The sequence below is a fragment of the Salmo trutta genome, chromosome 12, assembly GCF_901001165.1.
Source record: "Salmo trutta chromosome 12, fSalTru1.1, whole genome shotgun sequence".
NCBI lineage: Eukaryota > Metazoa > Chordata > Actinopteri > Salmoniformes > Salmonidae > Salmo > Salmo trutta.
Genome location: NC_042968.1, coordinates 72049356 through 72121444, shown reverse-complemented (window position 1 = coordinate 72121444; position 72089 = coordinate 72049356). Strand labels below are relative to the sequence as shown.

The 72089-nt window shown below is 43.3% G+C and overlaps 1 protein-coding gene across 2 annotated transcripts; it reads left to right on the top strand.

Annotated features, from left to right (window-relative positions):
• The first annotated feature begins 12835 nt into the window (after nt 1-12835).
• Nucleotides 12836-71478, top strand: LOC115204095 (G-protein-signaling modulator 1). 2 transcript variants are annotated; one of them, XM_029769404.1, is made up of 14 exons: nt 12836-13039; nt 27533-27754; nt 28490-28625; nt 28848-28990; nt 36191-36314; nt 38234-38349; nt 38686-38841; nt 39154-39262; nt 40883-40997; nt 53410-53480; nt 53601-53765; nt 69593-69755; nt 69976-70181; nt 70435-71478. In XM_029769404.1, the coding sequence occupies exons 1-14, from the start codon at nt 12981-12983 to the stop codon at nt 70621-70623; spliced, it is 1974 nt and encodes a 657-aa protein (XP_029625264.1). In that variant the 5' UTR covers nt 12836-12980; the 3' UTR covers nt 70624-71478. The 2 variants fall into 2 exon arrangements, with proteins under 2 accessions (XP_029625264.1, XP_029625265.1); XM_029769405.1 differs by lacking the exon at nt 12836-13039 and adding an exon at nt 13063-13500.
• Nucleotides 71479-72089: the final 611 nt, after the last annotated feature.

Here is a 72089-nt window from a genome sequence, read left to right as displayed (position 1 = left end):
TTATTAAATATTAAAGCATTAGACCTCTCACTAAAGGAATCAGTCATACAACAGTTATACTTAAATCTGAACTGGTTCTCTAGCAAATAGGTAAGAATGTCTCACCCCATGTTCAAGAATGGCCTTTTTCCCTTTATTCAGATTACAACTGCTGACTTTCGGTTATTTGAAAACAAAATCATCTCCAAAATATCGTTATTTTTTAAACAAGCCATAGAAAGTAGGTTGCAATTTTAGTTTAATCCACCAGAAAAGACAGTACAAATAATGCAACAAATATTGTGGTTAAACTCAAATATACAAATCTGAAAAATTGTTTAAAAAAGGTATAATCTTTGTAAATGACATCATAAATAGGACTGGTGGAGTTATGTCAGACATGCAGCTAAAACAAATATATGGAAATGTCTGCACTACCCAAAATTACAACTAATTGCAGCATTAGCAAAAAAATGGAAGAGCCAAGTGGAAGGCTTTGAAATACATCCACAGGTACACCTACAATTGACTCACATGATGTTAATTAGTCTATCAAAAGCTTCTAAAGCCGTGACATCATTTTCTGGAAATTTCCAAGCTGTTTAAAGGCACAGTCAACTTAGTGCATGTAAACTTCTGACCCACTGGAATCGTGATACAGTGAATTATAAGTGAAATAATCTGTCTGTAAACAATTGCTGGAAAAATTACTTGTGTCATGCACAAAGTAGATGTCCTAACTGACTTGCCAAGAAATTTTTTGGAGGAGGTTGAAAAAATGAGTGTTAATGACTCCAACTTAAGTGTATGTATACTTCCGACTTCAACTGCAACTGCCTGTAGCTAAGGACCTGATGCAAGGATATGCAAATTATTGATACCATTTGAAAGGGAACACTTTGAAGTTTGTGGAAATGTGAAATTAATGTAGGAGAATATAACACATTAGATCTGGTAAAAGATAATACAAACAAAATACATGCGTTTTCCATTTTTTGTTACATCTTTGAAATGCAAGAGAAATGTCATATTTTCTGATACGAGTCTAGCTGTAATTTAGATTTTGGCCACCAGATGGCATCAGTGTGTGTGCAAAGTTTCAGACTGATCCAGGAAAGAGTTACATTACTGCACAATATTTTGTATAAAGTCTGCCTGGAGTTTGTCCAGATGTGCTGAATTGGTCAATTGATGCTAAGATGCTAAGATGGCGCATAAGAGGATGGCTGACGTTTTACATGCTCATAACCAATTGTGCTATTTTGTTTGTTTTATTGCATTGTTTGTAACTTTTTTTACAATTATTTTGTACATAATGTTGCTGCTACTGTCTCTTATGTCCGAAAAATAACTTCTGGACATCAGAACAGAGATTACTCACCAAGAACTGGAAGAAGCTTTTTCCTTTAACGAGTCCGACGAGAAGGATATACTGCTCTCCCGGGAACAGGCCCAAATCCCAGTCATTTGCGTGAAGTAAAGACGGAGGAAAAGAGGATGCAGATTGGGCTGCCCTCTGAGAATCCATAGGCGAGCGAGTAAACTCCCACGTCCATCCATTCTACTTGCTAACATGCAATCATTGGAAAATAAAATGAATGACCTACGATTACAATTATCCTACCAACGGGACATATATTACAGTTCTTGGTTTCACCGAATCGTGGCTGAACGACGACACGGGTAATATAGAGCTGGAGGGATTTTCCATGCACCGGCAGAACAGAGAAGCTACATCTGGTAAGACGAGGGGTGGGGTGTGTGTCTTTTTGTCAATAACAGCTGGTACACAATGTCTAATATTAAAGAAGTCTCGAGGTATTGCTCGCCTGAGGTAGAGTACCTTATGATAAGCTGTAGACCACACTGTCTACCAAGAGAGTTCTCTTCTATATTATTTGTAGCCATATATTTACCACCACAGACCGATGCTGGCACTAAGACCACACTCAACAAACTCTATAAGGCCATAAGCAAACAAGAAAATGCTCACCCAGAAGCGGTGCCCTTAGTGGCCTGGGACTTTCATCTAGGCAAACTTAAATCAGTTTCACCAAATTTTTACCAGCATGTCACGTGCAAACAGAGGGAAAAAAATCTAGAACACCTTTACTCCACACACAGAGATGCATACAATGCTCTCCCCTGCCCTCCATTTGGCAAATCTGACCATAATTCTATCCTCCTTATTCCTGCTTACAAGCAAAAACGAAAGCAGGAAGTACCAGTGACTCGCTCAATATCGAAGTGGTCAGAGAGTTTCACGTTCCTTGGTGTCCACCAACGAACTATCATGGTCCAAACAGACCAAGACAGTCGTGAAGAGGGCATTACAACCACCTTTCTCCCTCGGGAGACTGAAAAATGTTGGCATGGGTTCCCAGATCCTCAAAATGTTCTACAGCAGCACCATCGAGAGCATCCTGACTGGTTGTATCACCGCCTGGTATGGTAACTGATTGGCATATGACCGCGAGGCGCTACAGAGGGTAGTGCATACGGCCCAGTACATCACTGGGGCCAAGCTTCCTGCAATCCAGGACCTATATAATTGGTGGTGTCAGAGGAAAGACCATAACATTGTCGGAGTTTCCAGTCACCCAAGTCATAGACAGTTTTCTCTGCTACCTCACAGCAAGCGGTACCGGAGCGCCAAGTCTAGGACCAAAAGGCTCCTTAACAGCTTCCACCCCCAAGCCATAGGATTGCTGAACAATTAATCAAATGGCTACTGGAATATTACATTGACACCCCCCCCATTTGTTTTGTACACTGCTGCTATTCACTGTTTATTGTCTATGCATAGTCACTTTACCCTTACAAATTGCCTCAACTAACCTGTACCCCCGCACTCTGACTCTGTACCGGTACCCCCTGTATATAGCCTCGTTATTGTTATGTTATTGTGTTACTATTTACTATTTTTTTATTTTTTACTTTAGTTTATTTGGTAAATATTTTCTTAACTCTTCTTGAACTGCACTGTTGGTTAAGGGCTTGTAAGTAAGCATTTCATGGAAAGGTCAACAGTTGTTGTATTCAGCGCATGTGACAATAAAAGTTTGATTTGGTACATTTTCAAGTACATAACTATAGAGAACATACAAAAACACTATGGTAATAAAACATTTAAGTTTACACACTCCCAGGATTGTCATACATGATAGATGATACACTAACTTTCTCATGTCTAGAGGCGGAGTGGGTGTGGAGCCAGAGACAGCAGTGGGTTCAACCTGTAGACCCCAGTTCCTACATTTGAACATAAAAATAGATTTTATCAAACAAAACTATACTACATTTTATTTCTGGGACCTTCAGGATGACAAATCAGAGCAAGATTACTGAATGTAAGTACACTATTTACCTTCAGAGGTGAATGTATCAAACCATGGTCTTTTTTTACTGTAATAGCTGCTGTTCATTGGACACTGCAGTTAGATTAACAGTAATTGAAGCTTTCTGCCCATATAAGACATGTCTCTGTCCCTGAAAGTGTCTCTGAAAGTTAGCTGCTGTATACAATGTCATTCGAGTCACATTAGCGCATGTTAGCAACAACCATCCCGGTTTAGGGACACTGACACCGTAGAGGTTAGAGAAAATTGTGATAAACAAAAATATATGCCCGTTTCATTTAAGGACCAAAAACTTGACATCTGTGCTATATAGATTACAAAATATTTGGGAAGAGATTTTCGATGTACCGATTCCATGGCACATGGTTTATAATTTGATAATTTGAGATGCAACGCCGGATTTCAAACTCAATTTAAATGATTATACAAAAATTTTGCAACCAATAGAATGTTAAATATATGGGGGATACAACCTTCCCAGTTCTGCAGATTTTGCTGCGAAGAGGCAGAGTCATTAGATCATTTATTTTGGTACTGTCCATATGTAGCTCGTTTTTGGTCACAGGTCCAGGTGAAGAATTGCAACATTTACCTGCAGCTAACACTGCAGATAAGAATACTGGGTTATTTTAAAAGTCATAATCAATCAATCAATAATATAATAATACTTTTAGCAAAAATGTTTATCTTTAATTTACAATCTGTAGAAACTATGAGAATAGAAAGGTTCAGAACGTTTGTGAAGCATCACAGCACAGTTGAAAAATATATGGCAAATAGAAATCCAATATGGATGGTGTTAAGAGATAGATGGGAGGGGTTTAATGGAGCTGAAGGGTGGGACTAATAACAACAAGATAACAAATGTAAAATATCCTGTGTCTGTAAAATGTATGTAGGTTCAGAACTTTTCTGAAATAGCACAGTTAAAAATAAATGGCAAATAGAAATCAAACTGGATGGACATCAGAAATAAAGGGGAGATGTGGAGGTTAGAAGAAGGCCAGGAAATAAAACAAACAAAATATATAACTATTGTAAAATAGATTGTGTCCGTAAAATGTATATAGTATGTATGAGCTGGAAGTAGAAGCCAAAGTGTTGTTGTTTATTAGTTTGCTCCAATTAGGGGAGGGGGGGTAGCGTTTGCGGGAAATAAGAAAGAAAAATATCTTTTAAAAAGATATGTAAACTCAGTAAAATAATAAACATCCTCTCAGTGTCAACTGCGTTTATTTTTAGCAAACTTAACATGTGTACACATTTGTATGAATATAACAAGATTCTACAACTGAGACATAAACTGAACAAGTTCCACTGACATGTGACTAACAGAAATTGAATAATGTGTCCTTGAACAAAGGGGGGTGGGGGGGAGGGTCAAAATCAAAAGTAACAGTCAGTATCTGGTGTGGCCACCAGCTGCATTAAGTACTGCAGTGCATCTCCTCCTCATGGACTGCACCAGATTTGCCTGTTCTTGCTGTGAGATGTTACTCCACTCTTCCACCAAGGCACCTGCAAGTTCCCGGACATTTCTGGGGGGAATGGCCCTAGCCCTCACCCTCCGATCCAACAGATCCCTGACGTGCTCAATGCGATTGAGATCCGGGCTCTTCGCTGGCCATGGCAGAACACGGACATTCCTGTCTTGCAGGAAATCATGCACAGAACGAGCAGTATGGCTGGTGGCACTGTCATGCTGGAGGGTCATGTCAGGAAGAGCCTGCAGGAAGGGTACCACATGAGGGAGGAGGATGTCTTCCCTGTAACGCAAAGCATTGAGATTGACTGCAATGACAACAAGCTCAGTCCGATGATGCTGTGACACACCGCCCCAGACCATGATGGACCCTCCATCTCCAAATCGATTCCGCTTCAAAGTACAGGCCTCGGTGTAACGCTCATTCCTTCGACGACAAATGCGAATCCGACCATCACCCCTGGTGAGACAAAACCGCGACTCGTCAGTGAAGAGCACTTTTTGCCAGTCTTTTCTGGCCCAGCAACGGTGGGTTTGTGCCCAAAGGCGACGTTGTTGCCGGTGATGTCTGGTGAGGACCTGCCTTACAACAGGCCTACAAGCCCTCAGTCCAGCCTCTCTCAGCCTATTGCGGACAGTCTGAGCACTGATGGAGGGATTGATTGTGCGTTCCTGGTGTAACTCGGGCAGTTGTTGTTGCCATCCTGTACCTGTCCCGCACGTGTGATGTTCGGATGTACCAATCCTGTGCAGGTGTTGTTACACGTGGTCTGCCACTGCGAGGATGATCAGATGTCTGTTCTGTCTCCCTGTAGTGCTGTCATAGGCGTCTCACAGTACAGACATTGCAATTTATTGCCCTGGTCACATCTGCAGTCTTCATCAAATCAAATTTATTTATATAGCCCTTCGTATATCAGCTGAAATCTCAAAGTGCTGTACAGAAACCCAGCCTAAAACCCCAAACAGCAAGCAATGCATGTGATAAGGCAATTTCACGCAAATGAGCAGGCACCCTGGGCATCTTTCAGGGAGTCAGTAGAAAGGCCTCTTTAGTGTCCTAAGTTTTCATAACTGTGACCTTAATTGCCTACCGTCTGTAAGCTGTTAGTGACTTAACGACCGTTCCACAGATGCATGTTCATAAATTATTTATGGTTCATTGAACAAGCATGGGAAACAGTGTTTAAACCCTTTACAATGAAGATCTGTGAAGTTATTTGGATTTTTACGAATTATCTTTGAAAGATAGGGTCCTGAAAAAGAGACGTTTCTTTTTTTGCTGAGTTTCTACATATATATACTGCTCAAAAAAAATAAAGGGAACACTTAAACAACACAATGTAACTCCAAGTCAATCACACTTCTGTGAAATCAAACTGTCCACTTAGGAAGCAACACTGATTGACAATACATTTCACATGCTGTTGTGCAAATGGAATAGACAACAGGTGGAAATTATAGGCAATTAGCAAGACACCCCCAATAAAGGAGTGGTTCTGCAGGTGGGGACCACAGACCACTTCTCAGTTCCTATGCTTCCCGGCTGATGTTTTGGTCACTTTTGAATGCTGGCGGTGCTTTCACTCTAGTGGTAGCATGAGACGGAGTCTACAACCCACACAAATGGCTCAGGTAGTGCAGCTCATCCAGGATGGCACATCAATGCGAGCTGTGGCAAGAAGGTTTGCTGTGTCTGTCAGCGTAGTGTCCAGAGCATGGAGGCGCTACCAGGAGACAGGCCAGTACATCAGGAGACGTGGAGGAGGCCGTAGGAGGGCAACAACCCAGCAGCAGGACCGCTACCTCTGCCTTTGTGCAAGGAAGAGCAGGAGGAGGACTGCCAGAGCCCTGCAAAATGACCTCCAGCAGGCCACAAATGTGCATGTGTCTGCTCAAACGGTCAGAAACAGACTCCATGAGGGTTGTATGAGGGCCCGACGTCCACAGGTGGGGGTTGTGCTTACAGCCCAACACCGTGCAGGACATTTGGCATTTGCCAGAGAACACCAAGATTGGCAAATTCGCCACTGGCGCCCTGTGCTCTTCACAGATGAAAGCAGGTTCACACTGAGCACGTGACAGACGTGACAGAGTCTGGAGACGCCGTGGAGAACGTTCTGCTGCCTGCAACATCCTCCAGCATGACCGGTTTGGCGGTGGGTCAGTCATGGTGTGGGGTGGCATTTCTTTGGGGGGCTGCACAGCCCTCCATGTGCTCGCCAGAGGTAGCCTGACTGCCATTAGGTACCGAGATGAGATCCTCAGACCCCTTGTGAGACCATATGCTGGTGCGGTTGGCCCTGAGTTCCTCCTAATGCAAGACAATGCTAGACCTCATGTGGCTGGAGTGTGTCAGCAGTTCCTGCAAGAGGAAGGCATTGATGCTATGGACTGGCCCGCCTGTTCCCCAGACCTGAATCCAATTGAGCACATCTGGGACATCATGTCTCGCTCCATCCACCAACGCCACGTTGCACCACAGACTGTCCAGGAGTTGGCGGATGCTTTAGTCCAGGTCTGGGAGGAGATCCCTCAGGAGACCATCCGTCACCTCATCAGGAGCATGCCCAGCCGTTGTAAGGAGGTCATACAGGCACGTGGAGGCCACACACACTACTGAGCCTCATTTTGACTTGTTTTAAGGACATTACATCAAAGTTGGATCAGCCTGTAGTGTGGTTTTCCACTTTAATTTTGAGTGTGACTCCAAATCCAGACCTCCATGGGTTGATAAATTGGATTTCCGTTGATTATTTTTGTGTGATTTTGTTGTCAGCACATTCAACTATGTGAAGAAAAAAGTATTTAATAAGATTATTTCATTCATTCAGATCTAGGATGTCTTATTTTAGTTTTCCCTTTATTTTTTTGAGCAGTGTATATATATATATATATATATATATATATATATATATATATATATATGTACAGTTGAATTTGGAAGTGTACATACACTTAGGTTGGAGTCATTAAAACTAGTTTTTCAACCACTCCACAAATTTCTTGTTAACAAACGATAGTTTTGGCAAGTCGGTTAGGGCATCTACTTTGTGCATGACACAAGTAATTTTTCCAACGATTGTTTACAGACAGATTATTTCACTTATAATTCACTGTATCACAATTCCAGTGGGTCAGAAGTTAACATACACTAAGTAGACTGTGCCTTTAAACAGCTTGGAAATTTCCAGAAAATGATGTCATGGCTTTAGAAGCTTCTGATAGGCTAATTGACCTCATTTCAGTCAATTGGAGGTGTACCTGTGGATGTATTTCAAGACCTACCTTCAAACTCAGTGCCTCTTTGCTAGACATCATGGGAAAATCAAAAGAAATCAGCCAAGACCTCAGTAAAAAATTGTAAACCTCCACAAGTCTGGTTCATCCTTGGGAGCAATTTCCAAACGCCTGAAGGTACCACGTTCATCTGTACAAACAATAGTACGCAAGTATAAACACCATGGGGCCACGCAGTCATCATACTGCTCAGGAAGGAGACGCGTTCTGTCTCCTAGAGATGAACGTACTTTGGTGCGAAAAGTGCAAATCAATCCCAGAACAACAGCAAAGGACCTTGTGAAGATGCTGGAGGAAACAGGTACAAAAGTATTTATATTCACAGTAAAACGAGTCCTTTATAGTCTTAACCTGAAAGGCCGCTCAGCAAGGGAAAAGCCACTGCTCTAAAACCGCCATAAAAAAGCCAGACTACGGTTTGCAACTGCACATGGGGACAAAGATCGTACTTTTTGGAGAAAGGCTCTCTGGTCTGATGAAACAAAAATAGAACTGTTTGTCCATAATGACCATCGTTATGTTTGGAGGAAAAAGGGGGAGGCTTGCAAGCCAAAGAACACTATCCCAACCGTGAAGCATGGGTTGGCAGCATCATGTTGTGGGGGTGCTTTGCTGCAGGAGAGACTGGTGCACTTCACAAAATAGATGGCATCATGAGGACGGAAAATGAGGTGGATATATTGAAGCAACATCTCAAGACATCAGTCAGGAAGTTAAAGCTTGGTAGCAAATGGGTCTTCCAAATGGACAATGACCCCAAGCATACTTCCAAAGTTGTGGCAAAATGGCTTAAGGACAACAAAGTCAAGGTATTGGAGTGGCCATCACAAAGCCCTGACCTCAACCCTATAGAAAATGTGTGGGCAGAGCTGAAAAAGCGTGTGCAAGCAAGGAGGCCTACAAACCTGACTCAGTTACACCAGCTCTGTCAGGGGGATTGGGCCAAAATTCACCCAACTTATTGTGGGAAGGTTGTGGAAGGCTACCGAAAATATATGACACAAGTTAAACAATTTAAAGGCAATGCTACCAAATACTAATTGAGTGTATGTAAACTTCTGACCCACTGGGAATGTGATGAAAGAAATAAAAGCTGAAATAAATCATTCTCTCTACTATTATTCTGACATTTCACATTCTTAAAATAATGTGGTGATCCTGTTTGACCTAAAACAGGGAATTTTTACTTGGATTAAATGACAGAATTGTGAAATACTGAGTTGAAATGTATTTGGCTAAGGTGTATGTAAACTTTCGACTTCAACTGTGTATATATATTTACCCCAAAAATATATGTCAGATTGGAAATGATGCAGACATTTACATTGATGAAAGCTACAATCTATTTGCAAAATTAAAGCTGATCTACCCCAACATTAAAAAAAAGAAAATAGAAATAAACACTCGACCCCTCTGAAATAAAAAACTTTAGACCAATATACCTTCTTTCTTTTATTTTGAAAATACTTGTGTGCTGTCTCTGACCAACTCCCTTGGTATCTCTCTCAGAACGATCTTGACCCTAACCAGTCAGGTTTCAAGATGGGTCACTCAACTGAGTCTGGTCGTCTCTGTTTCATGGAGGCTATCCACACTGCCAAAGCTGACTCTCTCTCCCCTGTTATCATCCTCCTAGATCTATCCACTGACTTCAACGCCGTGAACCATCAGAACCTCCTCTCCACCCAACCAAGCCTGGGTGTCTCAGGCTCCGCACACTCTTATAATGCATCTTACCTGGCAGGCTGCTCCTACCAGGTGACGTGGAGAGGATCTGTGTCTGTACCACATACTCTCACTACTGGTGTCCCCCAGGGCTTTGTTCTTGGTCCTCTCCTCTTCTCTCTATACACCCGGTCACTCGGCTCTGTCATATCCTCACATGTTCTCTCCTATAATTACTATGTGGATAACACTTAACTACTTTTCTCCTCCCCCCTTCTGACACTCAGGTGGCAACACGCATCTCTGCATGCCTGGAAGATAGCTTAGCTTGGATGTCAGTCCACCACCTTAAGCTCAACCTTGACAAGACGTAGCTGCTCTTCCTCCCGGTGATGGCCAGCTCGTTCCAAGACCTCTCGATCACGGTTGACAACACTACGGCGTCCCCCTCCCAGAGTGCAAAGAACCTTGGCTTGACCCTGGACAACACCCTGTTGTTCTCTGCAAACCTCAAAGCAGCAACTTGCTCCTCAGTCAAATATATTTATAAAGCTCTTTTTACACCAGCAGATGTCACAAAGTGCTTATACAGAAAACCTGCCTCAGCCCCCAAAGAGCAAGCAATGCAAATATAGAAGCACAATGGCTAGGGAAAACTCCCAAGAAAGGCAGGAACCTAGGAAGAAACCTAGAGAGGAACCAGGCTCTGAGGTTTGGCCAGTCCTTTTCTACCAGTGCCGGGTGGAGATTATAAGAGTACTTGGCCATTAAGGCCAGATCTTTCTTGATGTTCAAACGTTCATAGATGACCAGTGTCAAATAACAATCACAGTGGTTGTAGAGGGTGCAACAGGTCAGCACCTCAGGAGGAAATGTCAGTTGGCTTTTCATAGCCACGAATTCAGCAGGTGTGGTAGAGAAGGAGAGAGAGAGAGGGAGGGAGAGGGAGAGAGAGGGTTGATAACAGCATGTAGCACGCCCAGTGAACAGGTCAGTTACGTAGCCGCATCAGAACAGTTGAAACTGGAGCAGCAGCACAACAAGGTAGCACGTCTGGTGAACAAATCAGGGTTCCATCACCACAGGCAAAACAGCAGAAACTGGATCAGCAGCACGACCAGGTGGACTGGGGACGGGGACAGCCAGGTAGTTCTGAGGCATGGTCCTAGGGCTCAGGTCCTGCATGAGCAGAGAAAGAGAGATGGGATAATTAGAGGGAGCATACTTAAGTTCACACAGGACACTAGATAAGACAGGAGAAATACACCAGATAGGACAGACTGACCCTAGCCCCCTGGCACATAGAGTATTGCAGCATAGACTGAGACGGGGGTCGGGGGCACTGTGGCCCCGTCCGATGATACCCCTAGACAGGACCAAACAGGCAGGATATAATCCCACCCACTTTTCCAAAGCACAACCCCCACACCACTAGAGAAATACCAACAGACCACCAACTTACTACCCTGAGACAAGGCTGAGTATAGCCCACAAAGATCTCCCTCACTGCACGAGCCCGAGGGGGCGCAAAACCGGACAGGAAGATCATGTCAGTGACTCAACCCACTCAAGTCGAGTATTGTGAAAAAAGCCTGGTACGATGTGACACACGCCTCTTAGGGATGTCATGGGAGAGCACTAGTAAGCCAGTGACTCAGCCCCCGTAATAGGGCCAGCAGCAGAGAATCTCAGGGGAGAGAGGGCAGCTAGCCATGCAGAGACAGCAATGGTGGTTCTTCACTCCAGTGCCTTGCCGTTCACCTTCACACCCCTAGGCCAGACTACACTCAATCATAGGATCTACCGAGGCTGCATCTCTCACATGGATCGGCAGACCATTCCATAAAACTTGAGCAGAAAGCCCTGCCTCCAGCTGTTTGCTAAGAAATTCTAGGGACAATAAGGAGGCCTGCGTCTTGTGACTGCAGTGTAGCGTGCGTGTAGTTATGTACGGCAGGACCAAATCAGAGAGATAGGTAGGAGCAAGTCCATGTAATGCTTTGTAGGTTAGCAATAAAACCTTGGAATCAGCCTTAGCCTTGTCAGCAAGCCAGTGTAGAGAGGCTAGCACTGGAGTAGTATGATCAAATATTTTAGCTCTAGTCAAGATTCTGGCAGCCGTATTTAGCACTAACTGAAGTTTATTTGGTGCTTTATCCAGGTAGCCGGAGAGTAGAGCATTGCAGTAGTCTAATCTAGAAGTGACAAAAGCATGGATTAGCTTTTCTGCATCTTTTCTGCATCTCTTTTTCAATTTTTGCTACCATAATGCGGCAGGTAGCCTAGTGGTTAGAGCATTGGGCCAGTAACCGCAAAGTTGCGTAGATTGAATCCCTGAGCTGACAAGGTAAAAATCTGGCAGTTAACCCACTGTTCCCGGGTAGGCCGTCATTGTAAATAAGAATTTGTTCTTAACTCACTTGCCTAGTTAAATGAAAAATACAAATAAATGCATACATACTTGTCACTACCCTGCCATAAACACCGACTGACAACTCAGTAAGCAGTGATTACTTGAGCGTAACTTGTCTATTGACATGTTTCTCAAGAAATAATGACAGTTAAAAGGAAAATAACCTGAATTTATTTTATATGATGTGGGGAAACGATTAAATTTAATATGTGAAAAGATGGTGAGAAAAGGAAGCTGGAAAAGCATAGATGCAAGCCAAATTGGGGAAGGGACTGTGTGGGAAAAACCCAGGTAGAGCGATGTGCTTTGAAAAGAAACCAGAAAAACGCTATCGCTCAGCATACAGTAAGACAGAGAAAGAGAACAAAGAGAAGAGTGAGAGAAAAAAGCCTCTGTGTGTGTGTGCGTGCATGCATTCATGTGAGTGTGTGTGCCCATAAGTGTGTATGTGTGTGACCTATGTATCAGAGAGACATTGGGATTTCCCCTTTTGCAGTCAGCAGCCCTGCTTGTTCCCTCCCTCCCTCATACTCAAACCAAACATGCATCACACTTTGTTCTGTGATGTCAGCAACAGGGGAGGGGCATGCCTTATATGGATTTATTTGCACAATACCTCACTTCCTCAGCAGCTGCCATTGCTGTGCTGAGAGAGAGGGAAGGAGAGAGAGAGAGAGAGAGGTAGAGAGAGCTGCTGGGAAGGACGCAGTTGCAGCGCTGGGAAGTCTTGAGCAGCTGGAGGAAATATTTGTGAAGGGTTAGCTACTGGAGGAGGCTGCTCATGGCTCAGTCTGCTAACACTGTTGACCAGGATCTGGCCAGCAAGAGGCTGCACTCGAGGTAGGACCCGACCCAGGGGGGAAGGGAGAGGGTTAGTGTGGTGTGGATTCCTGGACGGTCAGCACAGCCTGTTCTTAGTGGGGGGAGGAGAGAGGAAAGACCGGGAAAGAGGAGTGACTGGGCTGAGAGACACAAGGGCTACCGGCTCTCTGCCTGGCTGCCTAAGGAGGCGTTAGACAGGGGGAGCTAACCTAGACACAACTCCCTGTGAGTAGGCTACAACTCTAGCCAAAGCTTCAGTCCCAAGCCTCATTCCTGGCCTCAGTCCTGGATATCTTAGCCTCTCCTTTCCCAGACTAACATTGCTGCTGCTGTGGGCTCTAAGTGAATGCGCAGACTGCAAGGAGCCACATAGGACCAGGACAAGAGTGGAGCTGGCTGGCTGAGATTGGGCTCACACACACATACACGCACACACGGTCAACAGAGCACACAGCTGCTCAGTAAAGTCTGTATTTGTGGTAGGTGGATTTGTATATGTAACAGTATGGCTGTCTAGGGAGGCATTCATTTTCCTTTGTCTTTGCATGCATTTCGAGACAGCTAAGCCTTTCTCTGTTCCTTCCCTGTGCTCTCTACTGCTGACTGTACTATAGCAATTGTTTCCACACAGCTTTGAGGGTAAACATTATGTGCAGTTGAATTATAGACAGCACTGAGAGTATGACATTAGAAAGAATGATGTGTAGGTTTTATTGTAGACTTGAATGTCCTGAGTTAATAATGGTTACACAAAGTGTGTGGAGCTCAAAATCCCCTCTAGCAGTAACACCATGTTGGGTTGATTAGCTTAAAAAAAATGACACTGAGGAAAAATCTGGATATACAGTATAAAGGATGTCACTGTGGGCCGTGTCAAATCAAAGTTTATTTGTCACGTGCCCCGAATACAACCCGTGTAGACCTTATAGTGAAATGGTTACTTACAAGCCTTTAACCAACAATGCAGTTTTAAGAAAAAAAATAAACTGCTGCTCTTTAATTATTTGTTTTATTTTAATTTAACCTTTATTTAACCAGGTAGGCCAGTTGAGAACAAGTTCTCATTTACAACTGCGACCTGGCCAAGATAAAGCAAAGCAGTGCGACAAAAAAACAACAGTTACACATAAACAAACGTAACACAAAAGAAAATAAAAATTGAAAAATCTATGTACACTGTGTGCAAATGTAGAAGAGTAGGGAGGTAGGCAATAAATAGGCCATAGAGGTGAAAATAATTACAATTCAGCATTAGTACTGGAGTGATAGATGTGCAGATGATGATGTGCAAGTAGAGATACTGGAGTGCAAAAAAGCAAGAGGGTAAGTAATAATATGGGGATAAGGTAGTTGGGTGTGCTATTTACAGATGGGCTATGTACAGGTATAGTGATGGGTAAGCTGCTCTGACAGCTGATGCTTAAAGTTAGAGAGGGAGATATGACTCCAGCTTCAGAGATTTTTGCAATTCATTCCAGTCATTGGCAGCAGAGAACTGGAAGGAAAGGCGGACAAAGGAAGTGTTGGCTTTGGGGATGACCAGTGCAATATACTTGCTGGAGCACGTGCTACGGGTGGGTGTTGCTATGGTGACCAGTGACCTGAGATAAGGCAGAGCTTTACCTAGCAAAGACTTATAGATAACCTGGAGCCAGTGGGTTTGGCGACGGATATGTAGTGAGGGCCAGCCAACGAGAGCATACAGGTCCCAGTGGTAGGTAGTATATGGGGCTTTGGTGATAAAACGGATGGCACTGTGATAGACTACATACAGTTTGCTGAGTAGAGTGTTGGAGGCTATTTTGTAAATGACATCGCCGAAGTCGAGGATCAGTAGGATAGTCAGTTTTACGAGGTTATGTTTGGCGGCATGAGTGAAGGATGCTTTGTTGCGAAATAGGAAGCTGATTCTAGATTTAATTTTGGATTGGAGAGGAAAGAAGGAGAGTTTACAGTCTAACCAGACACCCTAGTTATTTGTAGTTGTCCACATATTCTAGGTCAGAACTGTCCCGGTGATGTCCCGGTGATGTACTGGGCCATACACACTACCCTCTAGTGCCTTGCGGTGGGAGGCCAAGCAGTTGCCATACCAGGCAGTGATGCAATGCATCAGGATGCTCTCGATGGTGCAGCTGTAAAACCTTTTGAGGATCTGAGGACCCATGCCAAATATTTTCAGTCTCCTGAGGGGGAATAGGTTTTGTCGTGCCCTCTTCACGACTGTCTTGGTGTGCTTGGACCATGTTAGTTTGTTGGTGATGTGGACGACAAGGAACTTGAAGCTCTCAACCTACTCCATTACAGCCCCGTCGATGAGAATGAGGGCGTCCTCGGTCCTCCTTTTCCTGTAGTCCACAATCATCTCCTTTGTCTTGATCACATTTAGGGAGAGGTTGTCTTTGCACCACACGGTCAGGTCTCTGACCTCCTCCCTATAGGCTGTCTCATCGTTGTCGGTGATCAGGCCTACCACTGTTGTGTCATCAGCAAACTTAATGAAGGTGTTGGAGTTATGCCTGGCCGTGCAGTCAATTTTTGCTTGTAAGCAGGAATCAGGAGCATAGAGTTATGGTCAGATTTGCCAAATGGAGGGAGAACTTTGTACGCGTCTCTGTGTGTGGAGTTGAAGTGGTCAATTTTTTTTCTCTCTGGTTGCACATTTAGCTGATAGAAATTAGGTAAAACCGAATTAAGTTTCCCTGTATTAAAGTCCCCGGCCACTAGGCGTGCCACCTCTGGATGAGCATTTTCCTGTTTGCTTATGGCGGTATACAGCTCATTGAATGTGGTTTTAGTGCCAGCCCCCGTCTGTGGTGGTATGTAGACAGCTACGAAAAATACAGATGAACTCTCTATGTAGATAGTGTGGTCTACAGCTTATCATTAGATACTCTACCGATCAAAACCCTGACACTTCCTTAGATATCGTGCACCAGCTATTGCTTACAAATATGCATAGGCCCCCGCCCCGTGTCTTACCAAAGGCTGCTGTCCTGTCGATAGAGTGTATAACCCGTCAGATGTATCTTCTTAATGTTATTGTTCAGCCACGACTCGGTGAAACATAAGATATTACAGTTTTTAATGTCCCATTGGTAGGATATACAGTTGAAGTCAGAAGTTTACATACACTTAGGCTGTAGTCATTAAAACTTGTTTTTCAACCACTCCACAAATGTCTATTTAACAAACTATAGTTTGGCATCTACTTTGTGCATGACACAAGTAATTTTTCCAACAATTGTTTACAGACAGATTATTTCACTTATAATTCACTGTATCACAATTCCAGTGGGTCAGAAGTTTAAATACACTAAGTTGACTGTGGTTTTAAACAGCTTGGAAAATTCCAGAAAATGATGTCATGGCTTTAGAAGCTTCTGATAGGCTAATTGACATCATTTGAGTCAATTAGAGGTGTACCTGTGGATGTATTTCAAGGCCTACCTTCAAACTCAGTGCCTCTTTGCTTGACATCATGGGAAAATCAAAAGATATCAGCCAAGACCTCAGGAAAAAAAAAATTGTAGACCTCCACAGTCTACAATAGTACGCAAGTATAAACACCATGGGACCACGCAGCCCTCATACCGCTCAGGAAGGAGACGTGTTCTGTCTCCTAGAGATGAATGTACTTTGGTGCGAAAAGTGCAAATCAATCCCAGAACAACAGCAAAGGACCTTGTGAAGATGCTGGAGGAAACAGGTACAAAAGTATCTATATACACAGTAAAACGAGTCCTATATCGACATAACCCGAAAGGCCGCTCAGCAAGGAAGAAGCCACTGCTCCAAAACCGCCATAAAAAAGCCAGACTACGGTTTGCAACTGCACATGGTTACAAAGATCGTACTTTTTGGAGAAATGTCCTCTGGTCTGATGAAACAAAAATAGAACTGTTTGGCCGTAATGACTATTGTTATGTTTGGAGGAACCGTGAAACACAGGGGTGGTAGCATCATGTTGTGGGGGTGCTTTGCTGCAGGAGGGACTGGTGCACTTCACAAAATATATGGCATCATGAGGAAGGAAAATTATCCAGAGCGACTTACAGTAGTGAATGCATACATTTCATTTCATACACTTTTTTTGTTTTTTTTTGTACTGGCCCCCCTTGGGAATCAAACCCACAACCCTGGCGTTGGACACACCATGCTCTACCAACTGAGCCACAGGGAAGACAACTTTCATGCACAGTAATATCTGTTGACACCATGTAATAATATGTAGCGAGAGAAAGAGTGAGAAGGAGAAAACAGGGATCAGCCAAAACTGAGACTTAATGAGGAGAAAAAAACATTGAAGAGTTTCACTTTGGTCACCCTGACAACCAGCCTTGCCTCTGTAATTATGGGTGGATTAATACTCGGAGCACAGAGCTCCTGAGCCAAGCAAGAATCCAGTAAAGAGAACAGTACATTATCATAACACCCAGAATCATCTTAAAACCCATACATGCTTATAATGTAAGGTATATTTCAGTGCATTTCTCTTGTTTCTTTACCACCTTTGTTTCTATTTGTCTTGTCTGTCGTTCTGTCTATGTTGCTCTCCCCCTCTCTCTCTCTCTCTGTTGGAAGGTCAATGTTAGTCACACCTTTTTTTGTTAGGATTTGGCATGGCTTTCTCTCTCTCACTAGTTCAACTCAACTGTCACCAATGACTCTCTTGCCTCCTTTCCAGGGGAAAGGCCATGTAAAAATAACTCTGATTACGCAAACAAAACAAAGACTTATTAAATTTTTATTGGCACTATAATGCTCGACTACTGCTGGGGTGTGGAGATGGAGCACATAGATGAAGCGTCTACCTGTTTAATTGGAAACGGTGTATACTTTTTAATATATATGTGGACACCCCTTCAAATGAGTGAATTTGGCTATTTCAGCCACACCTGTTGCTGACAGGTGTATACAATTGAGAACACAGCCATGCAACCTCCATAGACAAACATTGGCAGTAGAATGACCTTACTGAAGAGCCCAGTGACTTTCAACGTGGCATCGTCATAGGATGCCACCTTTCCAACAAGTCAGTGTGTCAACTTTCTGCCCTGCTAGAGCTGCCATGGTCAAATCAAATTTATTTATATAGCCCTTCTTACATCAGCTGATATCTCAAAGTGCTGTACAGAAACCTAGCCTAAAACCCCAAACAGCAACAATGCAGGTGTAGAAGCACGGTGGCTAGGAAAAACTCCCTAGAAAGGCCAAAACCTAGGAAGAAATCTAGAGAGGAACCAGGCTATGAGGGAGGGCCAGTCCTCTTCTGGCTGTGCCGGGTGGAGATTATAACAGAACATGGCCAAGATGTTCAAATGTTCATAAATGACCAGCATGGTCAAATAATAATAATCACAGTAGTTGTCTCAAGAGTAAATGTCAGTTGGCTTTTCATAGCCGATCATTGAGAGTATCTCTACCGCTCCTGCGGTCTCTAGAGTTGAAAACAGCAGGTCTGGGACAGGTAGCACGTCCGGTGAACAGGTCAGGGTTCCATAGCCGCAGGCAGAACAGTTGAAACTGGAGCAGCAGCATAGCCAGGTGGACTGGGGACTCCCAATCACAGCCAGTTGTGATACAGCCTGGAATCGAACCAGGCTCTCTAGTGACGCCTCTAGGACTGAGATGCAGTGCCTTAGACTGCTGCTCCACTCAGGAGCACTGTGGAAAGCCTTCCCAGAAGAGTGGAGGCTGTTATAGCAGCAAAGGGGGGACCAACTCCATATTAATGACCATGATTTTGGAATGAGATGTTCGACGAGCAGTTATCCACATACTTTTGGTCATAACTTGTGTTCAGGGAAGGACAAGCATACTGTAGATAGGACTTGTAAAATTCACAGCAAACATCTGGGAACTTTATGCACGGCAAGAGACATCCAAGTAACCATATTGTTTCTGGGAAAGAGGAGATCATTTGACCTCTGAATTTATAAATGTATTTTTAAAACTCTCGTTTTAATATAGGGAAAGTATTCCTTTTTAAAATGTCTTTCGAAAGGAACATTGAACATCTAATAGTCAAATAATAGTGTGAAAGCAGGTGAGCTGGTTCTACTCTTGTTGGCCATTTTCTGGTGTTTTGTGGTGGGAAACTGAGCGGGTCGAGCATAACATGTCAACCCTGTTACCCATTGATAGACAGGCTAGAAACGTTTTAACAATTGCATTTTTTTTGTGAAGCTTACATTCAATTGCCCCTTCCTGTTGTACACAAGAAGCTTCCATTCCCCCTGTCACAAGTGGATTCATGGCTGATTCAATATGAAATCGTCAAACCTGTTACGGTCAACCCTGTTACGGTCAACCCTGTTACGGTCAACCCTGTTACTTTATTTGGTAATTAATAGGCCCTTTTTTTAAATTCAATTTTACCTCTTGAGATGAACTTGTTTTTTTATAAAGTTGAATTTGTGCTCTTTATGACAATGTAAAACTTTTGTAAAATCGACTTATCAAAAGGCACCGAATTGATGGAACAACCCTACTGCTTTGTGGCTCAGAGGCATGATGGTGTTTTATGACACATGCTGTGTGATTATTGTTTGTCTGGAAGGTTTCTAAATTCAGTGGTTTAACCTAACATCTCTCTGTGTGTGTGTGTGTGTTGTAATTTCCTTACCCTCAACTATAATATAAAGTAATTCATGAAGACAGCCAATGTAAAAAAAATGTAATGACAAGAAACATGCTAAAATAACAAATTCCCTCCCTTTCCAGACTAAACCATAATTCCACTACCCATTTTAGCACACCGAATCACAATATCTGCAATAAGACCACATGACAGATTTTTCTACTGGGATATTATGGCGACTCAGTATTGACTTAGTGTTACTATGCAGAGACAAACCGTCACTGAGGGAAAATATTATTCTTCTTTTTAAAATACTATCTTTGGCCCTGAGTAACCATGGCTCCCCTTTTGATCCCACCAGAAACTAAATGTCCTTCTCTCTGGTGTACGTCTGGCATTTCTTTGGACCTCACTCCTGGAGAGGACTTTATACTATTGGACTGTTTCAGAGTTCATCTTTGGAGGTTTATCCTGGCTCAGATTGGGTCTGTGTTCAGTAACCAAACAGTGTGGAACGTTGCAGATAGAAATACTATGAATAGAGCTGATGTGATTCCTTGTTCTAACAGAGAGGCGTGTTTATTCTACATAACATACTGTATCTCTGTCTGAACATAACAAAATGTTGCATCCTGCTGAATGCACCCTTGGCTGCTTCAGTAACCTTACAGTGCAAATGACAATTCGGATATCAAATGCCTGGGTAAATATTAAACTAAACCTTGCCTGTGTTAAGTTATAATCTTTTTGTTAGCTCCCTCGGAACCCTCATAGTCCTAACTCATTTTATGATCTGTTCTTCTCTGGAAAACATAATTCACGTTTTTCCCCCTGTGCTGAATAAATGTTCAGGCCACACAGCAAAGCGCAAAGACCAATATACAGTAACTACTGATATATGTGTTATGGGAATTAAGTTATCAATGTTCTTAAACCGAACTTCAATGAAACTACTCAGTCTGCCCCCCCCAGAGTGTGTAAGATTCTGGTTGAATGAAGCAGATGGAGAACCAGCCCACAAGGGTCAAAACCTTTATTTATGAGAGCTCTGAAATTCATACAATGCACACAGCCTTTTATATTACCACACACACACCCACACACACACAAATGAACTTACATCAGTAGAGAACTCCACTCAGCTTTAGGCGGCTGGATTTTTCCACAGTACCCAGACCACCTGTCTCCTTATCTTTTGCCAGTCCAGCCGTTTTCGGGCAGTTGTTCCCCTCCCTAGGGAGGCCCTGTTCCTGTTCCTCTCACAAGGTCGTCTTATCAACTATGCCCTGTTCATTTTGAAATAGTAACAGTGTCTTACTCACACACAGTATTGGAATATAGTTTTCAACCCATTATTATAGCCTTATAATTTTGAATACATTTCAACAGGTTATATGGTTTCTGAGTGAAATCATTTAGTCAAACCTTTAATCATATATTTTCCATTGCAATATGGTTTAATGAGTGTCCTCCTAGGTTTGTTTATAACGTCATTTGGCCTGAATGGTGACTGTCTGACTGATCTACAAATAATAATAAGTAGATCTTTAGGATGCAAGGTGATTTGTAGATCAGTCAGTCTTCAGTCACTACCTGGTAAGTCTAGGTCTTCCCTGTGGCTCAGTTGGTAGAGCATGGTGTTTGCAACGCCAGGGTTGTGGGTTCGATTCCCACGGGGGGCCACTACAATTTTTTTTTTTTTTAATAATGCATGAAATGAAATGTATGCATTCACTACTGTAAGTCACTCTGGATAAGAGCGTCTGCTAAATGACTAAAATGTAAATGTACTTCCTGGTTGGCCTACTTGGTCGTAAGTCTCCAGGCTGTGTTTTCAGGGCTCTGACCTGTCTCTGACCATACGGTCAGACAGTGGCACAATCGTCTCAGCACTCTCAGATAATTCCCTTCTCTCTTTAATCCCACTGGACTCCAATGCTAATGTGGCATCATTTGAGATTAGGCTAACTACAAGCATGAAAGGCTGTGGTAATGCAGTGTAGGTTGCAGTTTACGATTTTAAAGAACGCAAACAAGACAAAACCAAACTCTTGCCTTTTCACTGGCTACATTTTTAAACCGTGTTCCAGTAAGGTGGCGGTTAAGGGATGTTCAGAATTCTACCATTTTACTAACCAAGACAAAATAAGAAACTTAGGGCTACAACAGTAGCTAGCCTACGAAAAAGCTGAAGGATTAAAAACATTGAGAGGAACCTGAGGGGTGTACTACGAATCTAGCTAGATGTACTCTGGCTTTTCTGAAGTTACCTATCTATAGCTTCACATTCAGCTCAGGCTTTATCCATATTACGAAGGTGGATATTGCTCATCCGCCTGTCGCTAACTCTAGCAGGCTTGTAACTGCGTGTGCATGTTAAACATGGCTAGTTGAACGCCAAACTCTTGAACCATCAATCTACGGGCGAGTCAGTGCCACATTGTTATTTTAACTGAAATCAACATGAAAGAAAAGTTATTTTGCAAATTCAGGAAGCTATGGTGTGAAATAGTCTATTAGAAGTGCCGTCTCTTTTCTTTTATTAACTTATGTATCGTTAAAGCCGTCTTTGGTGTGCATATAAATGCAGGAGCAACTTTTTCCCCCATTCCTATAGAGGAAATACTTGTATAAAGTCAGACAAAAGTTTTACTGTGCGTGAAGTTCTGTCATTACTAAATATGTACTGTGATAGGTATTTTAATGTTACTATTTTTTTTACACAAAAAACATTTGAATTAAATATTTAAAGCTGCATTATGTAACTTTTTGGGGTACCCTACCAAATTCACATAGGAAATGTTAGTTATAGATCTCATTCTCATTGAAAGCAAGTCTAAGAAGCGGTATGCTCCCCAGTCTTAAGTTTTGTTTCAGCTTCAAACAGCCGAAAATACAATATTTTGGGTTATTGAAAAGATACTGTATAAATTCCCAGCAGTTTAGATGGTACAATGATTCTCTATACTAAACATTGCTTGTTTTGTCACAAACTGAAAATAGGCAAAACGTTTGAATTTTAGCAACCATGAAAGGGGCGAGCGATTTCTGCATATTGCACCTTTTAATCCGTTGTCTTCCTCAAATGAAGGGGATGATGATGCAATATTTGCGATAGGGAGGGAATCTTATTTCATTGGTCATCAACTTGCGGCTCAGACACTTCATTCTGGCTAAGTGGAGTTAGCCTGCCCTGAAGGAGGTTTGTTCTGAAAGATTCATTGCCATAGAAATGTACCTGGCTAAAAGCTAACTACTATTGTGTCACTGGTTATCCTGAGTTGAACTCAGTTGACCAAAGTTAGCTTGCTAACTCCTTAAACCAGATTCGTAGTACACCACTCATCCTCCTATGGCTGGCTAGGCATAGCCATCAAGGTCAAACAATTGTCAGGTCAGTTTTAAGTGCACAGTGTTTCCCTCTCCCTCTCATCTTGACCACCAGCCATGAGAGCCCAAAGATCAAAGACAAGGCTCTGGGGTGTGGACATGGAGCTAATAGAGAGACACTGGCCTGGTAGAAATCATAACCTAGCCTACCCAGAAGCCAGTGCTGTGATCAGACTCTCAGGTCACTGCCCCTTTGTGGTCACAAGACAGCAGGAGTGCTCAACCCCAAAGGCCCAGCTGTCTGTGATGATTTGGTAATTCATTGATTTCCATCATTTGTTGGCGTAGGGCCTGAGACTATGTGGACCCCTATGTCACAGTATACCAGAGGTTTTAAACCCGTTTCGACGTTTTCACTTATGTTTCTTCTTCTAAAAGGAACAGAAGGATATATGAGGGTTGAATGTAGATTTCTCTCTAATCCTCCTCTTCAGACTATAGAGGCTAAAGGATCCATCTAAGCTAAAACTTCTTAGCCCTCTTATCTTACCCAATTCTAACCCAGTAACCCTGGGAGACCAACAGCCATTGTGTCCTGTTTTCCTTTCGAAGCCTGTACTTCTCTCTCTGTTTCTCTTTGCCAATCAAATGAGAACTGATAATATAACTCAGGCTCTTTACTCATCAAAAGCACCCTAATGCAAGAAATAGAGCTGCCAAAAATATAATGTCAAATATTCCAGATTTAATGGGATCAAAACCAATTGTGTACTGACTGCAATTTGTTTCGGATTTGTAAACCTGTGTTTATCTTTAGTAAAGATATCAAGGTTATGGGTGTGTGTTGGGGGAATGCAATCAAACTTTCTTCAAATATATTCTTCCCCATGTCACCTCCCTGCTTTTCACCTTCCACCTCTGGGGCTGGTCAGTGCCAGACCATGTGCTGTGGGCCTGTTAGAATATCTGTCAGGGTCAGCAGATAGCTGGATTAGACCAGACTGCTTGGATTGCTGTGTCTCCTCCACAGAGGAGCTGCAGGTCATTGGATTAAGGTTCGGATTAGATTCACTCACTCACTCACTCGGGAATTGGTTCTGCTGAGACGCTGGTGTCACACTGTCGTCACACACTGTCACCCAGGATCCTCGCTCCAAGACACTTCCTCTTCTCTCAGTGTGGCTCAGCAGAAATAGATTACAGCACTCAGTCACTCAGTGCTGGTTGAGAGATGGACCATAAAATACTACCTAGGCAGGACAACACTATACAGTCATTTACTGACTCACCTATTAACCTGCCTCTTACAGTGCTTCTGTAAGATTTGTGGAATTTTACTTTTGTGGATTTCCATAGACATCTGTGGTGTTGAAAGGAGTAACTTTGTGCTTTGTTAGGAGTTTGTGGCTTCCAATTTGAAGGTATTTTTGGGATCCTTGTCATTGTTCAGATCGCTTCAGAGGTTCATCATTAGTTATTGGGCAGCATTTGAGGACACCTGAGGAACAGATGTTATCCTTGGATTTAAAGCGTGCATGGTATCTCCAATGGGTTTCTGTCCAAGTGGTCTGGCTGCACTGTTGCTGACATTGGCGTATTCGACTACTGGAATAATCAATTGAATCTGACGTGGCTGTTGGACATCTGCTTGCATATTGACTTATCGGGAGCACAGAAAGCCATCTCAAACCTGGTTTTGTGTGTGTGTCCTGGTTGGAGCAGAGTATTGCTATGTTTTTCTCCTGGATTCTCTAGCAGCTCTAGGGTAGAACATTAGCATATGTGACATTTTGCATTCATGTTCACCTCCACCCTAAAGTTTCACCTCACGACACATATCCCTGAGGCTAAGGAGTGCCTTTCAGTGCCTTAAGTTGACCTGGTACCCCATGTCGTCTGACTCTTGCCATCTCACCGGGGCCCAGAGAGCTGTGTGCAGGCTGGTCCACCGGGGCCCCAGACCGCGGGCCCTGCTGAGGCCCATAAGGCTGGAGCTGGGGGTGTATGTGGAGAAGACCCGCACTAAACAGAAACACAGGTATTGGTGTCCTGCCGACAGCAGGCTCAGACGTAGCACTTTATTTCACTGTACTATTATGCTAATTCCTCAAGATATAGCATAGATGCTGACTGCTACTGTATAGGTTGGCTACTTATTTCAAGTAATTCCATTTCCAACCTATTTGGGACAAATCAGTGTCAGGTGGTGCATAAGTCATACATCTTACAGAACTTAATTAACAAGTTGTTTATGCCAATGAATCCCTTGGAAATTGATGCAAAGGAGTAATGTTTTGGTAATAATACCACGTTATTTGTAATTAAATAGCAGCAAAGTGGTGTACTGTCAAATAAATAGCTACTAATCATATTTACATCTAGATTAAACTGTGGGGCTAATATACACTCAACTCTACAGTGAGCTGGCTGAAGAACCAGTGTCATGTCTTTTGCGTTTTTAACGATAACATAACAGAATCCACATTGGCTGGTATTTTAATTTCAGTTGCTTTCATCGTACTGTAGCAATGATTTTCAGATGACTGTGGGGGAAGGTCTTGGAATGGACTCAGGAATGAGGCTTGCTGAGCGATTATGCCAGATTTCTGTGGAATGGACTTCAGACCACGGGTGCTAAAAGAATGAAATAGAACTCGTTTTCCTTGAAAACAAATGTCTGTCACTGCAATGTATAATCATATTAGGCTTTAGGCATTGTTGAAAAGGTAGTGGAAGTACGATATATTTAACTTTACAAATATTTTGGACAGTTTTGTATGGCAAAAACTGTTATATGAAATCCAGGAAGAGGCTAGGCATATTATGTAACAATTGTAACTAAACTAAAGCATTCTGGAGGGAGTGGAGTGACTGTGTACATCAGAGCCTTGTGACCTTGCTCTACAGCAGTTATTTCTGGTGTATACTGTAATTCTAAAGAGAATAGATGTATTATATTGACTAAACCCAGAATCTTCATAATTGTACTCTTGGGCTTCATATTGCTGAATGATATTTAGCTTGGACAAAAAGACAGTGTTTGATTGGGCAAGGAAATCCTCTGTAAATTTCTCCAAGGAGCATGTTCATTGGGCATGAGGTTTTGTGTGTAGTGACATGAATTCACTCTTCTTCCTTATTGTCAGCGTGGAGATGAGTTGTTTCACTCTAATCACTCCCACTGAAGCATTTAAGACCTGCATCACTATGTGTAACCTTTATTTAACTAGGCAAGTCAGTTATGAACAAATTCATATTTACAATGATGGCCTACCAGGGAGCAGTGGGTTAACTGCCTTGTTCAGGGGCAGAACGACAGATTTTTACCTTGTCAGCGCGGGATTCGATCCAGCACCTGGCCCAACGCTCTATCCACTAGGCTACCTGCCGCCCACAGCCTGGTTAAACCCGACTGAAATAGAGTGTGTGGGCCGAACAGCTCTGGGAGGATGAGACACTCCTTCTCAATGCAGGGAAGGAAAGATGTCAGTTGTCTTTACCATATAAACTGGACTTTAAACAGTAGTGTTATGGAAAGATAGACATGCGATAAACGTGCTGAAAGGGCAATGTCTCCAAGGCACTCATGTCAGAGTGACAGTGATTCTTCTAACACTCTTGCTGTGGTAACTGCACAGTGACATTCATTCAGACATTGTTACCATGGAGACATTTTGGAATAAACTTTTCATTGTCATAAACCAAGTTTCCATCCACAGTTGTTATGCGAGTAAAGTCATACTTTAAAAAAAAAAAAAATCATGACATCTGTGATGGAAAAAGGTCGTATTGCTACAATTTTATAAATGCAGACAGATCAGTTGTTTGTTCGACATGGTGGTATCTTTTTGTTTCGGTAAAATATATTATGTGGGAAATGGTGGTGGAAACACCTATGTGCAAATATTGATATAATAACCATCATATCGAAGTAAATTTGGAGCCACGTGATGGTGTAATGTGTGGTCCTTCCACTATGACTCGGGAAACCATGCAGTTTATTAGGCTACAAATGAAATAAGTTATGATGAACTTCACGGGTTGGTGAAAGTGCACGGTGATATTGATGTTCCTTTCCAATAAATATTGAGGGTCTTATTCTGGTGACATGATGATTGATGCTTGACTGCCTTATCCTACCCGCACTGTATCTTTTAGCTGTTGGCTAGAGCACCAGCGCCAAGATCAGAGTAGGCACATTTGATATTTAACACAAGTTTGGGACAAAAGTATTAGTGGAGTTGAAAATGCAATAGAAACACATTGATCTTTAGGTTTTTATTTGCTAGTAAATTTTGTGTGCACTACATCATCACGCACTGACTTTTATCCGTTTGGTGGAAACAACATGAGCCGTTTTCTTTCTATGGATTTTAGAAGATTCATGAGCCGTTTTCTTTATATGGATTTTAGAATATTCACATGAAAATTTGTCGCCAATTGGATGGAGACTTAGCTACTGTGACAGTTTTTGGATACCATTGCCATGGTAATGCCAGAGGCACACTGTTTCAGACTTGCTATAATACGGATGTTATTTCTCACTTTCTCTCTCTCTGTCTGTGTGTGTGTGTGTGTGTGTGTGTGTGTGTATTCAGGATGGAGGCTTCGTGTCTGGAGTTGGCGCTTGAGGGAGAGAGGCTGTGTAAGGCGGGGGACTTTAAAGGTGGGACAGCGTTTTTCGAGGCATCTGTGCAGGTGGGAACAGAAGACCTGAAGACCCTCAGTGCCATCTACAGCCAGCTGGGCAATGCCTACTTCTACCTGAAGGAATACGGCAAGGCCCTGGAGTACCATAGACACGACCTCACTCTGGCCAGGTGAGGCCACGGAATACCAGGAAACATCATGTCTGATCATGGATTCAAATTGTAGTTGAAGGATTTCAACCAATGGTATTAACATGTTTAAAAGAAATTGTATAGACTGCAATGAATGTATATTTATACTGAAGTCATTCATAAAGCATAAGAGAGTAAACAGTTATCATTCATTGCACACTGTGCAGAGTGTACTCCTGTTGCCCTGCTAGAAAAATATAAGGGTTTGATACTGTTAATGTTGATGAGAGACCCCCTTGGTATTTAACTCAGATGGCTAAGCCTCTCCTGTGGAGAGTTGTGCAGTTGGTAGCCTGGCAGGGGGGTGATTACAAAGCCAGGGGGCTGCTGCCTTGATAAATTACAATAACAGCAGGACAACTGGAACCCTGTCCTAGGAAGGAAGCTACCTCTCAAACAGTTAGATAATCAAATCAATAAAGCTAATATTATAACATTATTGTAATAATTATATATGCCATTTAGCAGATGCCTTTGTCCAAAGCAACTTACAGTCATGCGTGCATAAATGTTTCATATGGGTGGTCCCAGCGGGAATCAAACCCACAATCTTGGCGTTGCAAGCGCCATGCACCTCTAGCTGTGTTATTGTACTGACAATGACCGCCATGGATTTGGCAAGACAGCATAAACAGATCTGGATCTCAGGCTATGTACGCATTGATTGTAACTCCAAAACCATGACTGATAATGAGATACGGTCTCTATTCTCAGGACAATAGGGGACAGGATAGGGGAAGGGAAAGCCAGCGGTAACCTTGGAAACACGCTGAAGGTTTTGGGGCGCTTCGACGAGGCGGCAGTGTGCTGTCAGAGACACCTGGACATCTCTCAAGAGCAAGGGGACAAGGTTGTGTACACACACACACACACCAGCATCCCATGGATTGGAGGATTGCATCTGTTTAGTACCTTTCATCAGATTTTGAGGAACAGCCTGTTGTATTGAAAATAACTATTGAGTGTGGTCCATGCTATTTTAGTTTAAAAATTCCCTAATGCCTTCCAATGTCTCTATTTGTATTCTAAAGTTGCTCATTTCTTTCTCCCTTTTCCCTTTGTTTCTGACCAGGTGGGAGAGGCCAGGGCTCTGTATAATATAGGGAACGTGTTCCATGCCAAGGGAAAGCAGCAGTTATGGGGCTGCACCCAGGACCCTGGGGACCTCCCACCAGACGTCAGAGATACACTGCAAAGGGCTACTGGCTTCTACGAGTGAGTATTATGCTGTATACAAGTACAAATGTGGCAGAACGCCTTGAATTGGTCTTTTGTAGCAAAATTTGAAATTGTGTTTTTTTTTACATTGGATAAAAGTAGAGACTCAGAGATAACAAATGGAAAAGTAATTCTGCTTTGACATTTGATAAACTTGTAACCCCACTTTTGAGAAAATGTCCCTTTAATGTTTTGGGACACCTAATGGAGAACTCTTCTTTGCCTACACCCATTCAACATAGTTCACACTCTCTTAAGCCTTAGCCCCACCCATCTCTACAAGCATTCACATGTGAGGTCATGTGCTAAACAGTGAGTACGGTAGTGTACATTCAAGGATTCACATGTGAGGCCCTGTGCAGTGAGTATGGTAGTGTACAACCAAAGATTTCAAGACTAAAGGCTGGTTTATACTACTTTATTGACATGCCTGTGTGCAGTTGTTGCAGTGACATCATGAACATTCTATAGTCATTCGACATCAAACTTGTCATTGTCGTTATGAAATAATAATTTTTGAATAAACACAGAAAAGACAGGCTGAATGACATCAGCAGCCTCGGAGTCCAAAATAGCATAACTGGTGCATGATAACACCAATAAACCAATCCTTTTAAAAATGACTTGAGTATTTGTCAATCTAGCAAACCAGGCAACTAAAAGCAACTTTCTAAACAATGTTTTTTCTTTCTAGTAAATGGTACAATCAAATGGTTACTTGCATAGTAGAGTATTTTGTTTAGACATGTAGCTAGCTAGCTAGCTAAACAATGAATCATAATCCCAACTCATAATGTTAACACCCTGCATGAATCTACAAGTAGATAAAGCTAACCAACTAGATCTCACCCGTATCAATGGATGAACGCTACACCCTTTCTCTCATGGATATCTAACACATTTTCAGGTATTATAAGTTTCTAATTTTGTCAAAGTTATTTTTATTCCAAGTTACAGCGTACTGTTAGCTAGCTAGCTAACGTTAGCTGGCTGGCTAGCTGGCTGTCTGGCTCACTAGCTAACACTGAGTTAAATACCAAGGGGGTCTCTCATCAACATTAACAGTATCAAACCCTTATATTTTTCTAGCAGTGCAACAGGAGTACACTCTGCACAGTGTGCAATGAATGATAACTGTTTACTCTCTTATGCATTATGAACGCTTCTCTCTCTCTCACGGAAAATGTGTTAGCTAGTGAGCCAGACAGCCAGCTAGCCAGCCAGCTAATGTTAGCTAGCTAGCTAACAGTACGCTGTAACTTGGAATAAAAATAACTTTCTGACAAAATTAGAAACTTATAATACCTGAAAATGTAGCTAGCTAGACTCTCTTACCTGTATCAATGGATGAACGCTTCTCCCTCTCTCTCACGGATATCATGGTTGCCCTTGAAGATGTAATCCAGACAGGTGTTTTAATACAACAGCCTTCTGTGTTCTCTTTTCGATTCCCTCCGCATTTGCAATCAAAAGCCTACATTTTCTCAATTTCGTTAGCTATCATACTCTGCTTCCATCTGGCATTCCACTGATTTCAAAACTCGGTCCTCCAGGAAGTGAAGAGCCTTAGCAACACTAGTGCAGTTCTTCGTGATATCTTTTTAAAAAAATACTGCTTTAGAAAGGATTACCTACACATACAAAGCAGCTCATGTAATAGACAGACGCGTGCTACATGAAAGACCATTCTGAACTCATCTCTCACATGTCCAGCCCATCCATTATCTCAGCCAATCATGGCTGGTGGGAAGGTTCCTCCTTTTTTCCGTGGCTAAACCAACTAGGCTTGTAATTTAACAAGTTTATTTGTATTTACAGATGGCATACACATTTGCTTTCTAGGCACATGAATGTTCACATCTTCCAGAAAGGCATTTGTGCTAAATGTTTAAAAAAAGTATGTTCAAATGCCTCTCCTGTGAAGTAGGGATGAGCGACATATGCCTAGTTTCCTGAAATGAGTCACAAATGAACACATACATACTCGATATATACTGCTCAAAAAAATAAAGGGAACACTTAAACAACACATCCTAGATCTGAATGAAAGAAATAATCTTATTAAATACTTTTTTCTTTACATAGTTGAATGTGCTGACAACAAAATCACACAAAAATAATCAATGGAAATCCAATTTATCAACCCATGGAGGTCTGGATTTGGAGTCACACTCAAAATTCAAGTGCAAAACCACACTACAGGCTGATCCAACTTTGATGTAATGTCCTTAAAACAAGTCAAAATGAGGCTCAGTAGTGTGTGTGGCCTCCACGTGCCTGTATGACCTCCCTACAATGCCTGGGCATGCTCCTGATGAGGTGACGGATGGTCTCCTGAGGGATCTCCTCACAGACCTGGACTAAAGCATCCGCCAACTCCTGGACAGTCTGTGGTGCAACGTGGCATTGGTGGATGGAGCAAGACATGATGTCCCAGATGTGCTCAATTACAATTGGATTCAGGTCTGGGGAACGGGCGGACCAGTCCATAGCATCAATGCCTTCCTCTTGCAGGAACTGCTGACACACTCCAGCCACATGAGGTCTAGCATTGTCTTGCATTAGGAGGAACCCAGGGCCAACCGCACCAGCATATGGTCTCACAAGTGGTCTGAGGATCTCATCTCGGTACCTAATGGCAGTCAGGCTACCTCTGGCGAGCACATGGAGGGCTGTGCGGCCCCCCCCCCAAAGTAATGCCACCCCACACCATGACTAACCCACCGCCAAACCGGTCATGCTGGAAGATGTTGCAGGCAGCAGAACGTTCTCCACGGCGTCTCCAGACTCTGTCACGTCTGTCACGTGCTCAGTGTGAACCTGCTTTCATCTGTGAAGAGCACAGGGCGCCAGTGGCGAATTTGCCAATCTTGGTGTTCTCTGGCAAATGCCAAACGTCCTGCACGGTGTTGGGCTGTAAGCACAACCCCCACCTGTGGACGTCGGGCCCTCATACCACCCTCATGGAGTCTGTTTCTGACCGTTTGAGCAGACACATGCACATTTGTGGCCTGCTGGAGGTCATTTTGCAGGGCTCTGGCAGTTCTTCTCCTGCTCCTCCTTGCACAAAGGCGGAGGTAGCGGTCCTGCTGCTGGGTTGTTGCCCTCCTACGGCCTCCTCCACGTCTCCTGATGTACTGGCCTGTCTCCTGGTAGCGCCTCCATGCTCTGGACACTACGCTGACAGACACAGCAAACCTTCTTGCCACAGCTCGCATTGATGTGCCATCCTGGATGAGCTGCACTACCTGAGCCATTTGTGGGTTGTAGACTCCGTCTCATGCTACCACTAGAGTGAAAGCACCGCCAGCATTCAAAAGTGACCAAAACATCAGCCAGGAAGCATAGGAACTGAGTAGTGGTCTGTGGTCCCCATCTGCAGAACCACTCCTTTATTGGGGGTGTCTTGCTAATTGCCTATAATTTCCACCTGTTGTCTATTCCATTTGCACAACAGCATGTGAAATGTATTGTCAATCAGTGTTGCTTCCTAAGTGGACAGTTTGATTTCACAGAAGTGTGATTGACTTGGAGTTACATTGTTGTTTAAGTGTTCCCTTTTATTTTTTTGAGCAGTGTGTGTATATATATATATATATATATCACACACACACACACACACACATACACAGTGGGGGGAAAAAAGTATTTGATCCCCTGCTGATTTTGTACGTTTGCCCACTGACAAAGAAATGATCAGTCTATAATTTTTATGGTAGGTTTATTTGAACAGTGAGAGACAGAATAACAACAAAAAAATCCAGAAAAACGCATGTCAAAAATGTTATAAAATGATTTGCATTTTAATGAGGGACATAAGTATTTGACCCCTCTGCAAAACATGACTTAGTACTTGGTGGCAAAACCCTTGTTGGCAGTCACAGAGGTCAGACGTTTCTTGTAGTTGGCCACCAGGTTTGCACACATCTCTGGAGGGATTTTGTCCCACTTTGCAGATCTTCTCCAAGTCATTAAGGTTTCAAGGCTGACGTTTAGCAACTCGAACCTTCAGCTCCCTCCACAGATTTTCTATGGGATTAAGGTCTGGAGACTGGCTAAGCCACTCCAGGACCTTAATGTGCTTCTTCTTGAGCAACTCCTTTGTTGCCTTGGCCGTGTGTTTTGGGTCATTGTCATGCTGGAATACCCATCCACGACCCATTTTCAATGCCCTGGCTCAGGGAAGAATGTTCTCACCCAAGATTTGACAGTACATGGCCCCGTCCGTCGTCCCTTTGATGCGGTGAAGTTGTCCTGTCCCCTTAGCAGAAAAACACCCCCAAAGCATAATGTTTCCACCTCCATGTTTGACGGTGGAGATGGTGTTCTATGGGTCATAGGCAGCATTCCTCCTCCTCCAAACACGGCGAGTTGAGTTGATGCCAAAGAGCTCCATTTTGGTCTCATCTGACCACAACACTTTCACCCAGTTGTCCTCTGAATCATTCCGATGTTCATTGGCAAACTTCAGACGGGCATGTATATGTATTCTTGAGCATGGGGACCTTGCGGGCACTGCAGGATTTCAGTCCTTCACGGCGTAGTGTGTTACCAATTGTTTTCTTGTTGACTATGGTCCCAGCTGCCTTGAGATCATTGACAAGATCCTCCCGTGTAGTTCTGGGCTGATTCCTCACCGTTCTCATGATCATTGCAACTCCACGAGGTGAGACCTTGCATGGAGCCCCAGGCCGAGGGATATTGGCAGTTCTTTTGTGTTTCTTCCATTTGCGAATAATCGCACCAACTGTTGTCACCTTCTCACCAAGCTGCTTAGCGATGGTCTTGTAGCCCATTACAGACTACTGTAGGTCTACAATCTTGTCCCTGACATCCTTGGAAAGCTCTTTGGTCTTGGCTATGGTGGAGAGTTTGGAATCTGATTGATTGATTGCTTCTGTGGACAGGTGTCTTTTATTCAGGTAACAAACTGAGATTAGGAGCACTCCCTTTAATAAGAGTGTGCTCCTAATCTCAGCTCGTTATCTGTATAAAAGACACCTGGGAGCTAGAAATGTTTCTGATTGAGAGGGGGTCAAATACTTATTTCCCTCATTAAAATGCAAATCAATTTCTAACATTTTTGAAATGCGTTTTTCTGTATATTTTTGATGTTATTCTGTCTCTCACGGTTCAAATAAACCTACCATTAAAATTATAGACTGATCATTTCTTTGTCAGTGGGCAAACGTAGAAAATCAGCAGGGGATCAAATACTTTCACCCCCACTATATATATATATATATATATATATATATATATATATATATATATATATATATATATCCATATCCCACTGGGCTATTAGCACCTTCAAAATCGTTCTCTGCGCTCAATTAACACTACTTTAATCCGTCTGTGAAGGAGAGGGACAAAAGCGAATTGCCTTTACAGTTTAAAAGCAATTACTGTAGTACACAATCCCTTGTGGACACACACTGAGATGCTTCCTCGGGCCTTTTGTTTGGTATGGCAACATGGTGACAGGCCAGTTGTCTATGTCAAAGCTTTCATAACTACTGATGTACTGTAGGCTGCTGTAAACGTTGTGTAACCAGGAGGTACAAAATATACAGTGCCTTCAGAAAGTATTCATACCCCTTGATTTATTCCACATTTTGTTGTGTTACAGCCTGAATTCAAAATGGATTAAATATTATTATTTTCTCCCATCTACACTCAATATTTTTGAAAATAAAATGCTAAAATATATCATTTACATCAGTATTCACACCCCTGACTCAATACTTTGTAGAAACAGTTTGGGCAGCAACTACAGCTGAGTCTTTCTGGGTAAGTCTCTAAGAGTTTTCCACACATGGATTGTGCAACATTTGCCTATTATTGTTTTCAAAATACTTCAAGCTTTGTCATATTGGTTGTTGATCATTGCTAGAGAACCATTTTCAGATCTTGCCTTTTAGATTTTCAAGTAGATTTAAGTCAAAGCTGTAACTCTGCCACTCAGGAACATTCACTGTCTTCTTGGTAAGTAACTCCAGTTTATATTTGGCCTTGTGTTTTTGGCTATTGTCCTGCTGAAAGGTGAATTAATCTCCCAGTGTCTGGTGGAAAGCAGACAGGATTTTGACTGTGCTTAGCTCAATTGCGCTTCCTTTTTATGCTGGAAAACTCCCCAGTCCTTAACTATTACAAGCATACCCATAACATGATGCTGCCACACTATGCTTGAAAATATGGAGAATGGTAATCAGTAATGTATTGTATTTGCCCCAAGAATAACACTTTGTATTCAGGACAAAAAGTGAATTGCTTTGCTACATTTTTTGCAGTATTACTTTAGTGCCTTGTTGCAACCAGGATGCATGTTTTGGAATATTTTTTATTCTGTACAAGCTTACTTTTCACTCTGTCAATTAGGTTAGTATTGTGGAGTAACTACAATGTTGTTGATCCATCCTTAGTGTTCTCCTATCACAGCCATTCAAATCTGTAACTGTTTTAAAGTCACCATGGCTTCATGGTGAAATCCCTGAGCGATTTCCTTCTTCACCGGCAACGGAGTTAGGAAGGACGCCTGTATCTTTGTAGAATGGGTGTATTGATACACCATCCAAAGTGTAATTAATAACTTCCCTATGCTCAAAGTGATATTCAATGTCTGCGTTTTTTTTACCCATCTACCAATAGGTACCCTTCTTTGCGAGGCATTTGAAAACATTCCTGGTCTTTGTTGTTGAATGTGTGATTTGAAATTCACTGCTCGAGTGAGGGATGGTACAGATAATTGCATGTGTGGGGTACAGAGATGAGGTAGTCATAAAACAATCATGTTGAACACTATTATTGCACACAGAGTGAGTCCATGTGACTTAATATGTGACTTGTTAAGCAAATTATTACTCCTGAACGTATCTACTTAGGCTTGTCATAACAAAGGGATTGAATACTTATTGACTCAAGACAGTTCAGCTTTTCATTTTTTATTAATTTGTAAAATTTCAAAACACACAAATCCACTTTGACATTGAGGTATTGTGTCTAGGCCAGTGACAATTTTTTTCTTCTATTTAATCCATTGTAAATTCAGGCTGTGCTACAACAAAGTGTGGATAAAGTTGAGGGGTGTGAATACTTTCTGAAGGCACTGTAGAATGTTCACTCCAAGACAACAAAAATGTGACTTTGTGTAAAACACAATTTTGTAACAAATTCAAGTCCTCCTCTCTACTAAAGGATGAACCTGTGTCTGGTCAAAGAGCTGGGCGACAGAGCCGCTCAGGGGAGGGCCTTCGGTAACCTAGGCAACACCCACTACCTGTTGGGAAATTTTGTGGAGGCCATAAAATTCCACAGACAGGTGAGATACATATCCCTGGGATAGTAGTCAACATCATATGATGTACCAGTAAAGATATATATATATATATATATACACACACACACACACACACACACACACACACACACACACACACACACACACACACACACACACACACACACAATAGTATGACATAACAATTAATGGAAGGTGTTTTCACACTAGATCATTTCGCCCCTGGGTGAAAACACATAAGAGACACTTGCCTTTATCTTTGTGAATGAGCTCAATGTAAGTGTATGATGTACTTACAAGACGAACAAGTATCAGTTTCGCAACACAATATTTTTCCGTCTATAGGGTAAAGAATAGTCAAGGCCAACAATATAGACACATACAGTTGTGGCCAAAAGTCTGCTGCCTCAGTTTGTATGATGGAAATTTGCATATACTCCAGAATGTTATGAAGAGTGATCAGATGATTTGCAATTAATTGCAAAGTCCCACTTTCCCATGCAAATGAACTGAATCCCTAAAAAACATTTCCACTGCATTTCAGCCCTGCCACAAAAGGACCAGCTGACATCATGTCAGTGATTCTCTCGTTAACACAGGTGTGAGTGTTGATGAGGACAAGGCTGGAGATCACTGTCATGCTGATTTGAGTTTGAATAACATACTGGAAACTTCAAAAGGAGGGTGGTGCTTGGAATCATTGTTCTTCCTCTGTCAATCATGGTTACCTGCGAGGAAACACGTGCCATCATCATTGCTTTGCACAAAAAGGGCTTCACAGGCAAGGATATTGCTGCCAGTAAGATTGCACCTAAATCAACCATTTATAGGATCATCAAGAACTTCAAGGAGAGCGGTTCAATTGTTGTGAAGAAGGCTTCAGGGCGCCAAAGAAAGTCCAGCAAGCTCCAGGGACGTCTCCTAAAGTTGATTCAGCTGCGGGATCGGGGCACTACCACTACAGAGCTTGCTCAGGAATGGCAGCAGGCAGGTGTGAGTGCATCTGCACGCACAGTGAGGCGAAGACTTTTGGAGGATGGCCTGGTGTCAAGAAAGGCAGCAAAGAAGCCACTTCTCTCCAGGAAAAACATCAGGGACAGACTGATATTCTGCAAAAGGTACAGGGATTGGACTGCTGAGGACTGACAACTGGGGTAAAGTCATTTTCTCTGATGAATCCCTTTTCCGATTGTTTGGGGCATCCGGAGAAAAGCTTGTCCGGAGAAGACAAGGTGAGCGCTACCATCAGTCCTGTGTCATGCCAACAGTAAAGCATCCTGAGACCTTTCTTGTGTGAGGTTGGGCTCACTCACAATTTTGCCTAAGAACACAGCCATGAATAAAGAATGGTACCAACACATCCTCCGAGAGCAACTTCTCCCAACCATCCAAGTGGTTGTTTGGTGACAAACAATGCCTTTTCCAGCATGATGGAGCACCTTGCCATAAGGCAAAAGTGATAACTAAGTGGCTCGGGGAACAAAACATCTATTTTGGGTCCATGGCCAGGAAACTCCCCAGACCTTAATCCCATTGAGAATTTGTGGTTAATCCTCAAGAGGCGGGTGGACAAACAAAACCCCACAAATTCCGACAAACTTCAAGCATTGATTATGCAAGAATGGGCTGCCATCAGTCAGGATATGGCCCAGAAGTTAATTGACAGCATGCCAGGGCGGATTGCAGAGGTCTTGAAAAAGAAGGGTCAACACTGCAAATATTGACTCTTTGCATCAAGTTCATGTAATTGTCAATAATTGACACTCATGAAATGCTTGAAATTATAGTTCAGTATTCCATAGTAACATCTGACAAAAATATCTAAAGACACTGAAGCAGCAAACTTTGTGGAAATTAATATTTGTGTCATTCTCAAAACTTTTGGCCACGACTGTACAGTACATATCCAAGAAAATATATAAACTTTATTTTGTTCACAGAGACTTTCCATTGCCAAGGAGTTCGGTGACAAAGCAGCAGAACGTAGAGCCTATAGTAACCTTGGCAATGCTCTGATTTTCCTGGGCCAGTTCAACACTGCCACGGAGTACTACAGGTTAGAAGAGACTACAACACTGACACCTAGTGGACATAATGTGTATCAACCAATGAGGCTCAGAGCGCTATGTGATATCATAGACTTCATAACCTGCATGCATTCAAATGTAATCATGTTTTAGATCAATATAATGTATGAAATTATTTTATAATTAAAATGTTTCATTTAAAATAAATTGTTGGAATTGTGTGTGGGACAGTAAAAAACACATTATCAAACTTTAAATATCACTGTTCTCCTCTTTTTCCATTCATCACCCTCTCCCCCTCTGCATACATCTAATTTTCATCTCCCTCTCGCTCTCCTTCTCCCCCCTCTCCCTGTTCCATCCAGGAAAACTCTGCAGCTGTCTCGTCAGTTAAAGGACCAGGTGATGGAGGCCCAGGCGTGTTACAGCCTGGGGAACACCTACACTTTGCTGCAGCAGTACGAGAGAGCCATAGACTACCATCTCAAACACCTCCTCATAGCCCAGGAGTTCACTGACAGGTACACACACACCTATATGCACACTCGCATGCAGTCACACACACACACACTTGCACACAAGCACCACAGGAGGTTGGTGGCACCTTAATTGGGGAGGACAGGCTCGTGGTAATGAATGGTGCAGAATTAATAGAATGGTGCAGAATTAATAGAATGGTATCGGATACATCAAGCACATTCCATTTGCTCCGTTCCAGCCATTATTATGAGCCGTACTCCCCTCAGCAGGCTCCACTGACATGCACACAAACCTTAACATGCTTATCATTATGCTGTTTGATTTGTTCCTTCTCTAACTGTATGTTTTGATAGGGTTGGAGAGGGCCGTGCCTGCTGGAGTCTGGGAAATGCCTATGTATCTTTAGGGAATCATCGCCAGGCCCTGCACTATGCCCGCAAACACCTGGATATCTCCAGAGAGGTAACCACTGCATTTTTAAGAAGTTCATTTTCAGACCAATATAAACTCATAAAAAAAAGAAACATCCTCTAACTGTCAACTGCGTTTATTTTTAGCAAACTTAACATGTGTAAATATTTGTATGAACATAACAAGATTGAACAACTGAGACATAAACTGAACAAGTTCCACAGACATGTGACTAACAGAAATTGAATAATGTGTCCCTGAACAAAGGGGGGGTCAAAATCAAAAGTGACAGTCAGTATCTGGTGTGGCCACCAGCTGCATTAAGTACTGCAGTGCATCTCCTCCTCATGGACTGCACCAGATTTGCCTGTTCTTGCTGTGAGATGTTACCCCACACTTCCACCAAGGCACCTGCAAGTTCCCAGACATTTCTGGGGGGGAAAGGCCCTAGCCCTCACTCTCCGATCCAACAGGTCCCTGACGTGCTCAATGGGATTGAGATCCGAGCCTTTCGCTGGCCATGGCAGAACACGGACATTCCTGTCTTGCAGGAAATCATGCACAGAACGAGCAGTATGGCTGGTGACATTGTCATGCTGGAGGGTCATGTCAGGATGATTCTGCAGGAAGGGTACCACATGAGGATGTCTTCCCTGTAACGCACAGCGTTGAGATTGCCTGCAATGACAACAAGCTCCGTCCGATGATGCTGTGACACACCGCCCCTCCAAATCGATCCCGCTCCAGAGTACAGGCCTCGGTGTAATGCCCATTCCTTCGACGATATACGCAAATCCGACCATCACCCCTGGTGAGACAAAACCGTGACTCGTCAGTGAAGAGCACTTTTTGCCAGTCCTGTCTGGTCCAGCGACGGTGGGTTTGTGCCCAAAGGTGACGTTGTTGCCGGTGATGTCTGGTGAGAACCTGCCTTTACAACAGGCCTACAAGCCCTCAGTCCAGCCTCTCTCAGCCTATTGCGGACAGTCTGAGCACTGATGGAGGGATTGTGCATTCCTGGTGTAACTTGGGCAGTTGTTGTTGCCATCCTGTACCTGTCCCGCAGGTGTGATGTTCGGATGTACCGATCCTGTGCAGGTGTTGTTACACGTGGTCTGCCACTGCGAGGACGATCAGCTGTCCGTCCTGTCTCCCTGTAGCACTGTTTTAGGCGTCTCACAGTACGGACATGGCAATTTATTGCCCTGGCCACATCTGCAGTCCTCATGCCTCCTTGCAGCATGCCTAAGGCACGTTCACGCAGATGAGCAGGGACCCTGGGCATCTTTCTTTTGGTGTTTTTCAGAGTCAGTAGAAAGGCCTGTTTAGTGTCCTAAGTTTTCATGACTGTGACCTTAATTGCCTATCGTCTGTAAGTTGTTAGTGACTTAACGACCGTTCCACAGGTGCATGTTCATTTATTGTTTATGGTTCATTGAACAGGCATGGGAAACAGTGTTCAAAACCCTTTACAATGACGATCTATGAAGTTATTTAGATTTTTACGAATTATCTTTGAAAGACAGGGTCCTGAAAAAGGTCTGTTTCTTTTTTTGCTGAGTTTATTTGCCGTTGCCATTATCAGACTAACAATAATCAGACAGACAGTGAAGTCCCATACACCTGCAGTCAACAAGGTATTTTTCTCTCTCTCCCTTCTAACTCTCTCAGATTGGGGACAGGAATGGCGAGTTGACTGCCAGGATGAATGTGGAGCAGCTGATGGAGGCTCTGGGGGTCAACGAGAGTGACCTTTCACCCTGCGGGTCAGAATTTGAGGTGCAAGGTATGTGGGAGATTTCCTTCTATGGTTCTACCTTGAACTTGTATTTTCAGTGTGAGAGGGAGACTTAATGCGTCCGCATACATTGGTTCGGTTTGCTCCTAGTGGTACAAGGCCAGGCGAAGTAATCATTTGTGCTCGCATACTCCCTTAAAATAACTTTGCTTTAGAAACGTGAAGAAAGCGGCAATATTACTGTTTATCCCTCTTCAGATGCCATATAAACAACATAGCCAGTACACTTCCTCAAAATAGTAAGAATTAATCTAAGATAACTCAAGAAATCTGTTATGAATTTGGATGTTTTTGCCGAGGAGGTCTTAGTCGCGCAATTTTACGTCGAACTAAGATGTTTGGTGCAGTGTTTCTCAAGTGACATTTTTTACATGAAAACTAGTCTGTCGTTGAATGACAACAAACACTTCATTGGGGAATCCCTACTGTTGACCAATCCCAGACAAAGAGTCTGAGACTTTCGCCCACCCGAACTTCGGCTTGCCATGTGTGTTTGAACTGCAAACTGTTTCAACTTGGATGCCTATGTTAAGCTTAACAGTATAGAAATTATGACCACGTGCCAGAGTCTGGTGTAGTGGTGAAAGCTCCCAACTTTGGACCACATATGCCCCCTGGAACATAAAAAAAGGAGAACAAATAAATACATAAATGATGACCACTGGAGATTTTTGGGAAAAGGATAAGGTTAACCCATAGATATTGGTTTGAGTCTAGATGTGTGTTTGTCCCCTTGATGGTTCAGTGTAGGATTTGAGGGTAAGATGATTAACCCTTATAGGGTTCTATATATATACTGCTCAAAAAATAAAGGGAACACTTAAACAACACAATGTAACTCCAAGTCAATCACACTTCTGTGAAATCAAACTGTCCACTTAGGAAGCAACACTGAATGACAATAAATTTCACATGCTGTTGTGCAAATGGAATAGACAACAGGTGGAAATTATAGGCAATTAGCAAGACACCCCCAATAAAGGACTGGTTCTGCAGGTGGGGACCACAGACCACTTCTCAGTTCCTATGCTTCCTGGCTGATGTTTTGATCACTTTTGAATGCTGGCGATGCTTTCACTCTAGTGGTAGCATGAGACGGAGTCTACAACCCACACAAATGGCTCAGGTAGTGCAGCTCATCCAGGATGGCACATCAATGCGAGCTGTGGCAAGAAGGTTTGCTGTGTCTGTCAGCGTAGTGTCCAGAGCATGGAGGCGCTACCAGGAGACAGGCCAGTACATCAGGAGACGTGGAGGAGGCCGTAGGAGGGCAACAACCCAGCAGCAGGACCGCTACCTCCGCCTTTGTGCAAGGAGGAGCAGGAGAAGCACTGCCAGAGCCCTGCAAAATGACCTCCAGCAGGCCACAAATGTGCATGTGTCTGCTCAAACGGTCAGAAACAGACTCCATGAGGGTGGTATGAGGGCCCGACGTCCACAGGTGGGGGTTGTGCTTACAGCCCAACACCGTGCAGGACGTTTGGCATTTGCCAGAGAACACCAAGATTGGCAAATTCGCCACTGGCGCCCTGTGCTCTTCACAGATGAAAGCAGGTTCACACTGAGCACATGTGACAGACGTGACAGAGTCTGGAGACGCCGTGGAGAACGTTCTGCTGCCTGCAACATCTTCCAGCATGACCGGTTTGGCGGTGGGTCAGTCATGGTGTAGGGTGGCATTTCTTTGGGGGGCCGCACAGCCCTCCATGTGCTCGCCAGAGGTAGCCTGACTGCCATTAGGTACCGAGATGAGATCCTCAGACCCCTTGTGAGACCATATGCTGGTGTGGTTGGCCCTGGGTTCCTCCTAATGCAAGACACCACAGACTGTCCAGGAGTTGGCGGATGCTTTAGTCCAGGTCTGGGAGGAGATCCCTCAGGAGACCATCCGCCACCTCATCAGGAGCATGCCCAGGCGTTGTAGGGAGGTCATACAGGCACGTGGAGGCCACACACACACTGAGCCTCATTTTGACTTGTTTTAAGTTGGATCAGCCTGTAGTGTGGTTTTCCACTTGAATTGAGTGTGACTCCAAATCCAGACCTCCATGGGTTGATAAATTGGATTTCCATTGATTATTCTTGTGTGATTTTGTTGTCAGCACATTCATCTATGTAAAGAAAAAAGTATTTAATAAGATTATTTCATTCATTCAGATCTAGGATGTGTTATTTTAGTGTTCCCTTTATTTTTTTGAGCAGTGTATTGTGAGCGGACCAAGTCATTTGGTGTCCAGAGAGTCCAGAGTAGGTTTTCTTGATTCAACACAGTTCTCTATTGAGGGATTTCTGACAATACAAACACTCCAACACAGTCAATGAGAATCTCCAAAGGAACAACATACAACTTCTTCTTTAGATGACACAGGATCACATTACGATTATCTTCAAACTATAACAACAATCACATATTCATCACCGTCTTAATGGATCTTCATGGATAGCACCTCTCTCTCCGTAGCCATTCTCCAAAGATAGTTTATCTTCCCCCCTTCTTGCTGGTTCCATCCTCTCTCTTGTAGGAGAAAGATAATCTCATTAGTACCGTCAGCTGTGCTTAATTGACTCTGGTTACCTGGTCTCACATGTCTTGTTGGGCTACTATCCGTGAGCCCAGCCTGCCCTCTGGTGGTCCTTCCACAGTGTGTATGTATATGTGTGTGTATATATATATATATATATATATATATATATATATATATATATATATATATATATATATATATATATATATATATATATATATATATATATATATATATAAATATAATTCTACCTGGAGCTCTAAAATCATAACATGCAGAACTAACAGTCTAAATTAATCTACTTTTGTTGTTTATTTGAGTAGATTTTAAATTTTACCTGTCTAAACATTTTTAAACATGAGTTCATCTCTATGTGGATAAGAAATACATATACAAACTAAAGGGGATGGTTATATTTCTTTTGATAACTGACCCAGACATACTTTTTCTGGGCGATACTAATGACCATAGTAATAATACAGTGAGGGGAATAAGTATTTGATCCCCTGCTGATTTTGTACGTTTGCCCACTGACAAAGAAATGATCAGTCTATAATTTTAATGGTAGATTTATTTGAACAGTGAGAGACAAAATAACATAAAATCCAGAAAAACGCATGTCAAAAATGTTATAAAATGATTTGCATTTTAAGGAGGGAAATAAGTATTTGACCCCTCTGCAAAACATGACTTAGTACTTGGTGGCAAAACCCTTGTTGGCAATCACAGAGGTCAGACGTTTCTTGTAGTTGGCCACCAGGTTTGCACACATCTCAGGAGGGATTTTGTCCCACTCCTCTTGCAGATCTTCTCCAAGTCATTAAGGTTTCGAGGCTAACGTTTGGCAACTCGAACCTTCAGCTCCCTCCACAGATTTTCTATGGGATTAAGGTCTGGAGACTGGCTAAGCCACTCCAGGACCTTAATGTGCTTCTTCTTGAGCCACTCCTTTGTTGCCTTGGCCGTGTGTTTTGGGTCATTGTCATGCTGGAATACCCATCCACGACCCATTTTCAATGCCCTGGCTGAGGGAAGGAGGTTCTCTCAAGATTTGACGGTGTATGGCCCTGTCCATCGTCCCTTTGATGCGGTGAAGTTGTCCTGTCCCCTTAGCAGAAAAACACCCCCAAAGCATAATGTTTCCACCTCCATGTTTGACGGTGGGGATGGTGTTCTTGGGGTCATAGGCAGCATTCCTCCTCCTCCAAACACGGCGAGTTGAGTTGATGCCAAAGAGCTCCATTTTGGTCTCATCTGACCACAACACTTTCACCCAGTTGTCTTCTGAATCATTCAGATGTTCATTGGCAAACTTCAGACTGGCATGTATATGTGCTTTCTTGAGCAGGGGGACCTTGCGGGCGCTGCAGGATTTCAGTCCTTCACGGCGTAGTGTGTTACCAATTTTTTTTTTGGTAACTATGTTCCCAGCTGCCTTGAGATCATTGACAAGATCCTCCCGTGTAGTTCTGGGCTGATTCCTCACCGTTCACATGATCATTGCAACTCCACGAGGTGAGATCTTGCATGGAGCCCCAGGCCGAGGGAGATTGACAGTTCTTTTGTGTTTATTCCATTTGCGAATAATCGCACCAACTGTTGTCACCTTCTCACGAAGCTGCTTGGCGATGGTCTTGTAGCCCATTCCAGCCTTGTGTAGGTCTACAATCTTGTCCCTGACATCCTTGGAGAGCTCTTTGGTCTTGGCCATGGTGGAGAGTTTGGAATCTGATTGATTGATTGCTTCTGTGGACAGGTCTTTTATACAGGTAACAAGCTGAGATTAGGAACACTCCCTTTAAGAGTGTGTTCCTAATCTCAGCTTGTTACCTGTATAAAAGACACCTGGGAGCCAGAAATCTTTCTGATTGAGGGGGGGTCAAATACTTATTTCCCTCATTAAAATGGAAATCAATTTATAAAATTTTTGACATGCGTTTTTCTGGATTTTTTTGTTATTCTGTCTCTCACTGTTCAAATAAACCTACCATTAAAATTATAGACTGATCATTTCTTTGTCAGTGGGCAAACGTAGAAAATCAGCAGGGGATCAAAAACTTTTTTCCCTCACTGTAATTATCAACATGGAAAGCCCTATTTAGTATTTTCTGTTTTTTACCAGCCCTGGTTCACATGCAGAGGCACTGCCCAGCTCGCTCTCCATCTCCATACCACACCCCGCCCTCACACAATCCCGGGCACACTCTCGCGCACACACACACACACACACACACGCTCAGAAGGAAAACATCCCACCACTCCTCCAGCCAAACTCTTGAGTTGAGAGAGCGAGAGAGAGGCAGGACCTGTGATGGGTTCACACAGGATACTTACTGGACGCTGCAAATGGAATTAAACTATAGACTAATAACAATTATAGAAACAGTTTATTTTCAATTTATGTGACTGACAACAATTACTTTACCATAGCTCTTCAGAGTATGAGGTAAGCCTTTGAATTATTTGAATGTACTGTAAATGGTATTGGACGCTTTGCCCTTCTAGTTGCTATGGATCTGTAAAGAATAGTCAAGCGGTTTGAATGCATACTTGAGAAGGCTTCTGTGAAATTCTATAAGCTATTCTCTATTCAATTGGTTGAGGGAGATGTATGTATATGTCAGAGCTGGATTGAGTTTAGCAAAGCTCAGAATAAGCTTTAGAGAATGCATACTTTTGAATGCATACAGAGCCATGGGCTTAGATAAATGATGTATGCAGAGTAATGTCTCATTGTGCTTCTGTCAACAGAATCCTTCTCTGCTGATAATGCATCTTAGTGAATGCATTATGTATGCCCCTCTAAAAGGACCTCTGTAGAAGTATAGAGTCATCATTTCAGCTCGATCGTTCTGAGAATGGATTCAATCCATCGCGGATCAGAGGATGGAGTCATTTAGCAGATGCTCTTATCCAGAGCGACATAGTTAGTGCATTCATCTTAAGTTAGCTAGGTGGGACAACCACATATCACAGGCATAGAAAGTACATTTTCCCCCAATAAAGTAGCTGTCAGTAGAGTCAGAGCTAGAAAGGGGTTGGGGGGGGGGGTCAAGATTATTTTTGAAGAGGTAGGGTTTCAGATGTTTTCGGAAGATGGGCAGGTACTCTGCTGACCCAGCTTCAAGGGGAAGCTGGTTCCACCATTGGGGGGCCAGGACAGAGAAGAGCTTGGACTGGGCTGAGCGGGAGTTGTCATCCTGTAGGGGTTGGAGGGCCAAGAAACCTGAGGTGGCAGAATGGAGTGCTTGGGTTGGGGTGTAGGGTTTTTGCATAGCCTGAAGGTAGGGAGGGGCAGTTCCTTTTGCTGTTCCATAGGTAAGCACCATGGTCTTGTAGTGAAAACAAGCTTCGACTGGAAACCAGTGGAGTGTCTGGAGGAGCGGGGTGACATGAGAACTTCGGAAGATTGAAAACCAGGCTGGCTGCAGCATTCTGGATAAGTTGCAAGGATTTGATGGCACAAGCGGGGAGCCCAGCCAACAGCGAGTTGTAGTAGTCCAGACAGGAGAGGACAAGTGCCTGGATTAGGACCTGCGCCGCTTCCGGTGTGAGGTAGGGTCGTACTCTATGGATGTTGTAGAGCTTGACCCTGCAGGAGTGAGTCACTGCTTTGATGTTTGCAGAGAACGACAGGGTGTTGTCCAGGGTCACGCCAAGATTCTTTGTACTCTGGGAGTGTGACACTGTGGAGTTGTCAACCATGATGGAGAGGTCTTGGATCAGGCAGGCCTTCCCCGGGAGGAAGTGCAGCTCTGTCTCGTTGGTGAGCTTGAGGTAGTGGGCCGAGATCCAAGGTGAAATTTCTGCCAGGCACGCAGAGATGCGTGTCGCCACCTATGTGTCAGAAGGGGGAAAGAGAAAAGTAGTTGTTTCTTCCACATAGCAATGATGGGAGAAACCCTGTGAGGATGTGACGTAGCCGAGTGAGTTGGTTTATAGAAAGAAGAGGGCCTAGAACCGAGCCCTGTTGGACAGCAGTAGTGATGTGGTGCAGACACAGATCCTCTCCACGTCACCTAGTAGGAGCGGCCTGGCAGGTAGGATGCAATCCAAGAGTGTGCAGAGCCTGAGACGCCTAGCCCTGAGAGGGTGGAAAGGAGGATCTGATGGTTTACGGTGTCAAAGTCAGCGGTTAGGGTCAAGAAGATTGTTCTGAGAGATAACAAGAAAGTTGATCAGAGACAGCACGCTCAAGTGTTTTGAAAAGAAAGAAGGGATACAGGTCTATAGTTTTTGACATCCAATGAGTTGAGTGTTGGTTTCTTTAGGAGGGGAGCAACTGTGGCTATTTTGAAGTCAGAGGGGACACAGCCAGTGGTCAGGGATGAGTTGATAAGGGAAGTGAGTAATGGGAGAAGGTCTCCAGAGATGGTCTGGAGAAGGGGATAGGGTCGAACGGGCAGGTTGTCGGGCGGCCAGACCTCACTAGTCCCAGGATGTCATCTGGAGAGAGAGGGGAGAAAGAGGTCAAGGCGTAGGGTAGTTCTGTGTGAGTGAGACCAGTGGACTCAATAGGTGATAGGTGAGTAGCAGATGTCGTCAACCTTCTTCTCAAAGTGATTGACAAAGTCGACTGCGAGGAGGGAGGGTAGGGGTGGAGGGTTAAGGAGGGAGGATAAGGTAGAAAATAGTTTCCTAGGTTTAGAGGCAGAAGCTTGAAATTTAGAGTGATAGAAAGTGGATTTAGCTGTGGATACAGAGGAAGAGAAGGTAGAGAGGAGGGAGCGAAAGGATGATAGGTCCTCCAGAAGTTTTGTTATATTTATATATTTGTTATATATATTTATATATTGGTCCAGACAATCTATACACCAAAAATTATTCATTAATATATGACCATTGGAACATGTCAAAACATGACTTAATTTGTGACATGTGTAAAAAAAATTGTAACCTCACTTGTACAAAGACTAAATATAGTGCAATACAGAAACCTCTGTAGTTTACAAATGACAATGAGTTGAATCATACTGTATATTTAGCATATTTGGGCTTGGAACAGGTCAAATAACAATAATGCTTTTAAACAATTTTAATTTGGAAATGTATTTCAAAATACATTTGAAGTCATTTGAATGATTCTTTATTTTCTCAATCTCAATTTTGATACTGGAAATTAGATAGTGACAATCAATGTGGCCTGCCTAGACACTTGTTCTAACTTGTGTTGTTGACACCAAATTTCATGGATTTACACCAAACAGAAATTGTTCAGTGGCGCATTTTGATATTGTACTAAATATAGTAAAAGGATGTGAATGTGTTTTAATGTTTCTCCCAGACAGACATGCACTGTTACTCATTCACGTACAGTTATACAAATGACATACTCTACAATTCTACATGTAGTAAGAGTTGAGAGGAAATCCACGTATTGTCTTTTTCTTACCCATTTATGTCATTGTGATATATTGTTTGAAAAATATTCAGGCGATATACTCTGTATTCCTAGAGAACAGCAATGTTCTAAGGCTATGACAGGAGAAAGATAAAGGGGCCATGTGAGAAATAATCTGATCAAGACAGACGGATCTTCTTGATGAAGACAGACGGATAGATGGAATGTTGAGCGGTCATTGTTTGAGGTCACTTCAGGTAATTCCGGTCAATTGCATCTTCCATTGAGTCTGGGTTGGGAGGAAAGGGTTTGTCAGGTGGACACAGCCCTGCTCTGTCTATGGAGAGGACATGTTGGATGTGTCTGTTTGGAGCCCCAGGCCCATGCTGTACAGACTGTGGTTAGCTGGGACCCGAGCAGACAATGAGAAGAACAGACGTTCAGGTTGTTATAATTGTGATGAAGTTTGGAGTATTGTAGTTTGCGATTCATTGGTGCTTAGTGTTTTCTATGCAAGAATAACTTTATGCCTTACTGGTTTGACAATTTGTAAATAGTATGTAATTTAGGACTGGGTTGTGTCTTCATTTGGGGGGAATTCCAATCTGAGTTAAGCCACCATAAATAATTCCCTTTTAATGCACTTTTCTCTCTACGCACTTTCTGACCTTGCTATTAACCTGCTATTAATTTAGGGAGGAGATTTAAAAAAATAAGGTGTGGCAGTGTGTCTTCAGATATTCTGACCTTGACTTAATTCCTTCATAATTCCACCACATTTACGCATGATGAAAAGATGAATAAAGTGGAGCAACCTGTCAGTTCCAAGTGGAACAACATCTACTTTATTTTTTTCCAATGGAAATAACAGCATTCTCCATACACTGTAATATATACATTGATAAGAACTATTGATAAGAGCTAGGTAAATGAGTAAGCCGTTTGGATAAGGGGATTGTAAATAAAAATAACAATTGTTTCAGATATATTTTACCTTATGATTGCTGGAGACAAATCTGAAACAAGCCATATGGCAGCGAACTGAAGCATATCAACATACTGTATCACCTTTTCCACAGTGAAGTTTATGATTATGCTGGCCTTACAACTTGGGATGAAATTGGGGAACCCAAGCTATCAGCTTCTGTAGCCATGAGCAAATGACAGTATATTATATGCCCAGACTTTTCACTGTATTTTTGAAAACTATTTGTATCATGTTAAATATTAGCCTCTATCGGTAGCCACCGTCAGTTATACCCACATACATTTATAACTGTCAGTGACTTGTTAGTTTCCTTACATTTTACATCATTCAATTACATTGTTATTTTACTGTTCATTCCTCTGTCACGTTTGTGTGGTTGTTCCTGAGGATCTCTAGCAATAGTGGATCATATTAGGCTAACGTATTATAAGTTGTGTAGTAATTTGGGACATGTAGTCTATTTGAATCATGATGGAACGCATCATGAAAACCCTATTGAATGAAAACTCCATGAGAAAATCTGTTGACCAGCAAGTGGGAGGGTTTTCAGCAATTGAATTAAATGTATTCAACGTGTGCAAGGGAACCATGACTGCAAAGTCTGTTACGCACCTGCATACGGTAAATCTGAATCCCAACTACTGAAGTGCATAGGAAAGGTGTACATTTCCTAAGTCTGAATCGGCCCTTGATGTGCATGTCTGAGATAACTAGGCCTTCAGTGAGTCCGTACACTGGACACGTGAGAGCCGAAGGGAACAAGTGTAGATAGATTTGGGATGGCCAAATCCAGCAAGAAACCAACATATACATTTTTAGATAAATAAAGTTAGGTGATTATGTCCCAGTCCAGACAGACATAACACAGACCATGTATGACAACAAAATATTTGGTTGTGTACACTGGGTACGGTGTAGAGTGAGTGATGGTAATCATCAAGCATTACATTTTCCCCTCTAAACAAATACACAGATGGGTTCTCTGATGCACATAACAGAAACACAATGAAAATAGAGACGTTTAAGTTTAGAAAAATTAGGCCCCAGACACATGGTTAAAATCTATTGGTCATATCATGAAGCACAAATAAAAACGTTCAGAATAATGATAATAACATAACTTTCTAAATGTAATTGCTAATTCAATAGCTAACAATACAACCAAATACATAGTGTTTTATTTTTTTACTTAGTGTCACATGACTGATAGATCTACGTAGATAGAACAAGCATGAGAAGTGGACTTCAGAAGTGGACATACAGGGTACGTCGGTAGGGCTGTGACGTTTGTGGATTTTTGGGTAACGATTGTCATGCAAATGGTACGGTTATTGTCAATTTTCATTTTTGTTGAAAAATGTTGTGAGCTTGTAATAAATACAACACAGCCTTGATGACACCCCTATCTCAAAAACGAATGCTTTTAATCGCTTGGAACTTTTGGATTATGATGCTTCTCTTCCATAATGATGCTTCTCTTCTGTTCTGCTCGTAAAATGATTACCAACTCTAACCACTTCAAATGACAAACTCATATTATGTAAACAATATCTACTTCAATATAAAGTTGAATCCCCCTTCTCCTAAAATAAATATATTAAGATGATTATGATTTTTTCTTTTAAAGTTCAGTTATTGTCGGTTACACAATTATACAATAATTGTGCCAGTCCTACACATTCTCTGTATCTCAGTGCAGGCCGTCCAGCTCACACCCTGGCCCAACATTCCCTAGGGGTTCATGGCTCGTAAAGGGCCCCTTATCCATAGTCTTTTTACTTGGCTGTCTGACTGAACCTCGTCCTCACCACACATCGCAAGACCATCTGTTTGAGCTGTATGGGAAACAGTCTAGATATGTGTTTTGGTTTTATGTTTATAAAGGTTTATCGGTTGAGCAATGTAGTTTTTGAATGGTCACCCTACAGAACCTTTTGTAATACATCAATGTTAGAGACATTGGTAAGATGACGTTATTGCACCCTTTATAAGGGGTTTGTAAACCTATTTTTAAACTGTTTAAACCTCTTAGATGTAAAGTCGCCTGTTTAGGGGACTCGCGTGGTTCTGGTACCGGTTCCGACTGACATTTTTGCTTAAAAATGGATCTATTTCGACACCCTAGATCGAAATGGGGTAGCCCTGGTAGTGTTAGTCCTGGTTCCCACGGACGCAGTAGTATATTTAGTCCGCCTGTGTGAGGTAGGATGTGAAATCTAAGTAGCACATTCAGAGATAAAATAATTCATAGATTAAACAAAAAACACTTTGTTTAATATGAGATGAAAGGCAAGTTCTTAACGAGTTTAGGAAGCCAAGCTAGAGCTATGTGTGACGTTCACAGTTGTGGGAGGAGATGTTTTGATCAAGAGAGACCTTTAGAAAATATGCACATTTTCTCTAACACTAAACATACAAATATGTATTTTAGAGAGATAAGGAATCTTAGTGGTTTAATAATTGTATTGTGCTATATTTAGAAAACACATGTCAATTCAAGCCGTATCCATACAGTTTTGTTGAATTGGAAATACGTCATAAAATATTTCGTAGTTTAATATTTGTACTGTGTACTTGAGTTTGTGTCCTCAAAAGTGACTACACCTCAGCAATGTATAACTATTTTTACCAGAAAGGTGAGATTTTGACCTTTCTTGGAGTATGCAGCATTACTAGTTATTGTTTATGGTCCTCTCACAATAAATATTTACTTTCAGGGATTACGTAGATTATATTTTAGATTACATGTATTAATAGATTGAACTGATCATCCAGATTCAATCAGAAATGAATACATATTGTAACAAGATCAAGGGTGTGGCGTTTCCACGTCACTAAGGTCATTAACATAACAGGCACCAGTAGAATGCAAAGGGGAAGTTTATTAGGTATTTTCGTACATGGGGAATTCACCTAACAGTCCACAAGCCGTTCTCTTTGTCCGTTCCATTTTTCCAGGGGTAATCCTCACACTCGGGTCCTCAGCCAATCCGGTCCGGTACACAAGGGGGTTAGTCCGACAGTCCACGTCACAATGTGTAATCTCACAGATAGTATTCTCTCTTCTCCCACTCTTCATAATGCTCTTGGTTCTCTCCTACTCTGCCCCATTATGCATGCTGCTTCCCCCTTTTATCCCCAAACATTCCCTGGCTTAACGAGTTACAGTCTTGCCTCGTTGGGGCAGGAAGTCCATATAAGGCCCGGGGGTGGAGCCAACAGACTGCCCAGATATCTCCCCTCAATCACCAATCCCCTCATCTCTCCCTGCCCACTGCCACAATATTTATGAAATATCTGTACATACTTTAACGACCCTAGCCTTGATGAGTGTGTTACTATGTCTCTGAGTGGGATTGTGGATAGGGTGTTTGTCTTGGGTCAGGTGACCCGGTTAAAGCCCTCCTCAGGGCAATAATGTCCCCCCATTCATTACAGTACTAAAGGGCCCACTAAACCATCCATACACACTAAACCGTCCATTGACATGTTTACAAAGGGTACCTTATGCTTTGATGTCCTCTTTTGCTCTCTTCTTTGTTCTAGGAGCCAGACCCAAAATTACCAAGAGAAACAGTATGGACAGTGTCGAACTGTGGAAGTACTCGTCAGATAAGGTAAAAACAGTGATTTTGTTGATTCCATTGAGATTTTGTTTTCTCACCTCATTTCTGACATTTTATAAAATGACAACATACACATGTAAAATCAATGAAAATCCAATGGTATCACTGCAGAATGGAGACAGCCAGGAATTGGACAGTATATCCCGGAGATCCAAGAGGCAGCAGTCTCAGCCAAGTAGAGGGAAGGGCTACCCCGACAGCCAGTCCTCAGATGAGAGGCAGTGGTTTGACTCCCCTGTGGACGCCGATGAAATCACAGTCCAAGTCCCGCCTCCGGTGAGTAGCCATATCTTCTTTAACCATTATTTAACTAGGCAAGTCGGTTATGAAAAAATTCTTATTTACAATGACGGCCTACCCCGGCCAAACCCGGACGACGCTAGGCCAATTGTGCGCCGCCCTATGGGACTCCCAATCACGGCCGGATGTGATGCAGCCTGGATTCCAACCGGGGACTGCAGTGACGCCTCTTGCAACTAAGTTCTGAAAAACGTAGTTAACCAGAAAATATCATTTTCCATCCACGCAACCAATGTTTATCCGAGTAGATTTATATTTGTAACTTTCTTTTTAAATTGCCTACTTTGCCCACCCGTTGACATACAGTGCATTCAGAAAGTATTCAGACCCCTTAACTTTTTCCACATTTTGCTACGTTACAGCCTTATTCTAAAATGTATTAAATAAAAAAAGAATTAGCAAATGTATTAAAAAAACAACAGAAATACCTTGTTTACATAAGGATTCAGACCTTTTGCTATGAGATTCGAAATTAAGCTCAGGTGCAGAATTTTTCCAATGATCATCCTTGGAGTCCAACTGTAGTAAATTCAATTGATTGGACATAATTTGGAAAGGCACACACCTGTCTATATAAGGTCCCACAGTTGACAGTGCATATCAGAGCAAAAACCATGCCATGAGGTCGAAGGAATTGTCTGTAGAGCTCCGAGACAGGTTTGTTTTGAGGCACAGATCTTGGAAGTGTAGCAAAAAAATTCTACAGCATTGAAGGTCCCCAAGAACACAGTGGCCTCCATTCTTAAATGGAATAAGTTTGGAACCACCAAGTCTCTTCCTAGAGCTGGCCGCCTGGCTACACTGAGCAATCGGGGGAGTTCCTCTGTGGCGATGGGAGAACCTTCCAGAAGGACAACCATCTCTGCAGCACTCTACCAATCAGGCCTTTATGGTAGAGTGGCCAGACGGAAGCCACTCCTCAGTATAAGGCACATGACAGCCAGCTTGGAGTTTGACAAAAGGCACCTAAAGACTCTCAGACCATGAATTCTCTGGTCTGATGAAACCAAGATTGAACTCTTTGGCCTGAATGCCAAGCGTCACATCTGGAGGAAACCTGGCACCATCCCTACGGTGAAGCATGGTGGTGGCAGCATCATGCTGTGGGAATGTTTTTCAGCGGCAGGGACTGGGAGACTAGTCAGGATTGAGGGAAAGATGAATTGAGCAAAGTACAGAGACTTCCTTGATGAAAACCTGCTCAGGACCTCAGACTGGGGCGAAGGTATACCTTCCAACAGGACAATGACCCGAAGTACACAGCCAAGACAACGCAGGAGTGGCTTTAGGTCAAGTCTCTGAATGTTCTTAAGTGGCCCAGCTAGAGCCCGGACTTGAACCCGATCGAACATCTCTACAGAGACCTGAAAGTAGCTATGCCGCAACGCTCCCCATCCAACCTGACAGATCTTGAAAGGATCTGCAGAGAAGAATGGGAGAACTCCCCAAATACAGGTGTGCAAAGCTTGTAGCATCATACCAAAGAAGACTCGAGGCTGTAATTGCTGCCAAAGGTGCTTCAACAAAGTACTGAGTAAAGGGTCTGAATGCTTATGTAAATTTGATATTTCCATTTGTTATTTTTAATATATGTGCAAAATATTCTAAAAACCTGTTTTTGCCTTGTCATTATGTGTAAATGAGGGGGAAAAACAACTTAATCCATTTTAGGAAAAAGGTTGTAACGGAACAAAATGTGGAAAAAGTCAAGGGGTCTGAATACTTTCTGAATGCACTGTATAACTTCACTTCCTCATTATATCCCTGCCTAACAACAACATGCACCTGGTGTTTACTAGTCATGTTGATTTAATTGATCTTCATTTATTTAATTGATCTCTTAACCTGGAGAATATACCAGAGGAAATTAGAATAGTCAAACTCATCCCTATGTCAGCTCCACTAAAAGGCATCAGTTACAAAGACTGTTTTCAATGTGTAGCCTAGCTCTATAATGGGCTCAGAGATACAATTGCTTGAAGTGTGTTAGCGTTAGGAGATGGTAGCGATAGCACCTCTGAGTAGCTTGTATCTCCTTAAAGCCTCTAATTACATCTGACACTTTCCTCCTAGTATCAAAGTGTTTTACTGAAAGGCATTATCTACCGATTCTAGCTTCCGTTTCCTCTCTGCGTTTTAGGAATGGCAGCCTTTTAAAAAATCAATGGAAGCTAACCTGACGGATAAAATGAAATAAATGTGATTAGCGCACTGAAGCTGGTGGTCAGGAAGACGCTTCTGAAGCTTATAGGGTCCTTGCATCTTTGCACCTTTAGTCTGAGATTTACATCATGATTATAGGGGCAAGGGAAAGTGCCATAGGTGCGACATTATGTGATTTAATGAGGGTTAATGGACAATCTAGATCTCCAGGTTAATTCCTGGTAGAGACAGGAGTGCTCTGTCTGATGGCGTCAGAAGAAATCAGCATCCAGGAATAACACAAAGTAAACCTGCAGGCCTTTCTGACTGCTCTAGATTGTTCACAACAATATTCCTTTGTGCTTCCGTTATCCTTAGGACATCCTCAGCCAGCGTCAGCCAAAGCGGTTGTGCTTTGCTGTCACTTGGCATCTGAGGCGGCCAACCATGCGTCCCGGTTCTGTGATGCTGTTAATTGTTGCAATCAGTGGCTTGCCATGGAAAAGAGCGAGGAAGTCATTGTATGAAGGAAGCCTGTTATTTAATGACTGACTAAAATAGCGGTTGTGCAATTGGAGGTTGATATGGAGACAAAGTGGACTTCCTCTGGCTAATCTTTCTCTTCTCCAGAAATAAGGTCAATAAAAATGGTATTTGAACTTTGGTCCATTTTTTCACACCAGGTCACAAGTCGTTCTTCAAAAAATCAAATGCGAATTGAAAGGGTTCGTGTTACAGTCTGGTTTTTCTCTGGATTTTGTTTTCGGTTGGTTCTGTTTGGGTGTGGCGCACACAGATTAGAATATTTTTCTTTGGTGGAGTTTAACGGTGGTTGGCATCCAATATGTTGCATTATCACCCCCAACTGAACTATGGTATAAATTCATTACACTTTGGGAAACGAAACAAATATATAAATAAATAAAGCTGAAATAAATCATTCTCTCTACTATTATTCTGACATTTCACATTCTTAAAATAAAGTGGTGATCCTAAAACAGGGAATTTCTAAACTTCCGACTTCAACTGTATATATGTATGTGTGTATATATGTACAGTTGAAGTCGGAAGTTTACATACACCTTAGCCAAATACTTTTAAACTCAGTTTTTCACAATTCCTGACATTTAATCCCAGTAAATATTCCCTGTTTTAGGTCAGTTAAGATCACCACTTTATTTTAAGGATATGAAATGTCAGAATAATAGTAGAGAGAATGATTTATTTCAGCTTTTATTTCTTTCATCACATTCCCAGTGGGTCAGAAGTTTACATACACTCAATTAGTATTTGGTAGCATTGCCTTAAACAATTTAAACTTGGGTCAAACGTTTCAGGTGGCCTTCCACAAGCTTCCCACAATATGTTGGGTGAATTTTGGCCCATTCCTCCTGACAGAGCTGGTGTAACTGAATCAGGTTTGTAGGCCTCCTTGCTTGCACACACTTTTTCAGTTCTGCCCACAGATTTTCTATAGGATTGAGGTCAGGGCTTTGTGATGGCCACTCCAATACCTTGACTTTGTTGTCCTTAAGCCATTTTGCCACAACTTTGGAAGTATGCTTGGGGTCGTTGTCCATTTGGAAGACTCATTTGCGACCAAGCTTTAACTTCCTGATTGATGTCCTGATTGCTTTAATATATCCACATGATTTTCCTCCCTCATGATGCCATCTATTTTGTGAAGTGCACCAGTCCCTCCTGCAGCAAAGCACCCCCACAACATGATGCTGCCACCTACGTGCTTCACGGTTGGGATGGTGTTCTTCGGCTTGCAAGCCTCCCCCTTTTTCCTCCAAACATATCGATGGTCATTATGGCCAAACAGTTATATTTTTGTTCATCAGAGCAGAGGACATTTCTCCAAAAAGTACGATCTTTGTCCCCATGTGCAGTTGCAAACTGTAGTCTGGCTTTTTTTATGGTGGTTTTGGAGCACTGGCTTTTTCCTTGCTGAGCAGCCTTTCAGGATATGTTGATATAGGACTCGTTTTACTGTGGGTATATATACTTTTGTACCTGTTTCCTCCAGCATCTTCACATGGTCCTTTGCTGTTGTTCTGGGATTGATTTGCACTTTTCGCACCAAAGTACGTTCATCTCTAGGAGACAGAACGCTTCTCCTTCCTGAGCGGTGTGACGGCTGCGTGGTCCCATGGTGTTTCTACTTGAGTACTATTGTTTGTACAGATGAACGTGGTACCTTCAGGCATTTGGAAATTGCTCCCAAGGACATTGCTCCCATTGCTACAAAAAAAACATTTTAGAAGTCTTGGCTGATTTTCTTTTGATTGTCCCATGATGTCAAGCAACAAGGCACTGAGTTTGAAGGTAGGCCTTGAAATACATCCACAGGTACACCTCCAATTGACTCAAATGATGTCAATTAGCCTATCAGAAGCTTCTAAAGCCATGACATCTTTTTCTGGAATTGAATTGGCTGTTTATTAGCACAGTCAACTTAGTGTATGTAAACGTCTGACCCACTGGAATTGTGATACAGTGAATTATAAGTGAAATAATCTGTCTGTAAACAATTGTTGGAAAACTTATTTGTGTCATGCACAAAGTAGATGTCCTAACCAACTTGCCAAAACTATAGGTTGTTAACAAGACATTTGTTGAGTGCTTGAAAAACGAGTTTTAGTGACTCCAACCTAAGTGTATGCAAACTTCCGACTTCAACTGTATGTATGTATGTGTGTGTGTGTGTGTGTGTGTCCTTTTTTTTTACCCTACCCTCATTAAAACCCACCACCTTATTCCACTTCTTTATGCCTATTTGATTCTACCCCAGGCCTGAGAGGACTGGACACTACCACTAACACACCCTGTAACTCTTCTGAAGTTAAATCTTATATCCCCAAGTACTTTTCTGCAGCTACCACTACGACATCTATTTTCTGTGACTTATGTTCCAGCTCAGCTACAGTTGATAACCAACGCAAAGAAGCCAACCTTACTGAAACATATATCACTCATTGGCCTATCCCTCTGTTCTGGAACAGATCTACTATTCACAGGGATCCTCTCAGAATCCCTCACCCTTGATCCACCCTCCTACTTTCTTCACTGTTTCAGAATACGACATCTTCTGCACTACTTTGACCCTGGCCACCTCAACCTGCCTCTCTCGTACCGGACAACTCTGATCCCCAGCAACATGGGCACCCATACAGTTGACAATGTTTTCCACCAAAACTACACATTCCTCTGTTCCATGTCCTCCTGCACACTTCCCACACCTTGGAATCTCCCTCCTACACACTGCTGCAACATGCCCATAAACGTGACACCTGTAACACTGCAGTGGATTCGGCACAAAACCTCTAACAGCATAACTCGTATATCTTACCATTACTTTGTCAGGTAAAGACCCTGAATCAAAGCTCAAAAGAACAGACTGTGTCACCTCTGTTTCACCACACTCACCACCGGATCTGCATCACACCAAACAGCGAGCGTCACAAACTCCAGGAATCAAGGGTTGCTACCTACATTAATGAGCACAAGGTTATCTAGCTTTAGAAAGCTGCAGTCCTTGCAGATGAGTATGAGTTTGTGTTGCCATAAAAATACCTTCAAACAGGGCACAAAGTACTAATATCCCTACACAAAAAAACTATCCAGAGAAGTAATCTCTCATTACAAGGTTTCTGTCTTTTCCACCAGTACCCAGAGACAAGGATGGACAGAACTGGTTATCCGTATTTGCCAGTTTGGCATTACTGTCATGAGAAAAGCCATATTTGTCTCTGTGTCCTAAGTTGAAACAGAACATTTTGAGAGAAAAAGCTTTCTTCTTGTGGGAGCCCTCCAGCCCATTAAGTCTCTGGTTGGGACTGGTTTATCTACTAAACAAGATCAGATTTGAATGAACCCTTTGTTTCAGAAGGGTTTGTATCTCTGCAGAGTGGTGATGCTGTTAAACAGCCAATCAAGATACTGGGAGACACTGGGGCCGCCCAGTCCTTCATTTTGTTTGACACTTCAGCAACTGGTGACAGTGTGTTGGTTCAAGGCATGGAGATGGGTTGCAGATGGGTTGCTTGTAAAATGTGGAACTCAAGTCTGATCTTGTTTCTGCTCGCGTGGTCGTTAGAGTGAAGCCTACCCTACCTGTGAAGGGAGTCTTGTTGATTTTAGGCAATGATTTGGCTGGAGGGAAAGTTGTGCTGAATTCTGTTGTTTGTTAGGTGCCAGAGTAGAGGAACCTGATGGGTTATCAGAGAAATACACTAGAGTGTTCCTAGCTGGTGCTTTTACACGTGCTATGTCTAAGAAGATTGCTGAGAGCAAGTCTAGTTTTGAGGAGGATGTCAGTAGTCTCACAATGTTTGATCTGTCTGAAACATTTCTGTGTGGTCCTGACTTTGTAGCCTGGTCTCAGTGACTAGACGTAACATAGTAAATGTTATCCGGGACACAGAAATATTATATGCTCTGTTTGGTATGTTTACTTAAGGCATAAAGGAAAGTAGGGTGGTTGGTCGGGGTGCATGGGTGGGAGTATAACGAGAACATCTAGCAACCCTGGGCAACCCAGAATCTCATCACGGACAACTTTCGCATTTTAGCTAATAAGCAACTTTTCAACTACTTAGCATGTTAGCTGACCCTAACCTTAAACTGAGTAACATATTGAATGTTTTACAAATTGGTAACATTTTGGACGTTTTTCAAATTTGTAACATATAATACTAACTGTAATTCATAACATCAAATGTGAATTGGCTGATGGTCATCCACAAATTAATACATACCACACGAAATGTAACATATCATACTAAATTGAGTGTTCAGAATAATACGAAAGGTTGGATTTTGGTAGAACTCCAAAGGTGAGCGAGTTGGTAGGACCTCTGAAAAGAGAGGGGGTCCTTACAGTTGACACTTCAATGTTTAGGAAGCAGCTGATTGCTGAACAGAGAAAATATGCTTCCCTCTCCCTTCTTTTTGCAGAGATACTGTGCATCCAGAGGATGAGTTTGATGAAGTTTGTGAGGGTTACTTTGACAAAGATGACATTATGAGGTGAGAAAATAGCATTCCCACGACACTTTTAGTCAAGGCTACAGGCCCCGGTGTATCTCAAATTGTCATTCAAGTTACACTCTGACAAGAGATACTGTACTTATGAGGGTAGTATTGCAGGCCATCTTGGGGTCAAGATGTATGTACTTCTTCTGGCCTGGTCTGAAACAGGATGTTGTGGCTTACTGTAGATCCTGTTGCGTCTGTCAACATGTCAGAGTGAAATTGCCACGGCAACCTAGGAAAGGTAGTGGGTCAAAGAAAAGTCTGACCATTCATGGCAAAAGTGGAGGCCATTATTAAGCTTCCTGTGCCAACTTCTCGCCAGGAACTGTGCAGATTATTGGGAATGACTGGCTATTACTGGGGATTTTGCAAGAACTTTGGCCAAGTTGTTGCCCACTTTTCATTGGAGCCCAGACTGTCAGGCAGCATTTGAGAAGACAAAGACACTTTGGTCTCTGCACCAGCGCCAGCTGCTCCGGATTTCCATTGTCCATTTGCTTAGTACACAGATGCCAGTGATGTAGGAGCATGTGCTGTGCTCCTACAGAAAGACGATGGCGATGTCGAGCACCCCGTGGGGTAATTTTCAAAGAAATTGGCCTCATTTCATAAACACGGCTCCACCATCGAAAAGGAGACCATTGCTTTGCTACTGGCTCTTCAGCACTTCTAGGTTAATGTGTTGGTCTCTGCCTCTCTTGTAGTCTATACCAATCATAATCGTCTCGTATTCCTGCAGAGGGTTCTACAAATCGCAGACTCCTTCGCTGGAGTCTGATGTTGCAGGAATTTCCCCTTGAAATCTGACATGTCCGTGGTAAGGACAACTTGGTGGCTGATTTGTCTTTCAAGGGTGGGCGGTCAATAACATTTTTGTGTTCTGTGTTTAGCCAGTGACTAGACCTGGTACACATTTTGTTTTGATTTCACATTTCAGCCGTATTGGAGATTTAGTTTTGGTTTGGTTGGGCTCATCCCGAGGGAATAGGGACAATAGAAAAATAAACATTTTCCCTCTGTTTTCAAGAACTTGAGTACACAGCTGATATTTAAGAGCTGCTGACCCAGTGCTTCGGTGGGCAAAAGAGATGATAGGAGAGCAACACCATTCGTTAGCTCTTCCACTTCAAGTTGTCAGAACAAAGGTGGCGAGGGGGAGGGAGGTGGCGAGGGGGAGGGAGGTGGCGAGGGGGAGGGAGGTGGCGAGGGGAAGGGAGGTGGCAAGGGGAAGAGGTGGAGAGGGGGCGAGGGGAAGAGAGAGAGGGCGTTGGAGCACGAGGGAGGTGGAGCTCGAGGGAGGGAGTTGGCGAGGGAGAGAAAGGGAGTGGCCGAGAGAGAGGGGGAGAGAGGGAGGGGGAGGTGGCGAGGGAGGGGGCAGGGGAGAGGGGGAGAGAAAGGGAGGGGGCGAGAGAGTGAGGGAGTTGGCGAGGGAGAGAAAAGGGGGGTGGCGAGGGAGAGAAAGGGAGGTGGCGAGGGAGAGAAAGGGGGGGGTGAGGGCGAAGGAGAGGGAGGGAGGTGGCGAGGGAGGGTGCGGGGGAGGGAGGGGGGGAGGAAGGGAGGTGGCGAGGGGAAGAGAGAGAGGGAGGGGAAGTGGGAGAGGGAGGGAGGGGGAGAGAAAGGGAGGGGGCGAGGGGGAGAGAGAGGGAGGTGGCGAGGGAGAGGGAGGTGGCAGGGGAGAGGGGGAGAGAAAGGGAGGGGGCGAGAGAGTGAGGAAGTTGGCGAGGGAGAGAAGGGGGGTGGCGAGGGAGAGAAAGGGGGATGGCGAGGGAGAGAAAGGGGGATGGTGAGGGAGAGAGAGCGAGGGTGGTGGCGAAGGAGAGGGAGGGAGGTGGCGAGGGAGGGTGCGGGGCAGAGAAAGGGAGGGGTTGAGGGAGGTGGGGAGGGAGGGGGAGGGAGGGAGGTGGCGAGGGGAAGAGAGAGAGGGAGGGAGGTGGCGAGAGGAAGTGGGAGAGGGAGGGAGGGAGGTGGAGAGGGGGAGAGAAAGGGAAGGCGAGAGGGTGAGGGAGGTGTCGAGGGAGGGAGGGAGGGAGGGAGGGGGTGAGAGAGTGAGTGAGAGGGAGGGAGATGGGGAGGGAGAGCAGGAGGTGGAGAGCGGAGGTGGTGAGAGGGAGGGAGGTGGCGAGGGAGGGAAGTGGCGAGGGAGAGCATGAGGTGGCGAGGGGAAGAGAGCAAGAGGGAGGGAGTTGGCGAGAGAGAGGGAGGGAGGTGGCGAGAGGGAGGGAGAGAGGGAGGTGGCAAAGGAGATAAAGGGAGGGAGGTAGAGGGAGGCAGGTGGCAAGGGAGAGAAAGGGAGGGAGATAGAAAGGGAGCTAGGGAGAGAAAGGGAGGGGAGAAAGGGAGGGGAGAGAGAGGGAGGGAGGTCGCGAGGGAGAGAAAGGTTGGGAGTGAGGGAGATGGCAAGGGAGGGGGAGAGGGAGAAAGAGAAAGGGAGGGCGAGAGGGAGACAGAGGGGGGAGGTAGAGGGAGAGAGAGGGAGGTGGCGAGGGGAAGAGGTGGTGAGGGGGAGAAAGGGAGGGAGGTGGCAAGAGGGAGGGAGTTGGCGAGAGGGGGGGAGGTGGCGAGGGAGAGCAGGAGGTGGTGAGGGGAAGAGGGAGGGAGATGGATGGAGAGGGGGCGAGAGGGAGGGGGAGTGGGAGGTGGCGAGGGAGAGCGGGAAGTGGCGAGGGGGAGAGGGAGAGCGGGAGGTGTCGAGGGAGAGGGAAAGCGGGAGATGGCGAGGGCGAGAGAGAGGGAGGGAGGTGGCGAGGGGAAGAGAGAGAGAGAGAGGGAGGGAGATGGGGAGGGGGAGAAAAGGAGAGCGAGAGAGGAAGGAGATGGAGGGAGGTAGGAAGAGAGGGGGGAGGAGGTGGGGGGAGGGAGTGGGCGAGAGGGAGTGGGCGAGGGAGGGAGGTAAGAAGAGAGGGGGGAGGAGGTGGGGGGAGGGAGTGGGCGAGAGGGAGTGGGCGAGGGAGGGAGGTAGGGAGAGAGGGAGGTAGGGGAGAGGGAGGTATGGGGAGAGGGAGGGAGGTGGCGAGGGGAAGAGAGAGGGAGGTGGCGAGGGGATGAGACATGGGAGAGAGAGAGGGAGGTGGTGAGGGGAAGAGAGAGAGGGGGAGGTGGCGAGGGAAAGAGAGAGAGAGGGAGGTGGTGAGGGGGAGAGAGAGAGGGAGATGGTGAGGGGAAGAGAGAGAGAAGTGGCGAGGGAAAGAGAGGGAAGGGTGCAAAGGAGGAGAGTGGTGGGGGGAAGAGAGGGGAGTGAGTCAGGCGTGTGGAGAGTGAGGGAAGGGGAGTGCGCTCGGAGAGAGAGAAAGGGAAAGATTGGAAAGAGAGGTGCTTGTGTGGTAAGTCACTTCATACTCTTTATCTAAATGATTGTTTGATGGATGATAGTGTTGCTATCTAACTAGTCTCTAAGTTTTGGCTGTTAGCCTAAATGTCTGTTTTTCTTGCTTTGCCAGAGAGTCAGACACATTTTGTGGCAATTAAATGCATTTATAATGCCCAGTAAAGCGAACCTTTGAAGTGTAGTCTAATTTTGGTATGAAGTTTTCACAAGAAAGTTGCTGCTGAAAATGTGACCGCCTATAGCAACATCACTGTTGTATCGCACTACTGAACATTCTAGTCTCTGACCTGATTCTGGTTATCTTGTTCACTGTGTTGCCCTTTATCTATATCACGCTGTACCAAGTTGAGTCTTAAAGGTTTTCAATTATCAACGCAAATGTTTAGTCAATCTAATTATCAACCAGAACGTAATGGGATTGTACGTTATGTGTATCCTGTTCTATTTGTTTGGCGATAATGCTTGGTGTTGATTGTGTCATAATGGTGTGTCATTATGGTATGACGTCCAGGGGGATAATGACACCATCAGCCATTACTGATCCATGGTGTGTCCTATGGTTTACCGCCTTTGATGTCTACCATTAACCTACCAAGGCATTTATCATCAACATGGAGGCAGGATCATACGTCAATGCAGAGAATCATGTTCATTTATCCTGAGGGTGGAAATTGGAGATGGCTATACTGTGGTACTGGGATGTTGATGCTTAGAGGATCCTGGATTATTTATGTGTACTGTATATAGAGGTTGTGCTATGTTTGACCCAAATAAACAAAAGTGATGTAAATAGTGATGAATAATCATATTTACATTGGAATTAGCGTGTTATAACAGTATACATTATTTGTAACATATTCATCAACATATTAACACTGAGGTGTTGATAGCTTTGAAAGGTCTAGTTTTGTTATTCATGTTAAATTTTAAGTGGGAAAGAAAGGAGGTTTATTTTTACATTATGTCAGGTGACGGATTGAGCAACCTTGAAGATCTAGGCCAAGGTATATACCCTCGGTAGGGCATTCTCAGCACCGAGGGACATAATTGGTCAGATTGTGAGAACACTGTTATGTGCTGTTCCAGGCAGTATCAAAGGCATTTTGTGTCCAAAGTGCTATGAAAAGATTAAGAACAACTCAAACAACAACAACTTGATTTTTAATGCTACACACAGATCACCAAAATAATGTAGAGGCAGTGCTGAAAAAAGTACTCAATTGTCATAGTTGAAGTAAAGATACCTTAATAGAAAATAACTCAAGTAAAAGTCAGTAACCCAGTAAAATGCTACTTGAGTAAAAGTCTAAACGTTTTTGGTTAAGTATCAAAAGTAAATGGAACTGCTAAAATGTTCTTAAGTATCAAAAGTAAAAGTAAAATAAATTAACATTCCTTATATTAAGCAAACCAGACAGTAGAATTTTCCAGGGGGCACACTCAGACATAATTTACAAACGAAGCATTTGTGTTAAATGAGTCCGCAAGTACAGATGCAGTAGGGATGACCAGCAATGTTTTCTTGATATGTGTGTGTGAATTGGACCATTTTCCTGTCAGAATGTAATGAGTACTTTTGGGTGTCAGGGAAAATATATGGAGTAAAAAGTACATTATTTTCTTTAGGAATGTTGTAAAGTAATATTTGCCAAAAATATAAACTCAGCGAAAAAATAAATGTCCTTCACTGTCAACTGCGTGTATTTTCAGCAAACTTAAAATGTGTAAATATTTGTATGAATATAAGATTCAACAACTGAGACACAAACTGAACAAGTTCCACAGACATGTGACTAACCGAAATGTAATAATGTGTCCCTGAACAAAGGGGGGGGGGGTCAAAATCAAAAGTAACTGTCAGTATCTGGTGTGGCCACCAGCTGCATTAAGTACTGCAGTGCATCTCCTCCTCATGGACTGCACTAGATTTGCCTGTTCTTGCTGTGAGATGTTACCCCACTCTTCCACCAAGGCACCTGCAAGTTCCCGGACATTTCTGGGGGGAATGGCCCTAGCCCTCACCCTCCGATCCAACAGGTCCCTGACGTGCTCAATGGGATTGAGATCCGGGCCCTTCGCTGGCCATGGCAGAACACGGACATTCCTGTCTTGCAGGAAATCATGCACAGAACGAGATGTATGGCTGGTGGCATTGTCATGCTGGAGGGTCATGTCAGGATGAGCCTGCAGGAAGGGTACCACATGAGGGAGGAGGATGTCTTCCCTGTAAAGCACAGCGTTGAGATTGCATGCAATGACAACAAGCTCAGTCCGATGATGCTGTGACACACCGCACCAGACCATGACGGACCCTCCACCTCCAAATCGATCCCACTCCAGAGTACAGGCCTCGGTGTAACGCTCATTCCTTTGACGATATACGCAAATCCGACCATCACCCCTGGTTAGACAAAGACCGTGACTCGTCAGTGAAGAGCACTTTTTGCCAGTCCTGTCTGGCCCAGCAACGGTCAGGGCATGGACTCTACAAGGTGTCAAGTGTTCCAAAGGGATGCTGGGCAATGTTTCCCACAGTTGTTAAGTTGGCTGGATGTCCTTCGGGTGGCGGACCATTCTTGATACACACAGGAAACTGCAGAGTTGCAGTTTTTGACACAAACCGGTGCGCCTGGCACCACTACTATACCCCGTTCAAAGGCACTTCAATCTTTTGTCTTGCTCATTCACCTTCTGAATGGCACACATGCACAATCCATGTCTCAATTGTCTTAAGGCTTAAAAATGTAATTCAGATTTTTTTGTCACTGGCCTACACAAAATACCCCATAATGTCAAAGTTGAATTATGTTTTTAGAAATCTGTACAAATTAATTAAAAATGAAAAGCTAAAGTGTCTTGAGTCAGTACTGTAGGTATTCAACCCCTTTGTTATGGCAAACCTAAATAAGTTCAGGAGTAAAAATTGGCTTAAGTTACATAAGTTGCATGGACTCACACTGTGATTTTCTAATGCCTACCTCATATCTGTATGCCATACATACAATTATCTGTAAGGTCCCTCAGTCGAGCAGTGAATTTCAAACACAGATTCAACAACAAAAATCAGGGAGGTTTTCTAATGCCTCGCAAAGAAGGACAAATATTGTCAGAAGAGTGAAAATAAAAAAGCAGACATTGAATATCCTTTTAAGCATGGTGAAGTTGTTAACTACACTTTGGATGGTGTATCAATACAACCAGTCACTACACAGATGCAGGTGTCCATCCTAACTCAGTTGCCGCAGAGAAAGGCACTGAAGTAAAACTGCAATGAATGTGTCAAAGAAATGCACTTTATGTCCTGAATAAAAAGCATTATGTAAAGGGAAAATGTAACACAACACATCACTGAGTACCATTCTTCATATATAAAAAGAAACTGAATAGAGCTAAGCTCAGGCTAAATCCTAGAGGAAAATCTGGTTGTCTACTTTCCAACAGACACTAGGAGACAAATTCACCTTTCAGCAGGACAATAACCTAAAACACAAGGCCAAATATACACTTCAGTTGTTTACCAAGAAGGCAGTGAATGTTCTGGAGTGGCCGAGTTACAATTTTGACTTAAATCTGCTTGAAAATCTATTGCAAGACCTGTAAGGGGTTGTATAGAAATGATCAACAACCAATTTGACAGAGCTTGAAGGTATTTTGAAAATAATAATGGGAAAATGTTGTGCAATCCAGGTGTGGAAAGCTCTTAGAGACTTACCCAGAAAGACTCACAGCTGTAATCGCTGCCAAAGGTGCTTCTTAGAAATACAGATATCTATCTAATCTATCTATCTACACTACATGACCAAAAGTATGTGGACACCTGCTCGTCCAACATCTCATTCCAAAGTCATGGGCATTAATATGGGAGTTGGTCCCCCTTTGCTTATAAACAGGCTCCACTCTTCTGGGAAGGCTTTCCACTAGATGTTGGAAGATTTTTGCAAGGACTTGCTTCCATTCAGCAACAAGAGCATTAGTGAGGTCAGGCACTGATGTTGGGCTATTAGTCCAGCGATGTGGTTGCGGTCAGGGCTCTGTGCAGTCCAGTCAAGTTCTTCTACACCGATCTCAATAAACCATTTCTGTATGGACTTCACTTTGTGCAAAGGGGCATTGTCATACTGAAACAGGAGAGGGCCTTCCCAAAACTGTTGCCACAAAGTTGGGATCACAGAATTGTCTAGAATGTCAATTTATGCTGTAGCGTTAAGCTTTCCCTTCACTGGAACTAAGGGGCCTAACCCGAACCATGAAAAACAGTCCCAGACCATTATTCCTCCTCCACCAAACTTTACAGTTGGCACTATGCATTGTGTCAGGTAGCATTCTCCTGGCATCCGCCAAACCCAGATTCGTCTGTCGGACTGCCAGATGGTGAAGCGTGAATCATCACTGCAGAGAACGCGTTTCCACTGCCCCAGAGTCATTGCACATGGTGATCTTAGGCTTGTGTGCGGCTGCTCGGCCATGGAAACCCATTGCATTAGGCTCCCAACAAATAGTGCTTGTGCTGACGTTGCTTCCAGAGGCAGTTTGGAACTTGGTAGTGAGTGTTACAACCGTGGACAGACAATTTTATATGCGCTAAGTGCTTCAGCACTTGGTGGTCCCGTTCTGTGAGCTTGTGTGGCCTACCACTTCGAGGCTGAGCCGTTGTTGCTCCTACACATTTCCACTTCACAATAATTGCACTTACTGTTGACTGGGGCAGCTCTAGCAGGGCAGACATTTGACGAACTGACTTGTTGGAAAGGTGGCATCCTATGACGGTGCCACGTTGAAAGTCACTAAGCTTTTCAGTAAGGCCATTGTACTATGAATGTTTGTCTATGGAGATTGCATGGCGGTATACATTTGTCAGCAACGGGTGTGGCTGAAATCAATCTCTCATCTGAGAAGGAGACCGTGATCTCAGCTTGACTTGCTGTTTAAATAAAATCCAGAACACTATTCACCCCAAACCAGGTATCCTCTTATACCATTTTTTTAAATGTAATCTTTATTTAACTAGGCAAGTTAGTTAAGAGCAAATTCTTATATACAATTATGGCCTAGGAGCAGTGGGTTAATTGCCTTGTTCAGGGGCAGAACGACAGATTTTTACCTTGTCAGCTCAGGGATTCGATCTAGCAACCTTTAGGTAACTGGCCCAATGCTCTAACCACTAGGCTACCTGCCGCCTCACAAGCCAAACATGAACCACATAAAAAGGATATAAGAGACAATTGGGTCAGTGTGTGTGGGATGAAAGGTTGTGCTGCCTCTTCTATCACTTAGCGTCCATGTCTCTCTGTTTCAGAAGCTAAGTCGTGACCCCTCTGATGAGGACTGCTTCTTCGACCTCCTCAGCAAGTTTCAGAGCAGCCGCATGGATGACCAGCGCTGCCACCTTGACGACCCGAACATAGAGAATGGAGAAAACGGCGAGAATGGAGGGGCTGTCTCTCTTAATGAAATGCTAGGTAGGTTAGTGAATTAGTGCTGTGCAGTCTAAAGCTAGAGGATCCCTGATACTACTTGGGAATTCCATTACTTCCATTAACTTCCTTTGATGTCAATGCATGACTCAATGCATCACTCAAAGCACACATTGCTGGACATCTCTAGTCAGAAATGTGTGGCATTGATTTTTTGGGGGTCAATTACAGTAAATGAATATAATCCAACTCCCTTTTCTCTCAGATCCAGCGCTCATCACCTCGCCCCAGACAGAGGAGCTGTTTGACCTGATCGTCAGCTCCCAGAGCCGTCGCCTGGATGACCAGCGGGTCAGCGTCAGCAACCTGCCCGGCCTCAGGATCACCCATAACAACCTGGGCCACCTGTGTGTTGACACAGACCCCCAGGAGCCCAGCGATGACTTCTTCAACATGCTCGTCAAGTGCCAGGTAAGGCCATGTCTCACTGCCTCAGCATCTCTATGGGTTGAATCTTAACCTTAGATCTGTGCTAATAACTTTCATTTTTGTGTTGAGTCTGAGAGTCTCCCATTGACATCCATCAATGCGTAATTTAGGTAAAAGACCCAAATATTTGTGCTCATCTCAGGTTATGCAGGATTCATAAATTGCAGCACTCATGAATTGCAATTTTAGATGTCTGTCTCTCACTGTCTATCTCACTCTCATGGTGTAAACCAAGTCCTCCAGGATTGATGACCAGCGGTGCTCCCCACCAGAAGGGGGCCCCCGGGCTCCCACGGTGCCTGACGAGGACTTCTTCAGTCTGATCCAGAGAGCACAGGCCAAGCGCATGGACGAGCAGCGGGTCCACCTCCCCTCAGATGAACAGGACGGGCCCGACTCCGACCCATCCGGGGACTCCAGCTAGGGGCCCAAGCAATCAGCCCTGGGGGCAGGGTTTGAGACTGCGACCATTTAACTTGGCAATGCAAAACCAACTTTAAATTGGTCGCTAGGGTGTCAGTGAAAATGTTTTGCTTGTCATCTTAGTTTTTGGTTCACAATTAGCTTTTTTTCTATTATCAAGATTTATTCTAACAGCAGTGGGCAGCAACAATGGGTATGCAAACCAGGTATTCAAAAGTTTAGTCCGGAGTCTTGGTTGAATCTTTGATGTGCAATTCAGTCATCATGCACTGTTTGAATGAACGTGTCTAAAGGCTTTCCTAAAAAACCTTCCCAATTAAATGTTGACTGGAAAGTAGGACTACCTGACAGAATGTGGGGAGGCAGGTAGCCTAGTGTTTAGAGCGTTGGACTAGTAACCGAAAGGTTGCAAGATCAAATCCCCGAGTTGACAAGGTAAAAATATGTCGTTCTGCCCCTGAACAAGGCAATTAACCCACTGTTCCTAGGCCGTCATTGTGAATAAGAATTTGTTCTTAACTGACTTGCCTAGTTAAATAAAGGTAAAAAAAAAAGATATCATAATGATTTGTATCAATCGCAGAGCATTTTTCGCTAACTGTCAGTGTAGCCTACACTGTACATTGCACAGTACAAAAACACTGCTAGGCAATTTAATTAAATGCAACTTAATTCTCCAGTTATTTTTTTTTTATTGTTCCCAGACCTTAAATGTGGTCTCCTGATGTGGTTTAAGCATTGTTGTGGACTTAAAACATCCAAGTTGTTGTAGTTTTCCTATACAAAAAGTGTGATTTTGACAGTGAAAACCTGGATTTAACAAGGAAAACTATTAAATTAAACCGGCAAAACTGAAGTTACCAAAACTGATTTTATAGGGCTCTACACCTGTAGACTGACTGTTCAAAATCGCTAACACTAACCAGGTTTCCATCCATATGTGAGTAAAGTACATGTCGAATAAGACATTTCACGACAGGCCAAATGTAAACAGCTAATATATCGGTAAGCTTTCCAAATATTGACAAAACAAAATAAGCTACACAAGGTGTGATCTTTTTGTGTCTGTAAAATGAATTATGTGAGAAATGGCGGTGGAAACGCCTTTATGCACAAATATTGATCATCATATCAAAGTAAACTTGGAGTCACGTGATGATATGTTGTGGGGTTCTCCCACTACAACTTGGGAAACCATGCAGTTTATTAGGCTACAGATGAAATAGCTTATGGGCTGGTGAAAGTGTACGGTAATGAGCTTGATGCTCCTATACAATACATATCGAGGGTGTTATTCTGGTGACATGATGCTTGGCTGCCATTTGACTATAATAATCCCATCATGTAGGCTATACCCGCACTATATCTGCAAGCTGTTGGCTAGAGGGCACGAGCCAAGACCAGAGTGGGCACATTCGCTATATAACTCAACAATAAAAATGTCACACAACCATCAGTAGACTTGAA

Coding starts and splice junctions, on each gene's coding strand:
- LOC115204095 (XM_029769404.1), top strand. CDS start 12,981: ATGGCTCAGTCTGCTAACACTGTTGACCAGGATCTGGCCAGCAAGAGG. Junction 40,998..53,409: donor GTCAGAATTTGAGGTGCAAG/GTATGTGGGAGA, acceptor TCTTTGTTCTAG/GAGCCAGACCCAAAATTACC. Junction 53,766..69,592: donor CAGTCCAAGTCCCGCCTCCG/GTGAGTAGCCAT, acceptor TCTCTGTTTCAG/AAGCTAAGTCGTGACCCCTC.